Source organism: Octopus bimaculoides, chromosome 20 (genome assembly GCF_046866305.1).
Source record: "Octopus bimaculoides isolate indiv1 chromosome 20, ASM4686630v1, whole genome shotgun sequence".
Taxonomy (NCBI): domain Eukaryota; kingdom Metazoa; phylum Mollusca; class Cephalopoda; order Octopoda; family Octopodidae; genus Octopus; species Octopus bimaculoides.
In genome coordinates, this window is record NC_142947.1 from 7,091,468 (window position 1) to 7,156,467 (window position 65,000).

Consider the following 65,000-nt stretch of genomic DNA (forward strand, 5'->3'; position numbering starts at 1 on the left):
TCGGTTTACAGCTCAGCAACTGCAAACGTCAGAGCTGTTTTACTTCACTTTCTAAGTGGTTTATAGTATTGACTTGTTCACGAAAGGGAAGTCAAGATTAGGCCTCTTCAGTTGCTATGTTTAACAAATGGAGTTTACTGTTAAATCTGTTTGATGTTCTGATCTAAATTGGCTTTAAAGGAAGCATTTGATGTTCCGAGGCTGATTCATCATCATCATTGTTTAATGTCCACTTTCCCATGTTCAGATGGAGTTTGCTGAGGTAAATTTTCTACAGCTGGATGCCCTTCTTGTTGCCAACCTGCACTTGCTTCTATGTAAGGTAATATTCCTCCATGACCAGACATGTTTTCATGGAAGATTGGTAACAAAGGTCACCCCTTGCATGATGGTGACATTCATTTTCATCTATCACGAGATCAAAGCAAAAACACACACACACACACACACATGGTGGGCTTCTTTCAGTTTCCGTCTTATCAAATCCACTAACAAAGCTTTGCTTGGCCCAGGGTGTCATGCAGTACAGCCACACCTGCACCTATTGCATTAATTATAATTGACTTGAGAGATCATATGGGGAGCTGTTGTTTCACTCTGATTTCATGAAGTGAAACAGAAGTAAATCAACTCTTGGACATCAGGCAATTTCAGATAACATTTTACATTTGACCCAATGCTTACTTCAGTGGCTGAATCATGTGGAATAGAAGGTTCTACACAGAACTACCACAGATCAAATTAATCACCACCAACGTCAACACTATTAGCAATGAGAGGATCAAGGTTAATTTATGGCTAGGCAACACCTTCAATATTATTAGTAAATAGAGAATTAAAGTTGATTTAAGACTAAGCATCACAACCCTGAGTACCAACACTGTTCTGTAGCTCATAAGTGGTAATACTACTCAGTATAGTAGTTACCAATTATACAGGAAGCTGACAGAATTATGAAAAATCTATGTGGCACTATGAACTCAACAGGGGCAGTCATACATCTACTTGTACACATAATTTCCACTTTACATAGAAATACACACACACACACACAATGGTTTCCAATTTAGGCAAGGCCAGCAGTTTTCAAGGGGATCCCAAGTGTTCTAACAATGCCGGAAGCCTTGCAATGGAATAGTCCATTTTCCTGCAACAAGGCTATAATTTTTTTTTTTTTTTTTTTTAATTTTTTCAATTAATTTAGCAAAGGTCTATGTTTACAACTGAAATGAATATTTTAAATATTTTATTTCTAGCCCCAACTTTCATTTGCTACAGAAATTTGAGTGTTTTTAAAATTTCAAAGAAATTTCTCTGGTTATTGCTGTAAAGTGAGATAGCTTTGAATTGATAATCTAACATGGAGTGATTTAGATCGGGAAATAATCATATCACATGAAGTTTATTACACATGAAAGTAATAAGACATATTTACTATAGAGGTACAGGTGTGGCTGTGGTAAGAAATTTACTTCTCAGCCACATAGGTTTTGGGTTCAATCCCAATGTGGCATCATCATCATCGTTTAACGTCCGCTTTCCATGCTAGCATGGGTTGGACGATTTGACTGAGGACTGGTGAAACCGGATGGCAACACCAGGCTCCAGTCTAATTTGGCAGAGTTTCTACAGCTGGATGCCCTTCCTAACGCCAACCACTCAGAGAGTGTAGTGGGTGCTTTTACGTGTCACCCGCACGAAAACGGCCACGCTCGAAATGGTGTCTTTTATGTGCCACCCGCACAAGCCAGTCCAGGGGCACTGGCAACGATCTCGCTCGAAAATCCTACGGGAGCCAGTCAGGCGGTACTGGCAACGGCCACGCTCAAAATGGTGCATCTCATGTGCCACCCGCACAAGAACCAGTCCAGGGGCACTGGCAACGATCTTACTTGGCTTGCCGGGTCTTCTCACGCACAGCACATTTTCAAAGGTCTCGGTCAGTAGTCATCGCCTCGGTGAGGCCCAATGTACGAAGGTCTTGCCTCACCACCTCAGCCCAGGTCTTCCTGGGCCTACCTCTTCCACGGGTTCCCTCAACTGTTAGGGTGTGGCACTTTTTCACGCAGCTATCCTCATCCATTCTCACCACATGTCCATACCAGCGCAATCGTCTCTCTTGCACACCACAACTGATGCTTCTAATGTTCAGCTTTTCTCTCAAGATACTTACACTCTGACGGGTATTCACATTGACATTACACATCCAACGGAGCATACTGGCTTCATTCCTTGCAAGCTTACGTATGTCCTCAGCAGTTACAGCCCATGTTTCACTGCCATGTAGCATGGCTGTTCGTACGCATGCGTCATACAGTCTGCCTTTTACTCTGAGTGAGAGTCCCTTTGTCGCCAGCAGGGGTAAGAGCTCTCTAAACTTTGCCCAGGCTATTCTTATTCTAGCAGCTACACTTTCAGCGCACCCACCCCCACTACTAACTTGGTCGCCCAGATAGCGGAAGCTATCGACTACCTCTAGTTTTTCACCCTGGAATAAGATAGAAGTTGTTTCCTGTTTGTTTACAGTCTTTATTGCACCTGAACATCTGCCACAAACAAAAACTAACTTGCTAGTTAACCTGCCTTTGATGTTGCTGCACCTCTTATGTGTCCATAGCTTGCACCGGGTACATCTTATAGAGTTACTACCTACTCCTTTTCTACATACTGAGCAGGGCCATCTACCTGAAGGGGTTTGTGTTTTATCTACCTTCCTACTTATTAGGATTTTGGTTTTAGCTAGGTTGACTCTAAGGCCCTTCAATTCTAGACCTTACTTCCACACCTGAAACTTCTCCTCTAGTTCTGATAGTGACTCCGCAATTAGGGCAAGGTCATCAGCATAGAGGAGCTCCCAGGGGCAACCTGTCTTGAACTCCTCTGTGATTGCCTGGAGGACTATGATAAATAAGAGGGGGCTGAGGACGGAACCTTGGTGGACCCCTACCTCTACCCGGAATTCATTGCTGTACTCATTTCCAACCCTCACCTTACTGGCAGCATCTCTGTACATGGCTCGCACAGCTCTCATAACCATTCTTCTATCCCAAGTTTCCTCATTGACCACCAGATAAGGGATCGGGGGACCCTGTCAAATGCTTTCTCCATGTCAACGAAAGCCAGGTACAGAGGTTTATCCTTAGCGAGGTATTTCTCTTGCAACTGTCTCACTAGAAATAAGGCATCAGTAGTGCTTTTACCTGGCACGAACCCAAACTGCATCTCATCTAAATTGATTCGCTCCCTAATTAGTTGGGCTATGACCCTCTCTGTAACTTTCATAACCTGATCTAACAGCTTGATGCCTCTATAATTATTTGTATCTAAAGCGTCACCTTTACCTTTGTAGCAGTTGACTATGATGCTGCTACACCAGTCATTGGGTATGACTCCTTCGTGTATCACCTGGTTCGTAATACGGGTGACTAGGCTATAGCCAGCACTGCCAGATATTTTGAGCATCTCTGCAGTGATTCCTGATGGGCCGGGGGCTTTCCCGGTCTTCATACTCTTAATTGCTTTATCTACCCTGGTCCCTCTATTGGGTCGACATACGGCAGGCTCTCTTTCTCCCATTCATTCTCTTTATTAAGCAATCTATCGTAGTGGCATCTTCAGACCTCTTTCTTTGCATCCTCATTTAATGCAAGTGTACCATCATCCATGCGAACACATTTCTCTCCTACAACATCACTATTCTCTCTCCTACACTGTCTTGCAACACGAAATACCTCGAGTCTTTGGTCCTCACGGCGCAGAACATTGGCAAATCTTTCCTTATCTGCTTCCCATCTGGCTAAATAAACCTGTTGCCTAGCCTCCCTTCTGGCACATTGGTACAATTCCCTGCTACCACCGTTCTTCCAGTCCTTCCAAGCCTGTTTCTTTTGTCTAAGAGCCCTGTCTACCTCCTTGTTCCACCACCACGTTACTCTGGGTCGGGAGGGGACCTTACACCACCCACAAATCTGGTCGGTGGCTTTCAACAGGTTGTCCCGCAGAAATCTCCAATTGTCTTCCACGTTGTATGATGCTATATCCCCTTCTATTTCGTTAAATGCTTCAAGTAACTTGTCTCTAAGTCTCTGTCCGTTTGCAGGGTCTTTAAGCTTCCACACCCTTCTCCTCCAAGCCTGTCTAATTCTGGGCACCCATTTTGCCTTGATCCCAAAGTCGCTAACTACTAATCTATGTTGTGGGGTACATTCTTCGCCAGGGTAGGTTTTGGCATTTATAAGCCGCCCTCTTTCCCTATTTCTGGCGAGGATGTAGTCGATTTGGCTAGAGTGTCTGCCGGAGCAGTAGGTGACTGGCAGGTTTCCAGAAGTTGGTATTGCAGACCATAAGATCGGTTGCATCACAGAACTCCAGCAGTCTGGTTCCCTCCTCGTTGCGGGAACCGAAGCCATAGCCTCCATGTATGCCATGGAAGCCTCCAGCACGACGTCCGACATGACCGTTGAAGTCTCCAGCCACAAAGAGAAGGTCCCTGTCACTCGTCGACGAGGTAGTTTGCAAGAGGGTGTCATAGAATTGGTCTTTCAGACCATCTGGTAGCCCCGGTTGAGGTGCATAGGCTGAGATGACAGTAGCTAATCTATGATGAAGCACTAGTCTGATCTTAAGTACTCTGTCACTTACTCTAACGACCTCGATTACCTTATCCACCCATTTCTCCGCTAGAAGTATTCCTACGCCCCCGACCCCGTCAGTGTTCCCTGCCCAGAAAATCTTGTACCTGTGTTCTTTGCCTGTGAGGAACCTCGCAGAACCTCCTCTCCATCTTACTTCCTGGATGCAGCACATATCTACGCGTCTCCGTTCAAGCATCTCAACAATTTCACCAGATCTACCTTTCAGCGTGCCGACGTTGAGAGTGCCAATCCTAACAGTATGGGTGTTGGGGGTGTGGGCCTGTAGCCTGGGAAGGGGAAAAGCAGTGTCGTGTACCTGAAAAGAAAACTTGCAATTGGAAGAATTCATAAGCAAAACAGTACCTACAACCTGCAAACATTACTCAAACTTAATGCGCTACCCAAAGGTAGGGGAGAGGATGGCCAAGGCCACTAGATGGGTTCCGGGAGACAGCCGAGGATGACAGGATGACAGAGGAATGCACTTCCGGTGGAGGGGGTGGGAGGGCGGGTTACTGTCAGCGAGTAGATAGGGCTCTTAATTGTAGATTTTAAATATTTGAGACACAACAATGCATAAATCGTAATTTTTAAAAGAGCAATGAATTCTAGGTGAATAGAATATATACGTAGCATGAATTTAGGAAGCTTAGAATATGAATAAGTATGAATTTAAGACAAAAACTGAATTCAATTGAATTTCATGGAGAGAAAGAAGATAAATAATAGAGGGCAGACTAAAGCGCGAAGGTATGAGATGTTTGAGGCCGTAAATAAATAAAAATCTCTATCTTTTCTGCATCTTGGTGACTTTGTCGTAGTATGTCAGCAGAGAAGAGATTGAGATAATTTAGAATGGATTTCTCATTTATATATAGCCAGAACCTGAAGACCTTAAGGAAAAACGAGAGAGAGAGAGAGAGGGACTGATTTAGAGAGGATGGAGGGGTAGACAGAGGAATGGCGGGAGAAAAGATCATCATCATCATATATATATATATATATATATAAATAAAGAGAGAGAGAGAGGGGGGACCAGTCAAGCTGCACATCACGCTGTAATCTTCGGCAAATATCTGTGACTATTTGTGGTGGACAGAAACTGAAAGAAACCTGTGATGTATGTGTGTTTTACTCTTGTGATAGTTGTAAATGATTGTTACTGTCATGCAAGCAATAGCCATCAGTTCAAATTTGTGGAAAACTTGTCTGATCATGGGGAAATATCACCTTACTTGGAAACGGGTGTGAGTTGGCAACAGGAAGGACATCTGGCCATAGAATATGTGCCTCAACAAATTCCACTCAATCCGTGAAAGAGTGGACATATACAAAAGTATTAATACATATTCATTACATGCAGATCACATGGAAGTAAATATCACATGCAGCAATTTAGACACATCAAAAAGCTGATACCTGTAAAGGAGGCAAACAATTTTTATTTTCCGCAACAGAAAACTTGGCAATAAAAATAACAGTGTTTGAAATTAAAAACATTAAAATTTAATTTAAAAAAAAAAAAAAAAAAAAAACAATTTTAATATGGATATTTTGAATAAAATTTGAAAACAGCAAATAGAAACAATTCTGTTGATTTGGTGAAGTTTACAAGACGCAAACATTGGTGATGGCTTTTCAACAGTTTATTTAAGCCAAAAACTGGTTTGTGCACAATCATTAAAAGTTAATGTGTAAATAGCAAAACCCCTAAGGATTGAGTTCTGAACCATAGCCAAGTGTGTTGATGTGCAGTAGGCAACTGTCGAGGATCATTGTCACTGTAAATTCTAAAACTATTGATGACCGTCTTAATATAGTGTCTTTAGCAGGATCTGTCCCTTTTTATAAACCCTTGAAAACTGTTTCTATGTAATTTGACAGAATCTGTCCCTTTCTCCAATGTTGCACACTGAAGAGATCAAACTCAAACATTGCAAGCTAATAGAACGGCCATCAAATATAGACTGCTTCAAGTAAGGGTGAATATACTCCATGGTCCCTATTAATAAACAAGGGCAAATGAGTCATGAGGGTTCAGTGTGTTGCTAATAGAGCCAGCTGTGCCCTGCAGCCAACATTCTGTTGCGTTGTCCAACTGTCACTACCCGAACTGCCCGAGTCATTTCAGTGTTGCCTTAATCACAACTCCTTGGGAAAACATTGAAAGGAGGCCCCATTTACATCCTTTTACAATAACAGCAGTTAAATGTAGTATTTCAAAGGAACATAAATACACTATTGAATAAACACCGCTTTGGGTTACCTGCTGACATCTATATGAAGAGAACTGGGTACAAGACAATGGGTCGTGACGAAGAGAACTACCAATTTCTTAATCAGTTTACCCAGTACTGAATAAATTTCACTATTTAGGTTTTTGGCATATGCTGGTACAAATTACTCCTTGATACTGGGAGAAAAATGGTAAAGTGCTAATCAGAAAATTTTATTTGGTCAAAAACTGAATTTAGAATTGCCATTTACCTTGGCACAGAATTCTGGTGAAATAATGGAACTACTGACAAAGGCAGCATGTCTTTTTATTTTTTTAATTTTTTTTTTATAAAACGTTTATATATTGGACTTTATTTTCAATGAATTTAAAAAAATAATCATTTTTTTTTTTAAACAATGCATTGGAACCCAAACCAAATGATAAAATCGTTTTAAACCCAGTATTTTTCATTTAGGATGAATATGAAGAATGTACTCTTGCTGACAATGGATAGATTTAAAAACTGGGAAGAATTTATCAGAAAGACATACATCTTACTCTCACACTTAGAATCTTTACTTTTGGCAAAAAGTTTCAAGGATATTGCAGTTCTTATTGAAAGAAATTTGGTAGTATTTTCATTAACATTAACAAGAAGAATATATTAGAAAAAATATACAATTTTAGTTACAGGTTAACTTTATAAACCTGTTTCTAATACACATTCATTATATATACACATACACACACATATGCATATACAGATATTATATGTATATGCATATACATACACAAACACACAAGTATGTTTGAATGCAGAAATGATAGTAAGAGAACTTATTACACAAAGTTTATTCATTCAAAGTTGAGGATTCATTCTGTTGTAACTAAGAATTTCTCACAAAGGGAAAAACTGAGTGACAAATTTAGAAGCATCAGTTTTGAATCAATAAATATATTTTTGATCTTTGGGTTGACAGAGGACAATTTAATAGTCAGCAACATTAAAGGGTCCCTGTATTAAAAGCAACTGTGAAACCCGCACACATCCAAAATTCCTAATGTAAGAGGTAAATGTTAAAAAAGAAAAAATTTCTATACATATGTGAGAGAGTCCATTTCTTAATGATGCTAAAATGTGATGGGGCATAAATTTGTTCAGGGTCTCTACAAATAGCGCAACGATGCATCAAGTTGGATTGGAAGGTAAAAAGTGAGAGTAATGTTTGTTCTGTGGAGGATTTTTACTCAAAGGTCAGACCACCACAGAACTATTCAGAAAATAATAAATGCTGTACTGTTAAGAAAAACAAAAAAATGTTTGGCTAGTTTTAAATTCTGAAATAAAGAATTGAACACAAATTCTAAAATATCCAGCAATTGATCTGAAGAATTATTTGAATGAATTTTTTTTTTTTTTAAATTTGGAAAATGGTTAAAGAGATGTCTTTTACTAATTGTAGGAATTTGTTTGTAGAAGTAATTGATAATAGAATCACTCAGTCTTGGACAAAATGTAATAGTCGTGCATATAGGCTAGAATAGCTATAGGCTGTCCAAGAATTAGTGACAGCCATACTGCCATGTTTCCATATTTACCATAATTACGAGAATCCACAATCACTGCCAATGGTACCTGGAAAACGAAACAAAAATAATATCTACATAGAGAAAATTGATGCATAAACACCAAAAATATATATTAAGCTCAATAATAGGTCATTAAACTCCAACATGTAACATTCTAGTCAATCCAGATGGAACCAACTTGCATGTATATACAGAATTGGCTAAAGTGATCTTTTAGAGCAACATATGAATAAAGAAAAAAAGAAGCTGATCATCTGTCTGTTAAAAGATCTATCTCGAGGGGGAGATAACCCCTGTCACAACATATTTACAAAGGGAGGCAAAAAATTGAGAGAGAATGTGTAAGATAGTGTTATCACCATAGTAACTAACAAGTTTTGATTTAAAAATGTAATTTTAAGTGCAAGCCTGTCAACACAGTGCAACAGACTTCAAAATATAACTATATGTACGTGTGTAATACATGGTTATTTTTTTGTTGTTGTCTGTATATGTTTTTGTAGGTCTTTCAGTATATAGGCAACACATCAAACTTTAAATAAAAGCTTTTACTATAATGACAAGTTGTTGTTAAGAGAGAGAGTGTGTGAAAGAATTAAAATTTGCTTCAAGAACTAAAAAAAGCAGGTTGTTGTTGAGCATATAAATGTGATCATTGTAGTAGGCTTCTGCTGAAGGATATATTTCATCTTGACTAGGTTGTTACCCGGCAGTGTAGCAACAGGTACCAACTAGTAGTTCATAATTTGTGCTCAACAACTGTTTCACTAGCAATAAACATGATTATTTCTAAAATTTCATCATAAACTTTTATAGAAATTAATCTTTTACAAAGATATATCATCAATTTTTCTTTCTTTTTCTTTTTTTTAATTGCTAAAATTATTTTGGAATGTGTGACACTCACCTGGAGGCACATGCCCATAAATGCCCACCAGCGGAACATTTTCAATGGCACACTGACCAAATACTGAAATAAAAAGATAGTGGAGATATTTAGTTTATTGAAATTTACACATTTAAAGACGATTTCTAACAGAGGTACAATGTCTTAACCTTTCTACTGCAAAAACCAGATATATCCACTCAAAATTTCATTACCGTTAACTGTACGAAGCAGTTTTATAAACCAATCTATCTTTTGTTGAGAAATGTCATGCTTGAAGCTATTTCCTGAGACAGGTCAAGTTTATTGAGGCAACATGACTTGCAGAAAATACCAATTTTTTTCTTGTAGATATTCAACATCATTACTGGAAATAACCATGAAATTTATTTTGCAGTGAAAGGGTTAAATCATTGTGGCTCTAGCATTAGTACAAGCTGAAGTTGATACATGATGACAATGATAATACTGACAATGGTGATAGTGATGGTTGAGATGATGATGATGATGATGATGATGATGATGATGATGACCATGACTGTGGTGAAATGATACTTACTTCATGGAAAAAAGCCGAGAGTAAAAATACTAAACAGGATGCCGTGAATTTGGAATGGCCTCGTTTTACCAATGGTTTATATAGGTGTCTGTTGAAATATTAAAAGAGATTTCAATGGAAAAGTTGTAAATAAAATAATTTTAGATATATAAAGAAGGATTAATTATTAAGACAACAATGAAAGTCAACATGCACTAACGAGGTTTCAAAAGGCAATGAAAACTTGGAAGAAGAAAAAATGTAAATCATGGGGTAATTTTTCATTCAAATCACAATTTAAGAATTAATTGTAGTGTTCGTAAAATTTAAAAATATACAAAAAAATATTTAATCCATATATTTTGTCAAACAAACAAATAAATATATATATACACACACATGCATACGAGGGGTGCTGAAAAGTTCCTGGCTTTAAGGGTATTGTGAAAGGCCTGGTTGGAGGCCCAACCTCCCAAGGGCTTTAAAATAACTGAAGGACTGCTGCAATAAGTGTGTGACTCTTATGTTGAATGAAATCATAATTAACTAATTATCTTCTTGTATTTTCTTTTACCCAAAGCCAGGAACTCTTCAGCAGGCCCCTCATATATATAGCTTCCATTATTTAGGTGACCAAGTCAGTAGTTGGGGTGGATGCTCTGAGATGCTAGAATAAGAATTGGCTGTAAGGGCCTCACGCTCAGAGTGAAAGGTAGACTGTATGATGCCTGTGTGCGAACAGCTATGCTACACGGCTTGGAAAGCTGACGTTAAACAACAACGATGATGATGATATATATATATATATATATATATATATATATATATATATATATATATAGATAGATAGATATGTTCCCACACACATACATAATGGGCTTCTTTCATTTTCTATCTACCAAATCCACTCACAAGGCCTTGATCAATTTGGAGCCATTTGTACAGAAATGCTGATACTGAGTTTGAGTCAGGATTAGGATGTTGTTTTAAACAATTATATTCCATCTAAACCTTCACCCACCCCAAAGAAAATAGGAATCTTTGTGAATGACATGACATGTAAACATGTGGAGCCAAGGAAGTGAAGTAGAAGTCACAGTCAAGGGTAAAGGGTCAGTTTGAGATATCAAACAAATAAAACAAAAAGAGTTCCGTGCTAACCTGCTTGCCCATCGGTGAACTGGAATATTCCAACTTTTCCAAAAGTAACTCACAGTCTCAGAATTCCTGCAAAAAATTATTAGAAAGCAATAATAAATCTCTGAGTATTAGGTTGATGTAATTATCTAGCCACCTCCCCATTAATTTCAGGCTAGATAATTACATCAACCCAATACTTGAAAGATACTTTATTTTATTGACCTCAAAAGGATGAAAGGCTAAAATCAACCTCAGCAGAATTTGAACCCGGAATGTACAGCTTGCTAATGATTCTATTATCTCACTGTCTTAATAATAATGATTTCAAATTTTGGCACAAGGCCAGCAATTTGGGGAAAGGTGCAAGTTGATTACATCAATCCCAGTACTCAGCTGGCACTTATTTTATCGCCCCAAAAGGAAGAAAGGCAAAGTCGACATCAGCGGAATTTGAACTCAGATTGTCAAGATGGATGAAATGCTCCTAAGCATTTTGCTTGGCACAGTTATATTTCTGCCAGCTTGCCCCAATAATAATGACAATAATAATAATAATAGACTAATGCTCACCACCAATCATGGTAAAATTCTCTGTCTCCAAACTGCAAAAGTTCTGCAACCACATTCAAACAGGAATGGAAGAACCAATAAAAGAAAATCAGCCAAATCATATGGTTTGGAATCTGTAAGAAGACAAAATATTTTGAAAACATCAGTAAAATCCTCTGCTACCAATCAATTAGTGTAATTAAGGTAATTACTAAAAAGAAATATTTTCCTTGTTGCCTTGTTCAAATATCAGTTGATTGAGAATAATGAATAAAAAAAAAATAAAAGAAATATATTCCAAATGATAACAGAATGGTAAATGATTTGGATAGAAACCAAACTATTTGAGACGTTGTCAAGGAAATGACATTATTGATGGAACAATGAGAGAAAATAGTATGAAAAAAAAAAAATGTCTAGAAATTTCTAAAGAAGAAACAGGAACCATTCCTGTCATTCCACTGAAAATAAACAACAATAATGGTGTGCAACAAAAGGAAAAAAAAGAAAAAATGAAAATAATTGAGGTTGAAAATATACCACAATAATTGTATGATTGGTGGCTATGTGGTTAAGAAGTTTGCTTGCTGACCATGTGGATTTAGGTATTTTCTGTTGAGATATGTCAAGTTCACTGAGGCACCGTAACTAACAAAAAATACCAATTCTATTTAACATCATTACAAAAATAACCATGAAATTTAATTTTACAATGAAAGGTTTAAAATACCCACCATATAAAAAAAGGCAGTTTTAGCTGTTTTGATATATTTTAGTGAAAAATTAGTATAAAGCAAGAACTAGATTTATGTAACAATGAGTTTGGTATTGACAGAATCAGAATTACTTACAGCTAATTTTAGAAGTCTTTCAAAAGACCTTTTTATATCCATTTCAGCAAGTGGCTTCATAGAATTTCGGACAATTGGCTCCAACCACTGGAAGAAATAAAAAAGAATTAATATTAGAATCTGCACCCATTTTACAAAAGATCAATGAAACTCATTTTACTGTTGTTGAAATTGCTTAGCCCCAGGTCAGGCTTGATCCAGCAGGCCCATGATCAAAGGTATTCTAGTTCTGATCAGGCTTGATCCAGCAGGCCCATGATCAAAGGTGTTCTAGTTCTGATCATCCTCTCTTCTCTGCAGACACAGTTTACATAGGACTGCATTATCCAATGTGTCCTTTTTTTGTTGTTTAGACCTAGTTCAGCTCTGCTACCTTGAAAGTTAACCCCTTTTTCAGGACATATTTGGTGCACTCATTTCAAACTGCCATCAATTTTGACCAATCAGCAAATCTAATTTTCAAAATACGAATGTCCCCTTCCATGCTGACACTGAAACACTGAAATTAAGGACCCCCAATTGCACTTCACATTTTGGTCCCTTAGAAGTTAGTGAAAATTCGTTGAGTCATTTTCCAGTAATTTTGCAAACACAGACAAAGACAAGTGATTACAATACCCTGCTTTCGCTTACACATGCAGGATAATTAATGTGGTCAGAGGAGTGTTTACAGCACTATGTAGATACAAGTTTAACCATGAAAGTAAAGTAAAACACTAACCTGTTGTAACAGAGCAAGCATCACCTGCCACAGAAAGATCTGGAAAATTTGAAAGAACAAAAATTTACTGTAAAAAGAATTTTGTGAAAATAAATTTTCAAAAATACACAAAATTACAAAAATGTACAAAATTGGAAAATCTTAATACATTTGTGTTGCAATATCCAAATGCAATAGTTTTCACAAAGAAATGCCAACAAATTCTCTGTTTTCATTTTCTGCACTCTTTATATTTTTTAATATTAACTTGGATGCTAGAATTATTGATACTATAATGCAGCAGCTTTAGCATTTGGTTCTCAGACAACAAGGAATAAAAAAAAACATTCTTTGATTTGGTTTTCATGCCTATCCTCGCCTATGGTTATGAATGTTGGGTAATGACAGAGGCATGGCTCAGTGGTTAGATTGTCAGGCTTACAATCATGAGCTCATGAGTTTGATTCCCAGACCGAGTTGTGCGTTATGTTCTTCAGCAACATACTTTATTTCATGTTGCTCCAGTTCAGAGAAAATGGATGGATATTAACTTTTTTCTTCAGTATCAAAAATATAGAAACAATGGATGGACAGAAATTCTCTTTGCAGAACTCATTCCAACTTAAAAATAGCTGTTGCTGCATTTACCATATTAAATGTAAATACACACACACACACACATATATATATATATATATAAGGAAGAAAGAAAAGCATTTAACACTTACCATTTCAATAAAGCGTTTTAGGAGAAATGATTTTCGGATTCGAGAACTGCGGGGAAAATTGAGTTCATAACACAAGGTGGGTGCGAACATGAAGTAGTGCAGATCTAGAAATACAGAGGTTGGGTAATTGTGATTACAACCATTTTGCATGCGTACAACAGGAAGAAGACAATGTGAAGAGCAGCAGGAAATGAACTAGATATTGATAACACATCAAAGTGTGTGGGTGTGGGGTGAACAGAAGCATATTGAGTGCATACAATAACAATGGCGAGAGCAGTGTAAGTATTTTGTCCAGCATGCTAACGATTCTGCCAGCTAGCCACCTTACAATAATAATAAAAATAATAATATTATTGGTTTCAAATTTTGGCACAAGGCCAGTAATTTCAAGAAAGAGGTAAGTCGATTACATCAACTTCAGTGATCAACTGGTACTTATAATAATGGCAACAGAGACTGTGAACAGGGTTTGAGAACAAGAAGGTTGACAAATATTGACATTGGAATGGATAAACAACAATGCTGAGTGGAACTGTTGCCGGGATAACAGATGGGTTGAGGGAAATTACAGCTGAGGTTAAGTGAAGTGTTGAGTGGAGCTTATAATTAAAAATCAACAAAAGATCTTGAGCAGAAGCAGCAGCCAAGGTTAGCAGATGTAGTGAGTATAACAGCAGTTAGGGTTAGCAGATATTTTGAGTTGGGGAGATGATAAGGCTAACAATATATGTGAAGTAAATAACTTGAGACTGTCAGAAATGTGGTGTTGGTCAGTAACTAGGATTAAAGGATATATCGAGAAGGTATAGGGAGTGGATCAATAACTAAGAAATAAGGAGTGCGGGAATAAGTAGGACTAGAAGATTATTTTTTTTACTTGCTCTGTCTGATAAGAGAAGCAATGCCAATAGCTTTCTCAAGTCCTCCAAGACCAATGAGATTCATGCCATTAGTGTTCCTTTTGAATTTTTATCAGGAAAAACATCATTTTTATCATTTTTTTTTTTTTTGCTTTTTTATCTTTTACTTGTTTCAGTCATTAGACTATAGCCATGCTGGGGCACTGCTTTGAAGATATATGGGGCGGAGCAATAACTAGGACTATAATGCATATTGAGTAACAGAAGAGTAAGTAGGAGTTTTGAGAGCAAAGTACTCTCTGAAGATGGGAAATAGAGTACAAGAGACATAAAGTACTCACCTTTAAGATTTAGATTATTTGGATATGTAACTAATTGGCTGCCAACTTTACCACTTTGAGGAATTTTCCTTCCTAGAGAAAGAAAAATTTGAGATTTGATCTATATATTAATTTTACATATAACAATACCCCTGATCAATAAATTAATCCTTGGTTCATAAACGATGCATTCAATTGATAAACAACACCTCCAATCAATAAACAATGCCCCTGATCCATAAATGATATTTAAATGAAAAATAAGAAAATGGAGATATAGCATTTGATAAAGATTTATTATTATAAGTCTCAAGTTACTCTGATGATTATTAAAAAAAAATTGGGAATCTGCATCATATACAATGCATGGATGCCAGGGAAACGAGATACACAAGACAGACAAAGGAGTTAAAGAAAAGGAGGTCGTTGTACTAAATATTTATTGCTGTTTAACCTCAGGTTAGCCTTCATTCAACAAACTGATGATCCAAGCTATTCCTGGCTTTTTTTTGTTTTTGTTTTTAAAGTAATTCAGAAAGAGGCTACTTCTTCTGATTTGTGAAGGTTTGTGCTATGATTTAGCATTTTAACTATTCTGTCACCTATGCTTTTGTATTCAAAATGTTTTGACTAAGGATTTCATTTTTATTCACTTCTCAGTGACAAAATCTTTTTCACTGTTATTTCACTTTTCTATAATGGCGGCACTTTTCAAACAAAACCTCTCATAGTTGCCTCATGTTTTGACTACACAGGCATTTGGGTCAATAGTCAAAATTTAGCACAATGACCTTGTTTTCATTGATACAACCACAAACATCATTCGTATCAATCTATTTTAAATAAACTCAATAAAAATATGGAAATCAAAGTAACGGCCAGCTTATATTTGTTTCCTTTTTAAAGTTTGTTTTATCTCTGTTCATCCTGTTCAACCCTCAGTGATCTCTGTGAGTTGATCTCTAATCAAAGACATTCTAGCCACACTGCCCTATCTTAACAAACATAGTCTGGATATCAAGGAATAAATTAACCAACTCATGCCAGCACAGAAAAATGAAGAAACAATATATATATATATATATATACACATATACCTACCTTCAGAGGAGCTGAATGACTTGTGTCGTTTTAAAGGTGTCTCTCTCATTACTTGAGTACGGCACCAACTATTAACACTGCAATATGAAACTAACTTCAAGAAGACAATGGTGTAGAAACCTAACGTCACAATGGAAAAGGCTGAAACAACAATAACAATAATATTAGTTTCAAATGTTGGCACAAGGCCAGCAATTTCAGGGAAGGGAGTAAGTCAATTACACCGACCCCAGTATGCAACTGGTACTTATTTTATCGACCCCAAAAGAATGATAGGTAAAATCAACCTCAGTGAAATTTGAACTTAGGACATGAAGACAGACGAAATGCCACTAAGCATTTTGCCCAGCATGCTAATGATTCTGCCAACTCACCTTATTATTATTATTATTATTATTATAATCTTTTCTACTATAGGCACAAGGCCTTATGAAAACTTATGAAAATGTGATCCCAAATAAATTTTTTCCTTTTTTTTTTCACCAATTTTTATACCAAATTTTCAAAATTCAAGTTTAAAATTGTTTTTTTTTTTAAATATTTCACAGCAGATTTTACTTTATTTCGAAAAAAACTTTAAAATCGCAATATCTCCAGAAGATGTGACCCAATATACATAACTATTTCACTAAGATCTCTAAAATGTCACTGGTTTATACATGTTTCAAAGGTATTTGAATTTTTGGTGTGCTACATTTATTAATATCCACTTCTAGCAGAACAATGAAGCTTGTTTTCTTTATCTTAACTAACTCTTAAAACAATTCTTTCAGGTCATCAATATAGAATTAGAAAAACTATGTCAAAGTTGGATTAGCCATTGTTGTTCTTAAAGATCCAATTTTAGCACTGAGTCAGCTATTAATTCTTCTGTTTATTATTCAAAAGGAGAAAAGTTTGTTCATTCAAGTAAAAACATTGTAAAACATATACAAAATTCTGATCAATTCTACTTTCAAACCCAAACTCACTATCTTCAGTTTAGTTTTTGTGCCTATCCTCACCTAGAGTTGTGAATGTTGAGTGCTGACCAAAAGCATATTATCATAAATACAAGTAGAAGAAATGGGGTTCCTCGAAAGGATCTCTGGAATAATGTTGCTTCACAGGGTGCATAGCTCAGAGATCAGGGAGTTTCATCTGGTGGAGCCACTACTTCTCTGCATTGAGAATTCACAGCTCCAGTACTGCGGAGATGTAATTAGAATGTCACAGATTCTTCAAGCCGAGCCAACTAAAGGCAGACAAAGAACAAGAAGGGCTCTACCATAATCTCAGTTGGTCGTGCTTGGGGATCTATCCAGAAAGTCTGACAAGACCCTTTGGAAGAAGAGCCTGAGAACTTTACCCCCACAACCCACCCGAGAATAGTGGGTGGAGAAGGTGGATGGATGGATAATTCCACTTCTAGCTAGAACTAATTAACTTTTGCAGATTTTGTTGTATATCACTTCTTTATTATTCGTCAATTATTCAGACCTGAAGTAGAGAGGGCATGTCATTGAAGTGGTTGTGAATCCGATTGATTAATCAAACAATCAATTAGTTAATTGGTTATGTAATTAACCAACTGTTGAATAATAAAGGAGTAGTGTAGAACTAGTGCATATGTTTATTATTGACATAATGACTGTCTGAAACACAGCAAATACTAATTAACAATTAGTCCTACTTTTAGGTCATTACATCTGTGGCAGTGGTGCAGTGTGGGTTGCCAGTGGCTGGGGGGGGGGGGGCAAAGCAAGTACTGAGGGAAAAGTGTACTACATTTTAATTTTTATTATTACTACTTTGTTTTCCTTTTAAAATTTTGAACCCTTAAGAGATTCGTACCCAGGGCAACCAACACCATAGCCCTGTCCATGCTACATCCAGTTTACATTAGCTGTTACAACACACATGCAGAGGAGACAAAGAACTGTTATGATTGGTGACCTTGTTATGTGTATAAGTCACTCATTGACTGATACATCTCCAGTCACTTCCCCACATTACTTCTCAATAACCTCTCATCTCTGTCAATGCCACCTGTGCAATGAAGGATGGTAGCAGCATTCTAGGACATTTACCCCGTCCACCACCAAGGACAATTACCCTGAGTACAACAGATAATGATTTAAAACTTCCTAATATATTGGAGAGGGGGTAATTAACCAAGGGAGTAATTGTCCTAGAGGATAGTTGTCATCGGGGCGGATTTGTCCTATGAGGGGTAATTGTCCTGATACAGGTAGCAGAGCTGTCCTTGAAACTGGATAATTTGTTTGTTTCATATGAAAGTATTAATAGAAATGTTGAATAATTAATGTTTAATAAAACTTACCAGGGTTTGGATGTAAATGTAATATAAGAGCAGCAGGGAAGATGAGAAGAACCAGCAGGTTAACGCAGTAAAGCAACTGGCCTGATTTATCACTGATACAGTTCTGGAAAAAAAATATGAAATGTAAAGAAATAAAGAGAGATAGTCAGACATTAAAAGAGAAAGAGAAACACCATCAGATAGACAGACAGAAAGACATACTGAGAGATAGGTACTGAGCAAGAGACAAACATAGACGGATGTACACCATGAGAGACGGGTTATATATATATACACACACACGTGCAGATATACAGTTACAAACTCACAAAAACAAACAAAAGACTAACAGACAGACACCAAAACAAAAATATCTAATTAATGTCATAAACATCTGTACTGGAGGATTGACAAAATGCTTGAGTGTTCAATCCATACTACAACCAATGTGTTGTGTTGTACTTTTGAATAAGGCACACAGCTACTTTTATTTGTTTGTCTGGCAGATATCAAGCCTTGTTACTATTTTCATATCATCCCTAACAATCTGCATATATCATCATCATTTTAATATCCTCTTTTCCATGCATGCACGGGTCATTGAGGCAAATTTTCTTTGACCCAATCTCTTTCCTGTTGCCAACCCGTACCTGTTTCCAAGCAAGAAAATATTTCCCCAAAACGAGACATTTTCTTGCAGAATATTGAAAGTGAACGAAACTGCTTGTATGACAATGGCACTCATTTACAACACCATAATGTATAATGTCAAGACAAGGAGAGAAACACACACAGTAGTCAGGATTTCACACAGGACTTCTAGCTACCAAATCTACTCACAAGGCTTTGGATGGCCTAAGGGTATGGTAGAAAACACTTGCCCAAAGTGCCATGCAGTGGGACTGAACCCAAAACCATGTAGTTGGGAAGCAAATTTCTTAACCACACAGTCATGCTTGCACCTACACGTATTTGTGTAAACTATTCCCTCCACATTTCCCATGTGAACACGGAAATAACAGTTGTAACAGGATAAAGGTGAAGAGGGTAAATGGTATGTGCAAGGAGGGCAGGGGAGGGGGGCAGAGAATATTTTGACTTACCTTAGCAAGAAGGCACTCTGTTTTGAAAGCAAATAATATAAACAACTCCAATACTGTCAAAGAAAGATGAAATGATATTTAGACTCATCAAATATGCAGTGAACAGCAATGTGCAGTACTTAATGTCATCTGTAACTTAAGGAAGGATGTTTCAGACACACAGTATAATAGGTACAGTAGCTAACCACACACACACACACACAGTTAACTGCATATACACACACTAGTTAATCATATGTACATGTTAGTTAATCACACACAAACGTTAACTAGCTCACCCTTCACACACAATGATCATATAAATGACAATTGTATTATCAAAATAATAATAATAATAATCCTTTCTACTTATAGACACAAGGCCTAAAATCTGTGGGAGGGGACAAGTTGAATACATTGACCCCAGTGCTTAACTGGTACTTATTTTATCGAGCTAAAAGGCAAAGTCAACCCTGGTGGAATTTGGATTCAGAACAAAGATGAACTAAATGCTGTTAAGCACTTTTGTCCAGCAAACTAACAATCTTGTCAGCTTTCCACCTTAATAATAATAATAATAATAATAATAATAATAATAATAATAATAATCCTTTCTACTACAGGCACAAAGCCTGGAATTTGGGGGAAGGGGACCAGTTGATTACATCGACCCAGTACACAACTGGTACTTAATTTATCGACCCCAAAAGGATGAAAGGCAAAGTCAACCCCAATGGAATTTGATCTCAGAATGTAAGGATGGACGAAATGCCGCTAAGCATTTTGTCCAGCATGCTAATGATTCTGCCAGCTCACTGCCCTATAATAATAATAATAATAAAGAGAATGACTTACAAGCAAGGAGTGCAACATTGGGCCAATTAGATGGATTAAGCAGGAACATTTGAAATGAGGCTACAGGGTCGATTAAAATCCCATATCTGAAATATTAAATAATAATGATAATAATAATGATAATGACAATGACGATAATTCTAGTTTTTCTAAGCTGCAGGATGGAGCAGAGACGGTCCAAAACATCCCACCTTTTCCAAGACAGTGGAGGGAGATTTAACTACCATATCTAGCAGGTTGTGTGTGATCACCTAGAATACCATTGTTGTAAATGAAGCAGCAAAAATATTTTTTTAAAAAATAGAAAACAATATTTACTCACTTTATTAAATTTTCCAAAACCAGCCGCGTGTTAGAAATTGCCTAAAACAGAAAAAAGGAAACAAGTTAAGACCATTTATCTGTAGCAAAAGTCTTTTTCTTTAAAACTATTTTAGCAATGGATGGGGGGAAACCAGCATCATTGACCCTTTGACCAGTGAGATGAAGGGTTGAAGTTATCCTTTGACCAGAGTCCTAACCCTTGTGCTTACAACAGAATGCCTTCCTTCTACTAGAGGGGTATGAGACGTTTTGACAACTTTTTAGTGCTGCCGTTTTGGCGCTACCTATTTCATACAATGGATTCAACATCGACTTATTTGGGATCAAACATTTTGTTTCTCTCGTTCTTGCCTTTGCTTCTTCTCTCTCCCTCAGTTCATGTGTGTAAACATCATTATCATCATTTAACGTCTGTTTTCCATGCTGGCCTGGGTGGGACATAGAGAGGAACCCATGCAGTGCCACACAAAAAGTGCTCATGCAAGCGCCACACGAAATGCGCCTGTGCCACACGAAATGCACCCGTGCTGGCGCTACATGAAATGCGCCATGTGTAAACCGTTTGTGCCAGCACCACGTGTAAAGCGCCTGTGCCAGTGCCACGTGTAAAGCGCTCGTGCTGGCGCCTGTGCTAGTGTCACATGTAAAGCGCCCGTCCTGGCATCATGTAGAGAGGTGCCATGTACCCATCAGATAAAAGGTGCCTACAAATAATGTCACATTAAAAGCACCGATGTTAGTGGCACCTGAAAAGCATGTGCTGGCAACCCAGAAAGCAGCACTCTGTAAAGTGTTTGACATTAGGAAGAACATCAAGAGATTGAACCGAAAACATGGTTAGGAAGCAAGGTTCTTGACCATACAGCCATGGCCATGTGGTTGAGAAAAGATACTTACAAGGAGTAAAATACAAAGATTTAATAATCCTCTGTAGTTTGTGAATCCACTTGAGGTACTGAATAAGGAATCAAGATGGCGGTGGATCCTGTGGGAAGAGAAAACAATTTTAGAGGAAAGAGATAAGGAGAGACAGAGAGAAGAGAGGGACAAAGAGGCCTAGACAGTGTGGGATCGAAATGAGGGGGAGTATATAGGTATATGTGTGTGTGAGTAGAAACGGTTATTATCATTATTCCTTGATAAGATAAGATGAAATAGAACTAATTTATTGAGGACGTGAATGATTGAGAGAGAGGAAGAAGGTGGTGGTGATCAAGGTTGGTAGAATGTAGGGGAATATCCTGATAACACTAATAATAAGAACAAGAAGGTTTGACAGAAGCTCAAGGCCATGACTAACTAATATTTTTTTAAATGCTCGCAGTTTGATAGAAAAGGGGTCTTAAAAACGACTTTCAAAGTGGTGGGGGAATATCAGATATTGCAAGCGAGAGGGGTCAGCCAACAGTTGTAGTTAACAAATAAAACAATAAATATTAAGAAATACGTTGAAATATGAAGGAAGCGAAACAAATATATTAGGAAATTCATAGAGAAAATGTCGTTATAAAATATAAAATATTTTAGAAATGAGGAGTGGAGTGAGATCAAATGACAGGCAGATATAGTGTGTCGCGTGTGTGGCAGGAGTGGTTTTGCAACGTCAACGTTTTTTGAAAGTGGCTGCACGAAAAAAAATTCTAACAGTTATTAGAATTTGATATTGATCTTAGCCATAGTGCATGGTTGTGCCATTCAAGACACATTTTTTTTTACATACATTACACAATGCTTCAAGCGAACTACAATACTCTCTCTCCTATTCTGTCAGATATTTTAGTAACATTTAATAAAAATATCATGATACAAAAGCTATTAACCATTTTCAAAATATTATATATAAATACACGCGCGCGCATGTATATATACACACACACACACATATACGCGCGCGCGCACGTATATATTCCAAGGGGTGACAAGTTCAGAAAAGAAGCTCTGCCTGACCATTGAAAATGAAGAAGTCAAAGTCTGAGTGAAAATAAAATATTTAATCATAATCGTTAGCCGGGCAAATGAGTGTGTGTGTGAATAAATATATTTTCGCTCCAAAACAATTTTTGATTTATTTTAATTAGTGTGCTGGGGTCAGTTTGTGAATTCTGCGATTTTTCCAAAATCCTCAATGCGTTTCATGCCAAAATAAAAATAAATTTAAGGAAAAAAACCACTCTACGTTGTTGCTAAACCTGCTAGAAATAGCAGCCACCACCCACCCTCAAGCACAACTTAGATAATGTTGTCCTAGATACACTGTCTGCAAAATGAAAAAAATAATAATAATAAAAACTAATGAGAGGATGGTCATTGCTCGAATAGCTTCAAATACAGATCTATTCAATCAGAGTTTATCAGTAGTTAAACAATCACTAGTGTAATGACTCAACGAGGGCGCGCAGTCCTATATATTAGTTCTTTCTGTGTTATGAAGCACATAAGGCCGCAACGCGATCCCTCCAACCAGAACCTTGTTGTCTGTCACTGTTCTGGTCTCATTCCGACTTTTCCACTCTTCTCTCCTTGTCAATGGTCCATCGCCATGTGGTTTTAGGGAGTCCCGCTGCTCTTTTAAGACCTCATCGGCCGCTGGACTCCCCTCAGGCTTTGTCCCATTGTTGCAATTCTTCTTCGAAGATATACAATGTCTGGATGAAAGACGGGGGTAGTCATGGCTGGAACACCTTTGATTCTAGGTCAACTTGATCAATTGATCAGAGCAATTTGTTGTAGGTCAAGTAAACACGTAGAGTGGAAGTTTCCCCCTTGGCTGTTAGTGATTTGTTTAGAAAAACTGATAAAGTGAAGCCGGAGAGAGACAGGTGAGGAGGGGTGCGTCGTTGGAGGAGAAAGATTACCTTTTAAGAAAAGTGAGTTGGACATTTGGACAAGGTTCAAAGTCCTCAGCTGATAGAGACGACGACAGCAGTGTATGACAGACGTATCAACATACATCTATACATACATTAACTCAGATACGCATCAACTCGCATGCTCAAGCATACACACCAGCACGCATGCACACACACACACATACATGCACACACATACCTCATGCATGCATACGCACACACAACACATGCACACACATACATACATGCATGCACGCGCTCTCACACACACACAACATGCATGCACGCGCGCACGCATACCCATCAATATGCATGTATACGTATACACACAATCAACACGCATACGGACAGACATCAACAAGCATGCGTACACACACATTAACACGCATGCATACACACATATCAACACGCATGCACACGCACACACACATCAACACGCATGCATTCGCGAACACACACACATAACACGCATGCATACGCGCGCGCACACACATCAACATGCATGCATACGCGCGCACACATCACCACGCAAGCATATGCGCGTACACACACACACACCAATAGACATGCATACGCGCACACAAACATGCATATGAACACATATACACATTCCTTTATGAATAGTAAACAGAGGAGAACAATCTATAAAAATGTTGATAAAATAAAGACAGGTGTCGTTCATTAAATGGGATGACTGAACCTTGAGACAAACAAATGGCTAAATATTTCGACGTGTTTACAATTTATCACCTCGAAGTAACATCAAAACATTTTAGACAGAACGGTACTATACTGGATCAAACACAACTATCTTTAAATGTTTCATAGTTTAAAAACATTAAATATATGCTGGGCAATTTGAATTGTTGAAATATCATTATTGATGGTTTCTTGAATAAATACAGTTCCATTTTTCGTTCTATATTCTTTGACTGGTTTTGGTTTGTATATTCTTTTTTTTTTAATGTTCTTTTAGTTTACGGCTGGAGCAAGTGCGAGGTATATAGTTACTTAACCGAATACAATATTAGAAAAATTAAACAGGATTTGATAAATCATACAAGGATATTTCGTTAGTTTTAATTTTTTCTCCTAGCATATCGTAATACCTCGTTTTTATGAAATAAATGAATGAGGGGTTTTATGGAGTTAACTGTTACCCCTCACAAATATCGCGACGACATATCTAGAACTACATTATTCAATGTATCCTTCGTTAAGACGGAGGTGATGGTTTGATTTGAAGAAGATTTGTCTGCAATTTTTAGCAGGATAAATGACTACGTTAGGGTCCTGTATTCAGATTTGAAACCTCCCACAACCGAAGTTCTCAAAAAACATATGAAAAAAAAAAAACGGTTTAAGATTCAGCACCAAAATAGTAATTTAATACATGTTACTAAGATGTGAAATAAACAAGTTTCTCGATACAGCTGCACCCGCCTCAGGTTTGTATGCACTTAGAGTTCGTCCCTGGTTCTAAGAAAGATCCCACCGAAGGGAAAAACTCGGTGTGACAATGAAATAACTTCCGTTTTGTAAATAAACATTTGATAGAGAGAACTTTCAACCCGTTCCCAGGTGATGCCAACTTTTGTGGTCGCCAAGAATATATACAGAATTAAAATAATAACAAATTAATAGCGACATCAAATTGTTGCTTGTATTTACACTTAATTCAGAAAATATATAAATAAATGTACTGAGGACTGTAGAAAATAAAGACATTGGGTAAGAAGCAAGTACAGATATATCTCTCACCAAAACACCCAAGTCAGCTTTTCATACAAACCTTGCCCATACAAACCTTAGTCTTACATACAAAACACGATTTTAATGTGTTTATATTTAATTAAAACCTTCTAACACCAAGAAAGTTTCGTTTAAGTCATTTTACAGATATCAATTTAATAATAATAACTTAATTATTTTACTACATCCTTCTAAATACTTGATTGGTTTTAAAACTAATTGAAACCCATATGGTCACAAAGGGGTTAAAAGAAAGAACAAAGATGTGTACGGAAAGATAGTGATACGTCATCACCTTTCTTTACACACCTTTAAATGATTGTTGACACCTTTCTACTCCAGTGATTACTTAATGCAGAAAAGAAGAAAGAAAAAAGCATTATCGGCTTCACACTAATTAAATACTCCAGACAGATTCATTGAAGCCTAAGAAACTATGCACTTTACCTATCAAGAGATACGGGCGAAGGTAAAGAATACGCACACCACCTGCTTTTGGCGTTTAGGGCTAGGTTTAGGGGTTCGGCTTAGTTACGCCGAAAACAGGTGGTGCGTGTATTCTTTACCTCCGGCGAGATACGGTTATATACCCAGTCAGCCCACATTGTTGTTTATAAGACTTTACAGAAATATAGACGAGATGTAAACAAACACTCACGGTTTGTCAGGTTGTTTCAGTCGTTCTCTCTTCTCTTCGCCAGTTATTTCTTCATAATTCGCCATGCTTACCGTCCTCCTCATGTTCCGACGACGCAACACGGGTGAATAGTCGTCGGATGCCACTTGCTCCTCACCTTCATAATTAGATAATTGGTTAACTGGTGGGGTATCAGACGTGGAGTTCTTGTTAGAACTCACACGCGTCATTGGGCTAGGCACCATGTCTGTGACGACAACAAGAACACTGACAGCAGCAGTGAACGGTGTAGATCAGTAGAAGCCGTGATGGTAGCGGTAACAGTAAATTGTTATTTAATGGAAGCAGCAGCGGTGAATGACGACTTAGTGGTGGTGGTCGTGGTAGCGAAAGAACTAGCAGCAGTAAATTTAGTGGTAGTTACGAAAGCAGAAGCAACAGTAACAATAACAAATTAATTTTTGGCCTCACTAATTCACCCTCTCAGTCGCAATGCGAGAATCACGTGTCCTTCGTGAAATGCTCCTGCAACCTTCCTTAACTGTTATCTTTTAAAACATATCCAAGGTGCAACGTATTAAATACACACACACACACACATGTGTGTGTATTTAACAAGCCATAAAAGACGAGACATTCTTGACTGAAATATTTGTCGACGGACGAAAAAAAGAAGCGGTCAAAGAAGATACACATGTGTAACACCGTCGAAGTTTTAATGTTGGTTCCTTCGAAGTTAGCTGGGGTCGGACAGGTCTACCGCCTCATTTTAAGTCGCCGCCCCACCCTTCGATTCGAGGTTTTGTTATTCCATTTGTGAGATGATTTCCTTTTTTCAGTGAGCCATTTTTTTTCCATATCATTTGTCTGTGAGTTGTTTTGTTGTAGGTCAACTGAGCTCTGATCGAAGAGACTAAAAAGATCAAGGGTGTTCACACTGTGACCATCCTACCCTTTCCCCCACCACATTGTATCTAGGACTACATTATTCAATGTCTCCTACTCTGAGAAGCCAGGTTGTGGTTTGAAGGAAAATACCATTACTAACACTGAATAAATATCTTTGACTTTGAAATACCAAACATGATCTTATATTTTTTTTTCCTGCTGAGAGGGAGGGAGAAAGTTATTCTCAAACCAGAGGCCCCAGGCTAGATTTTTGCAACAAAATGAATTCTTCTAGAGGCATTCAAGTACCACAAGGCATCTAGTCTGACACCCTACTCGGTCTGCCAATTTATTGCCCTTTATTTTAATGACCCCCAAAACGATAAAAGGCAAAGCTGACCTAGGTGGGATATGAACTGAGAGTGTGAAAGAAATACACTTAGGCATTTAGTCCTACTCCCTAACCATAAGTGTGGGAACTAAATTTACTTAGAAGCTGCAAACCCAGGTCTAAGATATTTTACAAACAGGATTGATTTCTTCAATCTCAATATCAAAACAACACAGGTATAATAACAGTAAATATTATTATATTTGAGCATTAAACAAATCAGATAAAATTAATAATGGAAAAAGTGATGCTTGAGATCAGCCAAAAAATAGTTTGACGCTCATTCATTTTGGAGAAGTTTTTCAGGGGAAGTTCAAAGCATTTTCATTGCCTGTCAAAAAATTTTAGGGGATGCACTTACACCCCTCTGTTACCAAGCCTATAACAACTCTGCTAATACCAATGTGTGTGTGTGTGTGTGTGTAAGCATATCATCATCATCATTTTACATCCACTTTCCATGTTGGCATGGGTTGAACAGGGCATCACTATCTGAGTTGTATCTAATTGGGGGCCGTTACTACTCTCATAGAGCAGTACCTATCATTTTGGCAAAGTTTTGATGGCTAGTTACCCTTCCTCTCACCAGTCACTTTACAGAGTGTATGTAACTAACTACATTTAGTGTGATAGTAACACTAGAGGGCCCATAAGCCCTTGGTAAAACAGGATGAAAGGGATCTCTCAACCTTACTTTACCTCTACTTGCTCACCTCACCAATCATTTAACATGTTTTCCATGCTGGCGTGGGTTGGATGGTAACAGAAACAGGCTAGCCAGGGTGCTGTCCAGACACTAATTGTCTGTTGTGACATGGTTTCTATGGCTAGATGTCCTTCCTAACACCAACTACTTTACAGAATGTGCCAGGTGCTTTTTACAAGCCACCAGCATGGGTATGTTTATGCAGAACCAGCATGAGTGCATTTTACGTGGCACTGGCACTTGTAAAGGACAATCCTGTATGTAAGGATGGATGACAGCAATTTCACTGAGCTTGACACATCTTCTCAAGTACAGCAAATTGCCACACCTCCCAGTCCCTTGTCATTTCCTCAGTGAGGTCCAGTATCAGAGGATCCCTTCTCACCACTTCATCCCATGTCTTCCTGGGTCTACGCTTTCCACAGGTTCCCTCCACAATTATGTGTGTGTGTGCATAGATAGATGTGTGTGTGTGTATTATTGTGCGGGCGTGCATGTGTGTACCCTTGTCACGTGATGGTTGTAAATGTGCATCACCATCATGCAGTTGATGTTATTTGTTTCTGGTCTTCTACAGAAAACATTTCTGGCCATAAGGAAATATTATCTTGCTTGGAAAGGGGTAAAGGTCGGTGACAGGAAGGGTAACCATCTGTAGAAAATTTGCCGTTCTCAGAGACCTTTTAAATATTTTTTTTGCTTTCGTGAAAGGGTGGGATTTCAGTCAAGAATTTCGATTTAAGTTTTAATATTTCACTGCAAGTAGTCCCGGACAAGGTTGGTCTTAAAAGTGCTACATTGTGTGTTTAGCGGCATTTAAATAAATTTAAATATTTTTAGACTGCATTCTTATAATAATTAGGTAGCTGTGTAGGTGGAGGTATATTGAATTAACGTAAGCCACGTAATAAAGGTAAAATAAAACTTTAAATATTTTGATTCGTTCCTCCACCCCTTAAGTTCGAATGATGGGAGACAACTTTTATACTTGTGTTTCTGTATTTGTTTCATGTCATTTTAATGTTTTGAGATCGATTGTGCAGAGGTGACGTGTTCACTTGTGGTGGGATGTTGGTTGCAACCCCGATAGTATTCAGCTGTAGGAAATCTGCCCCAATAAATTCTGTTTAACCCATGCAAGCATGGAAGAGTGAACATTAAAATGATGAGGGGCGGGTGACGCATACATACATATAATTATTGTCTTCTGTTCGTTTTTCATCGAGCTGGCATGGGTTGGACAGATTATCACAATCCGAATCAATTCTCTTTCAGAGTTACCTCCCTCTCAGACAGAGAATCACTGCCATCATTTAACGTTTGCCTTCCATGTCAACGTGAAAAAGAAATACATGTCAAGTCACTCACAGGTGTTGCTGGTTTCATATACTTCAATACAACCTGTTCAACTTTTTGGGATTGGTGACTAACTAAAACTGGCTTCTCTATCAGGTTTGTGTAGTGATGAGGCGGGGGGGGGGGTTCTTGAAACCCAACAGGATAAAAACCAGGGCCAGATTAAGCTGGCAGAATCATTCGCCCGCCGAGCAAAATGCTTAGCTACATTTCATCCGTCTGTATGTTCTGAGATCAAATTCTGCCATGGTTGACTTTGCCTGTCATCTTTTTGGGGTCGATTAACTAAGTACCAGTTAAACACTGTGGTCTATGTAATTGACTCCACCCCCACCCTGCCCTGAAATTGCTGGTCTTGTGCCAAAATTTGAAGCCAATACATGTGTATGTGTGTGTAACATGTAAGTCTTTGTGATTCCTATTTGCAAATGAAATGTGTAATGGAGAATAAATATACAAAAAGATTTCCATTTTCCCATTTTGCTATTCAAAAACTCTGCAAATAATATTTCCATAATTCTCAATTTTAATGTCTGTTTTGATTTACATATAATAACTATGGATATATATTGACTGTCTGTAGAAAAAAAATATATTGTTGACCAACCTTACGTCGTTGCTGCAAGGAAGAAAAAAAACAATACAGGCAAAAAATTTTATTTTTTTTTATATGTATGTGCGTGTGTGTAGGATTTTTTTTTTTTTTTTTTCGTTTTTTTCAAACCACGTGGAGACAGACGAAAAAAAGAAATCACTGTTCGCTCGTTTGTTCAGTTTCCAGGCCGTATGCTATTTCTCTCCGGGGTAATTAAAGCTGTTGTATTTATTCCATTTACTCGTTTCTCGAGTTGTTTTTCTTTTTCTGAATCACGTCGGGGGTCACCAGTTATAAGAGTTGGATGAGATATGATGGCATGACCATCTCTCCCCAGCTCTTATATTATTTATTAAATTCAGAAATACAACAAACACGAGCGTCAACGGTAACAACAGATCAATAATTTATTCTTGGTTGGTGTAGAGCCGTTTGGTTCCCGGGTGAACAGGCATGCCGCTATAATACCAAAGGAAGCTTCGACCACATGTCGATGAAGAGCTGAGAGAAATACGTGTTGACACGACGCCTGCTGGATGAATAAGAGAGAGAACGCTATATCTTTAATCTCCACGTGTTGCATTGCTCATGCGTGCTCGGGTACTTCCACTGACGGCAAATCCCTTGCACATGCGCAATGGCACTTCCCAAGATGGCGGCCACACGCGCCACTACAAGCAGATGTGCTCCAAGAGAAAACAGTTGGGGTTTACCCTAGCTACCTAATGGCTACCTCTGAAGAGTGGTGGGTTACATAATCAGACTGTTACCTAACACTCTGTTGAACCCCTTGTGTGAAACCGATTGGTAAGATCGGCCGTAATGAATATATAATATTGTACATTTCTGTCTATCAATATGTATATACTGACAGACAGATTTCCACCAAATTTCCACACACTTCTGTAATATTTAAAAACATCAAATACTTCTAACTGGTTTGTTTCGAGTTTGAGATTTTAAAAGAATCGTTAAAGCGTCGGACAAAATGCCGAGTGGTACTTAATTACGGTTCTTTACGATCTGCGTTCAAATTCCGCTGCAGTCAGCTTTGTCTTTCATCCTTTTTAGATCAGTAGTAATACGAAGCACGACTCTTCTGCAAGATTCATATTTGTATAATACAGCCAAGATGAGAATGGAATTAGAAAAGAAGATAACGAATGAGAATTTCGTTATCAGCATGTAAAACTACAATATTTCAAAAATATTTGGCGAAAATTTTAAGTACTTCAAGTGAAACAAATAACCAATAATTTTAATAAAGTATTTAATTTACTAAACTAAATGAATAATTACAATGAAAATTAATTTTAAAAGTCACAGTCCCTCAGTTAACTCTACAACGGACAATACTGGTGTTTTCTAATTTCAAAATAATCCAAAACATAGAATTACCACGGGTGGTCGCATGACTGAGTTGCAGCAACAGTCAAGCACTTTCTCAATATACCAACGGAAAAATTTAATTTTTTTCTTTCCTTCCCAGATCCAACAATTAAAATTGTCTATTTGTAAATGCAGAAAGTCATTGGGTGACTTTTATAAAAATAAAATAAATCAAAAGAACTATAATTTTCTCGATTCTAAAACAAAATACAAAAAGAAGACTGCACTCAACAAGTTTTGACATATCAACATGTTTATACTAGCTAACGTAAGCGACACAGGTGAAGTTATACCTCAACTTAAAATATTACTTAACATTCAGTTGAAACGTAATTTCAAAAAAATATAGAGTCGTTTTAATTATGTATAATTACAGTTCTTTAAATAATTTTTTTAGCATATATGTATATATATACTAAATAATACGATTATTTAAATTTTAAAAGTTTTTTTTCATCCCGTGTCAGCTTGTCGTTGACGTAAGCGGTTAATATCACATGGAGGCAAGAGAAAGTAGATGACATGGAAGAGACGAGGTGTGGAAAATGGACAGAATAGGTTGTTAATATGGTCGCTTGAATATGTTACAACAGAGCAAACCAAACCCGATTGCTCTGCACAACACGGATTTCGTCTTACGTAAACGGTTTAAAGCTGATGTATCGCCTCCTCAATCGAATTTTCATGGAGATTCTAAATTTTCAACGGTGCAAAGCTCACCGGTGGGAGCAAGGCGTAAACGTCCTGGTATGTACATATATATACACACACACACATTCATACGTATTAATATATATATACACGCACACACACATTTATACACACATCTGTACGTTTGTACACATATGTGTTCTTATGTACTTGTATATACATATATGTATGTGTGTATACACATACATAAACTCTACAGTATGTATAAGTGCCCTTTCATTTGTACTCAAGTGTGTATATAGACATTCAGATATAAACACACATGTATACAATATATATTTATATATATGCATATGTTTGTATGTAATCCTTAAACGTATATATTATATAATGTATTTCTTAGTTTTCCTTCGTTTAAAAAAAAAACCCCACAAAAATAGGACCAAGAAACTTTGTAAGTTTTAAAAGAATTCGGTAAAATTTTGTAAATTGTTCGCACGTTTCCATAATACTTACTTAAACTATACAAATATGTTAGTCACCATTGTTGTAAACAGCTTGTAATTTGAAGGAGATTTGGCTGCTATTTCTACCCTCTCGAACGACCAAGTTCCGCATTTTCCATTCCAGCTGTTTTATGTAACATTTTCCTCTCAAATGTACATTCGCTGTTTTTCCAACTCTTATTTATCTTTTTCATTTAGTCGTGTAAAATTTGAAGCATTATCTTTCTCCATTTGGCGTTGTTTCTCTCAAACTATTTTATGCCCACTGTTGCCCGGGATGTTGTTTATATATATATATATATAATTTATATATGTGTGTGTGTTCTACGTGTGCATTTTACTCTTAATCATATTGGTCTCAATAATTATTTCGTTGTCTTTTTGTCAAACTTCTAGAATACGGACGTGTGTGTGTGTGTATATATATATATATATATATATAATGTGTGTGTGTGTGTGTGTATATATATTTTGACCTCCTGCTGCTCAAGGTCCGAGATGAACCTACATTACGGCAAGAAACTCTCAAAAGAGGGTAGCCATATCGAACTCTCTCTTTCACAAAAAGCATATGTCAAGAGAAAGACCATTGAAACGGTGACAGCACTGGCAGTGCCCCAGCATGGCCACAGCCATTGGGCTGAAAACGCATAAACACACACGCACTGCCTATTTATAGAACTGATTCAAATCTGCATAGGTGTATGTTTTCACTTCGTAAAGCGTCGATTGGTGCATTTTACACTTGGATATATCGATGTCCCCTTTCCATATGAGGGGGTGCTGAAAAGTTCCTGGCTTTCAGGTTCTCGCGACAGACCTTGCTGGAAGCCCAACCTTCAGAGTTCTTGTAGGAATCTGAGAAGATAAAATCATAATTAACTGATCCCCCTGTATTTCCTTTTACCCAAAGCCAGGAAGTTCTCAGTCTCCCCTCCCCCCGTATATATATGTGTGTGTGTGTGTGTGTATACTTTTGAAGAATTAGGCTAGTTATTCCACCCCGAAAGAGGTAGGAACGGGTTTACATAGTTACAAGCAGCAGCAGCAGCTTATCTGTTGCTATTGGCAGGCATCTCTCTCCCAGAAATCTGAAAGCAGTGAAGATGAAAGCTAAAACACCTGTGTAACTGATGCTTCAGTTTAGATCGAAAGATACACGGGTACATAATACCTTCGTTTGTAACTGTAGATACTATCTATGCGTTGCTGTTGTTGTTGAATACATATTTTCATTCATGACCATCTCGTCTTGGCTGCTGTTTCTACATTTATATTATCCAATGTTTCGTGTTCTTTCTGAAGACGAGAGTGAGATTTGTGGGTGATTTGGCTATTATTTCTTGCATATCGAACGACTACCCCTTTATTGGCTCCCCTGTTTTTTTTTTGGTTTTTTTTCTACATTTTATAATTATTTGTTATCAGTGTGTGTATGTGTAATTAGTTCTTTAATATTCATTGTGTAGGGCGGCGAGCTGGCAGAATCGTTAGCTCGCCGAATTAAATGCTTAGCAACATTTCGTCTGTTGCCGAGGTCAGCTTTACCCTTCATCCTTTCCTGGGGTAAATGTAACCGACTTAACTCCTAACCCAAACATTGCTGGTCCTGTGCCCAAACTTGGAACCAATATTTATTGTGTGTGTGTGTTAATGCGTACTAGTTTCTTAAATAAGGGAACTGGCGTTGTGGAAGGTGATTAGTTTCAGATGCAATAGAGGTACAGGAACAGATGTCTTAGTGTTAAGGAGATGCATGGTTATCCCATATGTTATATATAATCGCTGAGTTAGTCAAACGTTAACCTTGTCTGTCAGTGGAATAACATGTTGGCTTCAGATTTTTCTTGAAACCTCTCTCTCAGGATCAAAGAAGTAAATATACGAATGCTTCTTTTGATTCCATCAGGGACGGACTGAGAGTATTAAGGACCCTCAGGCGTAACTGTTTACCAGGTCCCTTAGCATTGATTTACTAGAGTGCAGGCCCTTTGGCAGTGCCGATTGCCCAATGGCTCAGTCCATCTCTGATTCCTTCACATCTGAGACCACCACGTCTGGTTCTATGATGCAACCCCCACTTAATGTCTTCATTTTAAAGTGTTCATATTTAAATTAAAACATGTCTCCATAATTTTAAGAACCTTATATTTGAAATAGGAACTCCCATAACTAAATCCTTTCAAATTCTTGACGTATTTTCCAAACGGTTTTCAGCATTGGTAATGTATTCTTTCATTAGCAGTATAGTAATGGAAAGGTGAAATATAGACAAAATTCTGCTTTATATTACAAAATGATCTGTATGAAAACTACAAAAGCATTGTCCCATACTTAGGTTCAATGAAAGAATATGAAGATTTACTAAATGAAGTCTGATGTCATTGATAGAAATAATTCGATAATAATGGATCCTAATTTTTAGGCCACAACTCCTTCATTTCAAAAACTAATCTCCATTGAAGTATTTCTTTATTATAAATTTTAATTCGGTTTGTTGCTTGGGTGAAACAATGGGCTTTGTGCAATTATAGAAGTTAATCACACATATTGTACTGTCACATGATCTCACATAACATACACACACTTGGATACATATGCACAAAGACTGAGAGGTTGTCTGATTATTTGGAGTTAAATGAATAATTGGTTGGAATGAATATGCTCACCATTCAGTGCATTCACATTGGGGAGTAGTAACGACTAGGGTAAGGTAGCTGACTGCTTATTGTGATCATTCGTCTTTTGGTTTCCTGTAGCTTTGCTCTCTTTTACAAACCCAGTGAGCATACATATATTTCCTGTTTCAAAGAAATTCGAACAATACATATAAGACCCAAGTTAAAAAGATTCTCAACAATTCAAATTTTCTGGTTGACATTAAGACACCCACAAAACTTGACATAAGGATTTAGCTAATCCCATCAGGTGGTGCTGTTAAGTTAGACATGGCCTGGACCAATCTTTAGTTGAAACATATCTAAGTTATCTAAGATCACCATTTAATAGTTGTTGTTGTTGCTGTTTGAATTTTGTTATTTCTTATTACAGGAGGAGATGAGAAGAAAGATTCTAAACTTAAAGACTTCATAAATTATCCAACTTTTTCTGTCTCTGAACTCCGGCGTTTTGCCATCAGTTCAGGAGGACTTTTGAAAAGTGCAAACAGAAAGCGATGTTGGCCGATGCTTCTAGACATCGATGTAGATAACATACCTCCAGCACCAAGTAAGTTTCTTTTATCTGGTCTACATTTTCTTTTAATCTTTTATTACTAATAGGTGCAAGTTTGGCTTTGTGGTTGAAAAAATTGTTTCTCCAACTACATGGTTTCAGGTACAGTCCCACTGTGTAGCACCTTGAGCAAGTGTCTTCTATCCTAACCTCAAACCAACCAGAACCTTGTGACCTCACATCTTCAGTTTTCATCTTCTATGAACTTCTTCCATTTCTATGGCTTGACCTTCAACCACACCACATGTACATACAACCAGTGCAGTCCTTTCTGCTGCACACTCCATCTGGGAATACTGATGCCCTTTTTTTCCTCTCTCTCTCTCTCTCTCTGCTCTCCTTTCTCCATCGTTGATGCACATTAACAAGTCACCCAGCAAAGTATGCTCATCTCATTTGTTATCAACCTTCAAAATGACCTTCACATTCACAACCCATGTCTCTCAACCATGCTGTATCATACTTCATATACAAGCATCATTCAACTTGCCCTTCACTCAAAGAGAAGCCCTTTTTTTTGCCAGCAGAAGTAATACCACCCTGAGCTTTTTTCAATTACAACCTTTTAACTCTCTCAATTCAAGACCATGCTTCCATCTTTTCCCTCTATTCTTCAACTGATTCAGCTTTAAGAACTTGATTATCAGCATGGGCAGCCAGTTTTGAACTCATCTGTTAGACCATGGTCAGTAGCTAAGATCTGGCCCATGTTGGCTACCTTCTTGCACATTAATTTCCTTGCTGAACTCATTGCTAATACTTCCTTACCCTGAAAGTACTTTTATATATAAGCCCTGCATTGCTTCTCCTTAATCCTTTCTTATATAAGGCCGTCATGGCTCTCTCAACCACTACATTATAGATTGTGGTACCTTATCAAAAGCCTAAGAATGTCTCTTGTAAGTGCCTCATTAAATTGAGGGCGTCTTACATCCTGACAAAATCTTGCACTATGATTTTTGAAAGAAAATTGTAAGCTATTTAATTATTCTCTCCAAATTATTTTCAAAATTTATTCATAAACACATGCAGTCCACTCATTAGAAATGTAATTTGTTTTCTTTGCTCTGTTCCAGAACTTTCAGTATTAAAAACTCATCGAGACTATGAGCAAGTTCTCCTGGATGTTGAAAGATCTCTTTCGAGGTTTCCTCCAGGTTTGTATTGGATTATGTTAATGTTGATGGGAGAGAGGAAGGAGAGTAGGGGTTGGCTGTATTGCTGGGAGCACTCTGGGTAAGAAGGGGAATGAGGAAACAATAAAAAGGAAAGTGCTTCATCTGGGATGCGAGATGTAATAGAAATGAGGAAAGCTGGGATAGAGGTATGCAGTTTGTTAATTCAGAGAAGTGAAGGGTGTTGTTGTGGCAATGGAATCGACAGAAAGAGAAGTATATTTGGTGTCTGTAGGGTTTCAGGTGTGTTGATGTTTGTCACTCAAATAGCCTTTGAATATGATCTTGGCTGAGTGTATGAATGTCTGTGTATGTGCACTTCTAATAGTATGGGAGATATAAAACTTTACCTTAAGAAACATGACAATTGATAGTGGGGGTGAGAGAGAGAGAGAAGGAGGGTCAGTAGTGTACACTATATAACAATGCTATGTGGGTTTATATCCCTGCTAAATCAACTTGCCCCACACACACACACACTGCAGTTTCTAGTGGTGCTCCTGCTATCCTTTGTACTGTGTGACACCATTACTTGTGAATTTTATAAGAATTAACATAGAGAAAATTCTTTGTGTCTCTGCTAATTCTTCTGGTTAATGTAAGAAATTTTGATGGAATCTTGTTAATAAGAGCCATTAGACATCATTGGTGAAGATTTATCACTGTGTTCTACGTATTGTCTCTCAGTGTTCTTTGTTCTTCTTTTAGGAATGCGAGAGGATAAACGACTGGTTCTTCAGGATAAACTTGTGGTCCTCATTCTTCATGTTCTGATCAATCATCCAGAATTGCATTATTATCAGGTTGGAGATTCTTCTTTTTATGATCAATTCATTTACTAAAGCTTTAATATTTTAATATCGTTATCCCTGTTTACATTCTGTGTTCAAATTCCACCATGGTCGACTTTGCCTTTCATCCTTTCGGGGTCGATAAATTAAGTACCAGTTGCATACTGGGGTCGATCTAATCGACTGGCCCCCTCCCCCAAAATTTCAGGCCTTGTGCTTAGAGTAGAAAAGAATATCATCATCCCTGTTTTACATCTGCTTTCTCTGCTATTCAAAGTTACTGCCCTCCAAGACAGACTGGAGGGTCATGTCTTGCTTATATCTTTTACTTGTTTCAGTCATTGGATTGTGGCCATGCTGGGGCACTGCTTTGAAGAATTTAGTCAAATAAATCGACCACAATACTTCTGTTTTTAAGCATTGAGATAGGAAGAAACTAGGGTCTTTCATAGAAATAATATTAATAAAAAAAGTTGTGGGATTTTTTTCTTTTAATTCTTTAACATTTTAACCGACCATATCTGGCCCAAATATCTTGTTTTATGTTAAAATCGAGCAGATCCAGCATCTTACACCTATGCTACAATGTCAAAGCTACAAGATTATGCAGGATTAATTCAAAAGAATGTGAACAAATAAGCATAGCATTTGACAGAGTAATCTGAATGCAAAAGGGTTAAATAATAGAATTTTAGGAATTTAAGGGTTGTGACAATTCTAGAACAGTGGAAGTTGAAAAAAATAATCTAAATGCTTGATATTTTAAAATTGTTGCACACATTCTCTCTCTCTCTCTCGCACACATTCTCTCTCTCTCTCTCTATTTCTCTCTCTCCTGTGATATATGATATTACTAACTATGATGTTATCTCTTTGATATCTAAAGGGCTACCATGATATTTGTGTTACAATCCTGCTGACTGTTGGTGAAGACCTTGCATATGCCATTGTAGATAGACTTAGCATCTCACATTTAAGGTAAATCACAGTATTTTTCTGTTTGCTTGTATTGGATTCTGTTTAGTTTTGGCTGGAGGGGAAGAAGAGCCAGGTAGATTTTGTTGATGGCTGGCCAGATTGCCTTGTCTTTTAATTACATGCTTTTATATTGCAAGTTCGAATCCTGTTGAAGTTAACTTTACCTTTTATCCTTGTGGGTCAGATGGGGTTGATAAAAAGTCAACTGATTGCATCCTTCTTTATAAATATGTGACCTTCATCATCATCATCATCATTGTTTAACATCCACTTTCCATGCTGGCATGGGTTGGATTGTTTGACAGGGAGCTATCCAGACTGTGTGTTGTATGGTTTCTACAGCTGGATGCCCTTTCTAATGCCAACCATTAGAGTGCTTTTTACGCCTCACTGGCACAGGTGCACCAGCACCTGAAAAGACAAGCCTGTATGTGTGAAAGACAGCAATCTTGCTTAGCTTGACGTGCCTTAAGAAATTATTATTATAGAGGCAGTGACCTGATAGACTTGTTAGCATGCCAGACAAAATGCTTGGTATTTCGTCTGCCTTTACATTCTGAGGTCAACTTGTCTTTCACCCTATTGGAGTCGATAAAATCATGATTGATGTAACTGACAAGCCCCCTCCCTCAAAATTCCAGGCCTTGTGTCTATAGTAGAAAGAATTATTGAAGGTGGTGATGGAGAAGGGGAAGTGTTAGACTAAACATATAGTATATAGGTAACATAATCTTGTGATAAATATCTTTAAAATAGGACATAGATATAGCTTTGTGGTATAAATACCTGATAAATACAAGGCATAGGTAATGTTTGTGACAACTGTTTGTTAAATAGAAGGCAAATACGATGTAGTTTTGTCTTTAGTATCTTGTTCCTATCTTCAAGCATTAAGTTGGACTAGATGGAAATTAAATTTGAAAAAAAAATTCATTTTACTGTTTGTAAATTTTAAAGATATTTTCTCATTTTTAAACTGAGATTGATGTTGAGTGAAATTCTTTTTCTGCTTGTTATGAACATTCTTTCTGTCTTTGTTTGGCAGTGACTATATGGGTAGCACTATGGAGAGGACCAAAGTTATAATGGATTATGTTTTCCCAATATTGGCCAAAGTTAATCCCAAACTTGAAGCCTATCTTCAGAAGTAAGTGTCTTTTATTGATCTGTTTTGAATAGAAAGTGTGGCAGGGAGGTTTTCAAATGCCTGCTCCTTCGTCAGGCAACAATTTCCACAGATCAACACCCAAATAGCCATGTGAAAAACTGATACAGCTCAAACAATCCTTCCTTTGGTTTGTTGTAACATTAGAAAAATCTCCATAAATATTTTTCTGTTTGAAACAGAATTTCACACAAATATGTTGTTCTGCCAAATCCTTCTCTGTTTAATTGGTGACAAATCCCCAAATTTAAACAAATGGCTCATGCTAGCACATGTAGATTGATGTGGCTTTGTGTGACTGAAGATCAAATGCTCTTGCACAATACTGCAGTCAGATGCACTCTGCACCAGTTGGTTGGTGAGCGGCTTTTCCAAGTCCAGTTTCTTCTCACACACTGTGATCTATCCGAATCACTTCCATAGCAAGGCTGAATTATGCAGAATCTTTGTGTGTGTACTGCTAGTAATATACACCCTATGTCTAATACAAACACTGACAGCCTCATTTATTTCTATTGCAGAGCTGATATATGCATAATCATATCCTTACTGTCTCTAATACACACAAACACACACACACACACACACACACACTCTATATCCAATATACATACTGACTCAATCACTTCTATTGCAGGGCTGAAGTTGGTACAATGTTCTGTCTCAGCTGGATTATCACGTGGTATGGTCATGTGTTGAAAGAATATCGTCACATAGTCAGGTTATATGACTTCTTCATAGCTTCCCATCCATTGATGCCTATATATGTTGCTGCCGCTGTAAGTTTTAACCTTTCTCTCACGTATTGTAGTGACACATCTCTACTGTTCGCTTATCATATTTCTACTTCTGTTCATGATAGAATTGACAGCTGAGTTAATATGGGTTAAATTAGAGTGTCGGACAAGAGTTTTATGGGTAACTGGTCTCAAACAGTAGGGTACTGGTGACTATCATCTCAAACCATAGCTTACTTGTGACCAGAGGGTTTAAAAAAAAAGTAGGGTATCGGACAATGGTGTGCTGGTGATTAAGGTGTTGGACTGTAGGGGGATGTGGGTGACTAGGGTGTCAGACAGAAGGGTGTGGATGATTAGGATTTTGGGCAGTAGGGTGCAGGTGACCTGAGTGTTGGTCAATAGCAGTTACACATAATGTGGTCCACCACCAGTTTCATTTTACTACCCTTGTGCTCTTCCTATTGCCAACCCTTACCTGTTTTCAAGTAAGGGATTTCTTTATTCCACAGGTTTTCAAAAGTGCAGAGTGACCAGTCGTAATGTCAACCAGCAATGTCAACATCATCACTGCTTTGTTCAAAGAAATGACAAACATGCAATATAAACATACATGCACATGATCACACACACACATACTTTTGACATATATATATAAACGGGGACACACAGACACAACAAGCTTTCTGTCATTGAAATCCCTTTGCATGGCATTGGACTGCCCAAGACAAAAAGGAGAAAACATTTTGCCAAGGTGCTGTGCACTGGGACCAAACTTGTGAAGTAAGCTTCTTAACCATACAGTCCGTACCTATCTTTGGAAAGTCACTCGTCCTAAACTTTTCCCTTAATTGGTTGAACACCATGTAAGGTGTGTAAAAGATTGCACGCCATGTAAGAGGTCTAGTTGTTTCTTAGGATATCAAAAGAAGGAATGAACATGGATTATCCTCTGCAGCTCATGGATTTATCAAGCCTTGTGCTGAATAATGTCAAGCCTGGGGAAGCTAAAGAACTTTTAGACAAGAAAGGAAATTCAAAGAAGGTTAGCAGAGGAAAAATTAAAGGATTTCTGTTCGTGGAATTAACTAGTTTCAGTCCATCAATCTTTCTTTTAGCTTTATGTTCTAAGTTCATACCTCACTGAAGTCATCTTTGCTTTTCATCCTTTTGAGGTCAATAAAATAAATACCAGTTAAGCGCTGGGGTTGAAGTAATCGACTGAGCTGTCCCCACAAAATTTCAAGCTTTGTGTCTACAGTAGAAAGAATTATTTCATATCCAACTACTTGTAAAGGCAAGACTTTCTGCTGTTGCTGAAATTTATACTAAGAAACAAATTAGATGTGAACGAATGAAGAACTGTAAGGTCCTAATATACTTATCTGTCACTAAATCTCTTGCCCCCTAATATCATCAACAACATTTCAATGCCCATTACTCTATGCTGGTCTAAGTTTAATGGTTGCAATACATCATTATTTCTCTCAGTACTTCATTTTGTCTGTAAGAATAAATATTGTGAGGTAAAGTGCCATCAAATCTTGCCCCCACCCTCATTCTCAGAACCCAGAACAGCTCTCTTATTCACTGGTCCTTGATTAATTGGGACTGTAAAGAAATAATGAAATATTCCAAAATGCAATGGAATATTTGAAGTTCTTGAAAGGCTGTTGGTTGAGATTTGTTTTTTTTACGTCTAGTACATCCTCATCCGTTAATGTCCATCTTCCAAGCTGACATAGGTTGGATGATTCAACAGGATCCGGTGAGTCAGACAGCTGCATCATGCCCCAGTGTCTGCTTTGGTGTGATTTCCATGACTGACCGCCTTTGCCTAATGCCTACCCTTTTGTTTCAGTCATTCGAGTGCTGTCATGCTGGAGCATTGCCTCGAACGGTTTAGTTGATTAAATTGACTCCAGCACTTATTTTCTATCTGATAATTATGGTTATCAATCTCTTTTTGCTGAACTGCTAAGTTAATGCAAACAAATCAGCACTAATTGACAAGTGGTAAAAGATGAACATTCACAAATACACAACAGGCTTCCACACAGTTTTCTCAATGAAACTACTGATAAGGCATTAGTGTGCCATGCAGTGAGACTAATTTATTTTAGATTGCAATTTGTGTACAATCGTACTATTGGTTATAGGTTTCCAAAAGGCCCAGTCATTATTTCACTGCATCTTTGACAACTTCAGTGATAAGGGCGTATCTGCAACTTGGTACAGAACAAATATCACAGGGTTCATTACTCAACACTTTTTTGTTGTTGTTTTATTGCACATTTATGTATTTTTCAGCTTTTTTTTTTTTTTTTTTGAAAGCAACTGTTTGAATCTTTGTGAATTTGTTTTCAAATAAAAAGAAATTCTCATAATAATAAGAATGCTATTCATTAGAATGGCATGGTGAATCATGCCTGAGAGGAAATGAATGTCACTTCAGTCTCTTCAAGTATTGTATGCTAAATAAATAAATAAATAAAAACCCCCAAAAAAACCACCTTTGTTTTTGTTTTGTTCCAGATTGTTCTGTACAGAGAAAAGGAAATTCTGTCATGTCCTTGTGAAATGGCATCAGTTCACCATACATTATCGCACTTGCCAAAGGATCTTCCTTTTGAAGAGCTCATCACCACAGCTTGTGATATACATCTGTTATACCCTCCTTCTGAATTAATAAAGGATAATTTTGTACCTCCTACCACACCTAAACCAGCAGAAATGTACGTTCATTTTAAATTCATTTGTTTCTGCTAAGTTACTTAGTCTTCACAGTTTGAACTCCATCATAGAGAAATAGAACCAGCATTCTGTTTTGTTGACCTTTCATTTTTGTTACAAATTTTTGAAAGATTTTATATCAATAGTCAGGCTTGGAAGGTGCAGGAGACCGACAGAAAAGTATGAGGTTATAAAAGTAAATTTGGTTTCTACTAACAACTTGTGATTTTGTGATCTAAAACCAAACAGTCGAACATTTGCAGTATATTATGAAAGCGATAAGTTGCATAACATATTGACTGTTGACTTCGTAGAATAGGCATCAAAAAATTGTTCCATGCAATAAATCGGGTAAGGATTTGAGGTCAGTCATGATACTTGATAAAATATCAATCTACGGGTTGTAGATTGGCAAATTAACGAACCCTTCAGCATTCAGATTACTAGATTACCCTGCTTATTTATCTACATTATTTTGAACTAATCAAGTTGTCTTGTAGCTTTGAGAATTTGATGATGTAACAGTTTATTTTTAGAATTACATTGTAAGGTAGGTGTAAGAGGCCATATCTGGCCAGTTTTAATATAAAACAGGATATTTGAGCTGGATATGGTTCAAATGCTAATTGGTTAAAGTATCAGATAAGCCGCTTTGTGGTATTTGATCTGGCTCTTTACATTCTAAGTTGAAATCCCACTGACATCACTTTTACCTTTTTATCCCTCCAGGGTCAAATATAAAACAAAATATCTGCAAAGTACTGAGTAACTCGACTCTCCCAGTTTTCCAACCTTCTGCCTATCTTAGAAAACGGTATAGCTATTAATATTTACAGTAATAAGGTTCACCTCCTTATGGTTCCTATTTATAGTTTACAAAGACAACGGCAGCAAAACACCAACCCTTCTATTTGGGCTGATATTCTCTCCTCCCCACTCTTATAGAATTCAATAGGATTATTGAGTTGTTAGAGGAGATGGAAGTGGGTTGAGTTTGTTCTTTGATATCTTTTATTCTGGGTTTTATATAAGACACACATGTTTATATAAAATACTGGGGTCGATTCATTCAATTAAAAATTCCAGGGTAGTGCCCTAGCATGACTGCAGTCTAATGACTGAAAGATAGAAAAAAAGATACACATGCACATTATATATATATTGAGAAAGTTGAGATTAATGATAAAGTCAGTTTGCAGCAGCTAAAAGAAGGCTTACTGACATTGTGCTGTATTCCCAGCCCCTGACTATTTTAACCTCTCTGGCTCTGTCCATTTAACTGTAAATAGGTACCAAAGAAATGTATAGTTCACTGGCATGAAGAACGAAAATTGTTTCATAATTGTTCAGCTAGTTTATAAACCAATGGCAGCATAAAAACACTGGCTCTTTCGTACAGGGCTTCTTTGAAGTGTTAAAACGAAGACAAAGTATTTAGAGTTGTCCAAATAAAACATAAATATGAATTTTAATTCTTATTGATGTTTTCTTTGAACAACTCCATCTTGCTTCCCTATACTTTGACTTCGTTTTATGTTGATGGTGACTTTACCTTTCAGTGGTACACCAGTGTAGTGATGCTACCTGTCAGTACTTGGGGGTTGGGGTTAATTCAATTGAGGATAAAGGATCAAAATTATCCTGCTTAATCAAAGTAAAAAGAAAATTTATCAGTGCACTATCAGAGAGCTGTATCTTAAGAAACCAAATAGTGACTCTAATTGAGCTGACATGAAGACCCCCGGAACAATAGAAGACTCTTTAGCATTCAGATTAGTCTGTCAAATTATTCCCAGTTTTGAATTAACCATGAATTATCTTGTAGCTTCAAGATTTCAATGGTGTGAGTGTTTATTTTTAGAATAGGTTTGAGAGGTTGGATCTGGTCAGCTTGAACATAAAACAGGTAGAATATTATGGCTGATTTAAGTGCTAAAGAGTTAACCCTTTTGATACCAATCAATCTAAAGTTGCCCCTAGTTCTATAATAGAAAATTCTCGATCTAAAGGGATCTAAATTTAAACCTTCCATCAAAATTTCTTTATAAACACTACCATAATAATTATGTAGTTATTTCACTAAATTCTTCCTAATTTTCAAAATTAATTGAAAGAAGGATCATACATTTCAAAAGAGATATAGTAATGAAAGAGGTGAATGTTGCTGGGGAAATGCATGAGTACCACAAATTCTTGTTTTCATTTCTCAAATAACTTTTATGTCCCAGTTACAAAAATATTTTTTTGTTTTCAAACCTAAATCTGAAATTCTGATAATTGATTTCTTTCTGTTCTTTTTTTTTAAATTTTGAATTTAGAAATGAACGGCGTTGGAAGCGGAGGAAACATCTCAGCAGAAAGTTAATTGTGAAGGTTATTATTGTTGCGTTTTTTGCTGTTCTGGCTGGTTACATACTGTGGAGGCCTTAGTTTATCGCAGTTCATCACATCTAAATTTGCAGCTCTATTCCACTCACCTGTCTACTTTCTCCATCTTACTGTTATGGGACATTGAACCAACTGGATTCATGAGGGGCTTGCTTACTACCATAACTCCAACAATATTTTCAACATATCTAGCTCACAGAAGGAATTGATATCGGAACTTATCAACTGTTCTTTGACAAAAAGACCAAAAAAAAAAAAAACAGGCTGAGAAACCTGTGACAAGGTTGTGAACAATAATCTGGCACATTGCTGCAAAGTTTTTATTATTATTATTATTATTATTATTATTAATTGGTGGATGACAGGCTAAATATGTTGAGGTATTTAGTTATGTCCCACTAGCATTCTGGGTTCAAATCTCATCAAGACTGACCTTAATTTTCATACATACCAGTCATGTGCTGTGTCAATATAACTGACTTCTCTTCCACACACTCACCCTGGCCTTATATCTGTCAAATTATTATTATTATGGCAACAAGCTGGCAGAAACGTTAGCACACTGGGCCAAATACTTATCGGCATTTCGTCTGTCTTTATGTTCTGTGTTCAAATTCCATTGAGGTTGACTTTACCTTTCATCCTTTCGGGGTCGATAAAATGAGTACCAGTTAAGTACTGGGGTCGATGTAATCAACTTAGCCCCTCCCCCAAAATTGCTGGCCTTGTGCCAAAATTTGAAACCATTATTATTTATATAAAACATATTATTTCGTTGTTTTATCAAGTTTTTAATTTTTTTTGCTTATATATTGATTTCTGACGGAGAGAATCGTTTTTTTTTTTTTTTGCCAATTTTTGAAAATCTTTTTTACTAGCTTTATTTATTTCTTTATATATATATATATTTTTTTTGTATCTGAAGAATTGTTTGCTTTTGTTGTGACTAGGTACTGTGATGGTGATTCTCCTGATGAACAATGGTTTGTAGATCAGATCTACCAGGTCAACACTTTGTAAAACCCTTTTAATTAAAAAAAACAAACAAACTCCATTAATCACCCAGTTTGCAGCTAGCCAGAGTATATACACACACAGCCATCGTCTTCTACTATCTTCCTTATATTCTGGTAGTCAACATTGCCCTCTACAGGGTTCTCTGTCTTTCAGTGAAATTCAAACTGTGAGTCAAAGAATTGTAAATTATTATTATTATTATCATTATTATTATTATTGTTATTTATTGTTTTGTTTGTTGATTTTGTTAAACAACCCCCTTCCATTTCCAATAAGAGTTTCAGGTCTATCTGAACTCTTTGCCTCCTTTTATCTTACTTTTGTCCATTTAATTATGTACATCATCATCATCATTATTGCCATCAACTGCTGTATCATCGCCATCATCACCATCATCGTCATCATCATCTATGTAATTTAATATGTGGATGTGTTTCTGTATATAGCTGGGTGGGTCTGTTAGCAATACTGAATGTTTGTATTAGTCACACCAAATGTAATCACAATGATGATAACATTCAGTGAAGAGTCTAGAATTATTTTTCTCCAGATTTACAAAGAATGTAGAAATATTCTTGACCAGGAATACAAAGAATATAAATATTCTTGTCTATTCAATAAAAAAAGCAAAAGAAAAATTTAAAGTATTCTTACTCCGTGTTTCTATTTCGTTATTTTTAATATGTAAAACATGGTTTGAAGGCAGTGTCCGTTTAGTGCAGATATGTGCAACTGCTGGTGTGGTGCATGTGTATATGCAACGTCAAGTTGATGGCATGAGGAGTGTGGTGCAGACTTGTGAGGCCGTAAGTTAGTGACATGAAGGCATGTGGTTTAGTGGTTAGTGAGGTTGTGAGTTCGATTCTTGATGGTGCATTGTATTGTTGTCCAAGATACTTTATTTCATATTGTTCCTGTCCATTCAGCTGGCAAAAATGGTTTGTACCTTTATTTCAAACGTCCAGCCTTAGCACATTCTGTGTCGTGCTGAATCTCCCTGAGAACTATGTTAAGGGTACATTTGTCTGTGGAGTACTCAATCACTTGCATGTCAATTTATTAAGTTGTTCTGTTGATCAGATCGACCAGAACACTCATCGTCGTAACCAACAGAGTGCCTGTTATGATGAATAAGACGCTGGCTTAGCCATCACAAGTCAGTTCTTGCGAAGGAGACATAGTATCAAAAGTATTCTGACCATGACCATCTAAACTTTATATTTTTTTTTATGTATATAAGCATATCTTTCTTAATGTGTGAGTGAATTGGTTATATCTTGTTTTTGAATGTCTATGTAAAGTGACCCATGTTTTATAGTTTTAACGCTGCAGAATGTGATATGAGAGAGATTTAACTGCTTTTTCTAACAAGTCGGTCAACCATGTTGTGGCTCGATCAGATTTTCTGACACCATATGAAAATCAACATTTGACAGAGGCTTATAAAACATTTGTGAAAAGTCACAACAGGGGGTCTTGACCTTTTTCTTTGTTTTACAGAATCTGAGATTGTAGTGGGAAAAAATGACTCCATTGGGCCTTGTAAGAACCCAGCTGGATTTCCTACTCACAGGTGACCTCTGAAGATCTGAGAAAACCCCAGGGTAGGGAATACAAGATTAGGTGTTAACTGATAGGGCAGCCTCTGCAAGTTGTTACTCACAAGACTGACCCCATTGTTGTAGGTGGCAGCAGGTGTCTGCAAGAAAACCATTTCAATCCCACTATACAAGGTGCAGTAGGAACAATTGTTCCAAATCCTTTGGACAGCATGGACTCTGCTAAAGAAGGGAAATAACTCTGGGCTTGTTTTTTGTTATTTTGACCTTAGCAAAGCGTCGATTCAATGTCGTTGTCGGTCAGAATAAATAAGACTAAAAACGTCTACAGTTGTCTCCCATGCGTGCTAAAAGGATAATAACGATTTTATAATTGTGACGGCTCTTTTCTCCCACAAATATTTCAAGGAAGCATATTTGAAATGTAGAATAACGAATAGCTAACTCTAACTTGCCTTCCTTATTTCTAGAGAGTGGAGGCGTAGTGGTTAGTACAGCGGACTCGCGGTTTCGATTCCCAGACCGGGCGTTGTGATTGTTTATTGAGCGAAAACACCTAAAGCACCACGAGGCTCCTGCAGGATGGGGGACCCTGCTGTACTCTTTCACCATAACGTTCTGTTGTACCTGTATTTCAAAGGGCCAGCCTTGTCACACACTTATTGCAGTGGTCCTTCAGTTCTTCTAACCCCATAAAAGAACTTGGAAGGTTGGACCTCCAACCAGGCCTTTCGCGAAACCCTTAAAGCCAGGAACTTTTCAACACACACACATACATGATTGGCTTCTTTCAGTTTCTGCCTACCAAATCCACTGAGGCTATAGTAGCAGGCACTTGCCCAAAGTGCCATACAGTGGGACTGAACCCAGAAACATGTGGTTGGGAAACAAACTACTTACCACAGAGCTACACCTGTGCTGATGTATATTTCAAAATTATTTAATGTTCAATGAATTAAAACACACCTGTTGTAAGAGTTAAGTACATTAGCCGAGGGCACGATAGTGTCACCAATGTCACGATACACACCTCACTATTGATCTCACTAGCTTTGTTTGCCCAGTCAGTAGAGTAGGTGATCAATAAGCAATCTAACATCCAGAGATAATCACTAAACAATCAGCTCTATTGTTATTTCCATAGAAAATTTACAACTCAAGTGGAAACAGAGCACCAAGTTAGTTGATATTTCACTTCATGTAAATAATTAGTTATCAGTAATATGTCTATTGTATAAACACTTGTTACAAATACAAGGGGCTGCTGAAAAGTTCCTGGCTTTTAAGGGTATCACGAAAGACCTGATTGGAGGCCCAACCTTCCGAGTTCTTTTACAGGGCTTAGAAAAACCGTAGGACCACTGCAATAAGTGTGTGAATCTGAGAAGGAAATATGTTGAACTTTCTAGTACTCTCCGTACTTTCTTTTCACCAGGAAGTTGTGACATTCATGACTTTACAACAGGCATTATTGAACAACTGTGAAATGATTTCAGTTATTGTGCAGATCACAGAAACAGATTGCCACATGCTCATTTTTTAAATTCTAGTTTACAGTGCTCCCACTGGCAGCTAATAGATTGTATTCTTAGATTGAAGAGGATAAAGAGGGCCAGTTTCCTGGTTTCCTCCCCACAGAAGGGACACCAGTTTGTCACAGGGTGATCCTTTTACAGCTGAGTGGACAGCAGACGTGAAACAAAGTGTTTTGCTCAAGAACACAATGTGTTGCTGGGTCCAAGAATCAAAACCACAAACTTACAATCATGAGTCTGACACCCCAACCATTAAGCCATGTACCTCCACCCACAGAAGAGGAGGAGGGCAAATGATAATGTGTGTTTTTCTCAAGTAATGCAAATAGTGAACAGACTGCTTTTTAGCATTAGATTTACAAATTGATACAGTCTGAATTCGAATCCTATCAAACTCAATATGCCTTTTTGTCCTTCCTGGAGGCGGGGGAGTTAATAAAATCGATCACTCCCACCTCTATCCAACCAATGTGGCCTTGTGTTAGAAGTTAAAGTGAAGCAGTAAAACCCGGGAAGAGAGAGACTCCGTAAAATGTAAGAGAGTAGAGAAAGATGAACAAAAACAATGAAATGTAAATCATGTCTGTTTAATTCTTCATAGTTTGCAAGTTAGTTTCATGAATACAGGAAGATAAAGACACTCACTCCAAAATGGATTGTGCAAGCAGAATGTACAAATCAGAAAAAACTTTATATCATTATGTGGTTATAAAGATACAACTTCTGTTCCACTACCACCAGCATCACCACCATGTTCCTGCTGCTGTTGTTGCTGCTGCTGCTCCATTCATAAGAGATGTGTGTGTGTGTGTGAGAGAGAGAGAGAGAGAGAACATGGGAATATTTTAAACATCAATGATAAAAAAAATCCAGTCACACTTATTCAATGTTGTCCAATCCAGCATCAGTCATTATTGTAGCAATGTTTTTCTCCAGGTCATCGATTCGTTTTGCCATTTCATCCAGTAGCAAAAGTTAAGGAAAATAATCAAATGACATACTAAAAAATGTTAATTAAATGGCAGCACAAGACAAAATATTTCAGCTAAGAAACATTATATATAAACATATATACAAATATCATACACACACACATATAATAATATTCACACATACTGTATAATATATATATATATATATATATATATATATATATATATGTGTGTGTGTGTATACATACATACATATATATATATATATATATATACACACACACACACACACGACAGGCTTCTTTCAGTTTCCGTCTACCAAATACACTCACAAGGCTTTTGTTGACCCAGGGGCCATAATAGAAGACATTTTCCCAAGGTGCCATGCATTGGGACTGAACCTGGAACTACATGGCTGGGAAGCAAGCTCCCAACCACACAGCCATACCTATATATATATATATATATATAGGAAATTACACAATTATGGCATACATTATCCTGTAGCAAAGATTAATCTCCTCAAAGGATAAGTTTAAACTTAATCGGTTCAGCATTTAATCACCTTTTCCTCCAAACAGACATTGTGTCCCTACAGAACATAATTATAAAATTCCCTTTAACCCTTTTTGTGACCAACACACTTCAGACTGTTCCTGGTGTTGCAATACACAAAATTTTAATCTCAACATGTTTATACTTAAATTAATCCTTCCATCAGAAATGTATCTAAGAATATTTTGTTATGTTGCAAATTAATAACGTAGTAACTAGTTATTTTAGTAAATCCCAGCATATTGTTATTTTGAAAATCAATTGAAATACACAATGCCTTTCAATACAAATGGGGTAACACAACAACTAACAAAAGTAAGAAGAAAAAAACTGAAGATTTGATAAGCGTAAGTCAACCAGTCCCTATAACTTAACACAGAAAACTGACATTACAACAAAAGCACCTAAACCCCAGGCATAGCTTTAAGTAGTTTATATAGCAACAAGAAATGAACAGGTTTCTACTGGTTGACTGTAAACAGGCTGAGGCATGACTGGGTTCAAATCAATGAGACCATATTTTATATATCCAACTTAACAAGGATGCCCTGTTAGAACACTGAATACGGCACTATTAGCCTTGAGAGATCCTCTCATATAGGGGTTTGGTGCCTAAAAGTATACAGATAGATCATAGACGAAATTCGTCAGTCATGGGTGCTGGAATTCCCATGTGGGTGTGAGTGTATATGTGACATACACATATTTTTATTTATATAAATATATATATATATATAGTAAGTTGTTCATGGATTTCCTCTGAAAGGGAATTGACTCAAAAAGGACTCAATACAAGACAAAATAAATATAAGTGACATAAAGGGCAGCAAGCTGGCATATTCGTTAGCACACTGGGCAAAATGCTAAGCAATATTTCATCTGCCATTACGTTCTGAGTTCAAATTCTGCCGAGGTCGATTTTGCCTTTCATTCTTTCGGGGTCGATTAAATAAGTACCAGTTATGCACTGGGATCGATGTAATCGACTTAATCCCTTTGTCTGTCTTGTTTGTCCCCTCTATGTTTAACCCCCCCGCCCCGTAAGCAATAAAGAAATAAATACAAGTGGCATAAATGAATACGTAACATATGTACGTTTCTTTTACTGCTGCAAATAGTATTGAAAAAATTTGCACACTTGCCAGGTATTCATTAATTGATACACACATATACATGTGTGTATATATTTATTGGACCTATTAAGGATTAAGTTCCCCAACTCAACATTGAACTGTAAAGAGGTGACAGGTTAGCAGTGTTGCATAATGGCGACCACACAATAGATACCTTTATAAAGCAATTTTCCCCACAACCAGAAAACATGGAAGACTGGAAATGAAGAACTCTACTTGCACGTCAGTGACACTTGTTTACAACTATCACAGAGTCAAAGCAAGGAGACAGTAAAGCACACATACATAGATACTTGCATATAACAGGCTTCTTTCAGTCTCTGTCAACCAAATCTACTCACAAGGCTTTGGCTGGCCCACACAGCCATGCATATGTATCTATACATTAGACACCACATATTATAACCAGAGAATCAACACCAAGATGAACAGCTTGCAGCTAAGTTAATTATATAATTGATGGGTTTGACCGTATGAGACACTGTGACAGAAGAACCCCATCCAAACTTTGCCAACTTGGAAACAAAAGCATGAGGATGATGATGAAAATGATGGTGCTGGCATTGAGGTTGCTAGATGAAAAATTTAAACCAATGCTAGCAGAACACCAATATTCAATTTTTAGAAAAAAAGATATTTCTTCCGGTGATTTTGTCTGACATTTCTTGGAATTTATCTTGCATTTGTTGTAGAATCAACTGAACCTATAAGAAAATGACAAAAACAAACTGAAATAAATGCACAAAACAAACAAATAATAACTTTTATTCACATACATGTATGTGTGTGTGTATGTATATGTATATATTACTCAACATGTTAGTTGTTGAACAGATCACGTTCAAGGCTTTCTCTTGCCTGTTTATACATGTTTAAAATTTTATCAGAGCATGATGGAATGATGCTGTGATGTTAATCTATAGGTGCATCAATAAAATGCTACCAAAACAGCTGCAGTAAGTTCTAAACCCTATTTCATCATCATTTAACATGCTGGCATGGATTGGATGGTTTAACAGGAACTGACCAGCTGAAGGGCTGTTCAGGCTCCATGTTTGTTTTGGCATAATTTCTATGGCTAGATGCCCTTCCTAATGCCAACCAACCACTTTACAGACTGTACAGGGTGCTCTTACGCAGTACTGACACGGTTGCTTTTTACATGGTACTGGCACCTACAAACCTGTAAGATTAGGGACACTCAGCTGGAGAGGACGAGCTTGTATGCAAGGGCAACTGTGCTTTTACTTAACTTGATATGTCTTTTCAAGCACAGCAAGCCGGCTGGAGCCTTGGTCCTCTATCATCCCCTTGTGTGTCCCGGTGTTCTTTTATACCTATGCCACACTTGGAACCAACCCTGAGTTGGATCTGCAGTTTAATATTGAATTTGGTACTTATATACATATACATATATATATATATATATATATATATATATATATATATATATATATACCTGCAGTATACTACCAACAAATGACACCTCATAGTGTTTACCTCACTGTGAACTTGTTATGGTACCTAGCATCCTACATGATGATGTGCCTAGATTCTAATGAATCCTGTACCATTCATACGTACATACATACATACGTACGTGTGTGTGTGTGTATGCATATGTATATACCAAAGACCAAAAGGATAGATAGGCAAACAACAGTTATCAGATTAGATCATGATAAATATACAACCGACAGAGAACAACAACTGCATAGCAGGGAGTATGAATCGCAGGAGATTAGTAAAAGTTCCACCATGGAAGTTCTTAATAGTTGCAATATCTCTGTATGTTGTATAAATATGTAATAATCCGAACCAATACCTGTTGTTTGCTGATCTCTCCTTTTGTTCTATTATTCATATACCAACCTGATCGATACATTGCCAATAGCTAATCTTCATTTAGACAACTATCATCACATTCCTCCATTCAAAGTTGGAGTTGAGGCATATATTTGACCTGAGCACTAACTGCATGTACCTACTCAACTGCTAGATCGTGGGTTCGACTCCTGAATCAGGCAGCACATTGTGTTCTTGAGCAAAACACTTCATTTCATGTTGCGCCAGTCCACTCAGCTGAAAATGGGTAACACTGCAACAGAGTAGCCTTCCGATCAAAGGATGGATGTTGACCTGCTTGCCCAGCCAGCAGAGCAGCATCATTTGAAGGTTATAATAATTTGAAGTGCATCGTGACCAGCGATGTATAACAACAGCGCTGGTCAATATCAGGAATACCATGATATATAAATATGCATATATGAAATAAATATGTATTTCATTATATCGCGTAAGCAACCACTTATTGTTTATTGCATAACATTCCCCAACATTGCTGACAGTAGCTAAGTATATTCCTAATGGAACCTGTCAGGCGACAGGTAACTCTAGTACCAGAATATTGAATATAAAAACATTCTGTCACAAACACTCAGAAATAAATAAATATATATATATATATATATATATATATATATATATATATATATATATACAAACAGCAGAAGACAAGCTCAGGCAGGACTACAATTATGAGAGGGGAAGAGAGAGAAGAAAAGCAATCAATTGATCATATAGCAAGCAGTGACTACAATGGAATACATGTTTATGTGTGTGCATCTGTGTATACATATACACATACACACACACACATATATATATATATATATATATACACACACACACATATATACACACACAAACAACCTAGGGACATGTTCAGACAACACAATGGAGAAAAACAAAGATTATAACTACAAGTTTTATTGACCATGTTAGACACTCACACACAACAATAGTCTTAATATATTATTGACTTCCCCTTGTTCTGAGCAGCAAATCAAGTGGAGACTCAGTCCTTTACAACTGCTCCTGCTTACAACATTTCTAAATCTATATTGTAAACGGGGGGGGGGGGGTGAAGCACAAATAATAGAGAATTCGTTTATATATTTATTTATTTATTAACATGCTCATTAAACAGAGCTGTTGCTTCGTTTACAGGACATTCTTACACTCGATTGGTTTTCCTAATGGAAACTATCAAATAATTAAGTAGAACTTTTTATTCTTTCTTTCCATTTATGGGTTAGATAAGGAGGGACAGGGCCCATAACCTTTGTATGCTGTCCAAAAGCTAGGAAGATCAATACTTTTAAAAGCCCTTCCAGAATCTGAGCAAGTTGATACAATTAAAGTTTGGTTTGAACCACTTTAAGCCCTTTAGTATTTAAACTGGCCATGGCCATACCTGGCCCAAATACTCTACTTGTTTTATGTTCAGACCAGCCAGATCTGGCCTCTCATACCTTACTGGAATCCTGTGATTAAAGGATTAGGCCCTTTGATTAGGACAGCACCTGGGGAGAGTGTGGTGGGGTGCACAGTTGTTAAGAACCTGCAGAAAAAAAAGACATCGTCTTTATTCCTGCACCAACATGTACTAGGTGAACCAGCTCACATACAATCAATGGACAGTTATCTGCGGGTTTATTAAAATGAACATATAAAATTCAGTGTTTGCTTTTCCTTTGAAGGAGACCTGGCTCTTGCCCAGTCTCATCTTTGGGTCTATTTTTTTTACAGTGATTAAATCTTCTCTCTACAATAAAAAAAAAAGCACCTAGTACACTCTGTAAAGCGGTTGGCATGGGGAAGGGCATCTAATCATCATGGAAACCATGCCAAAGCAGACAATGGAGTGTGACACAGTCCTGTCAAACTGTTTAACTCATGCAAGCATAGAAGATGGGCGTTAAAAGATGATAAATATGATAAAGGTGACCAAATCAGAATTATTAGAGCATCAAATAGATTGTAATTGTTTCAGCTCTGAGTTCAAATTTCATCAAAGTCAAGCTTCATCTTTTGGGGGTCAATAAATAAAGTACCAGTCTGGTACTGAGGTTTAATTCTCTCCTTTATTTGTGTGTCTCTGTAAAGGAAATTAGCTGTGTTAAAATCTGGAGAAAGATGGCCTCTGTGACATCTGATAAAAAGTACCCAATTCACACCATATGTCATGTTACAACAACACCATCCTATGTCAATATACACATACACACACACACACAGTATTTGGTTTGTGGGATGCGGAACAATTTGCCAGAACAATGGTTATTATTACACAGACAATTCCTTTTCTCTGAAATTCTTCACATTCTGTTGCAGCACCATGGAATCAAAATAACTCAAAAAAGGGGCAATTATACAAAAGAGAAAAATATAAACCATTATAGTACTTGAATGGAACCTGTTTTGTTATAGTCTTATTTGATATGTTAAGCATTTGCAAATGGAATCAAAATTCAGGGAATTTATAGAAGAATTTTTTAAAAATTCTTTATTTGTTGAGATATTTCATCCATTGTTCTATGATGTAAAGGTTTGATGAGTAAAGATAAAAACTAAATGAGAATCAATTAAAATTAATCTGAAAATATTTATAGGGGTCGATTGTTCATTACAAGAATTAGCCAAATAAGACAGACAACTGGAGCCTGGTGCAGCTCCCTGGCTGGCCAGCTCCTGTCAAATCATCCAACCCATGCCAGCATGGAAAATGGATGTCAAATGATGACGATGATGATTACAATAGCAACTTCTTACATTACATGTAAGGTTATACAGTTAGGAGGGAGAATGTTTCGTTGATTCCAATGGTACTTTGAAATCTGAGGTGAGATGAGAAATAAAGTTGACTTGGACAGAATTTTAAATAATATCAGTTAAATAGCAGATTAATGACTTCCATAATTCCATTCACATCTTTGCTTTTGTCTACAACTGTCCACTATTCAGTTCTAACTTCCTAGAGAGGGGGGGGGGGGGGGTGAAACTAAGTAACAGGATGTTGTTTGTGAGAAATAAGAGATAAAATAGATGCAGTCAGGACAAGGAAAGGTTGGAACAAATCACAAGATTATCTGTAAAATATAAAATTACAGTTCGTTGCAAATAATAAGAGGAAAGTGTCTATCTGTAATAGACTGTGGAAGTGTAGGCGTTGATGTGACTGAATGGGGTGTCCCAACATGGTCATATTGCATGTGTGTATGTACACACACATATTCATAAGCAGGAATATTGACAGTGACTTCGAAGTTTCGACCAATTAAGCCGTTGTGGGACTGTTTAGCTGGCCGAAACTTCGGAGTCCGTATTAACAATATTCTCGTTTAAAAAATAAACTTATACTCTACAAAAGCATACAGTAACCCCTCAGATTAATGCAAAATTGCTTTTATTTTCACTTAAGATAAAAACATTCACACACATATAGGCATACATACATATATACATACATATATATATATATATATATATATATATATATATATATATATATATATATATATATATATATATAAATGGTGTATGGTAATTTTTCATTGGTGTGAGTTTTAATTAAGCGCAAGCAAGTACTCCGTATTGTTTATTTCGTTAGACCGGAACAATAAATATTTAAGGCTGAGTCTGTTTCAGTTGTTACTCGACTCGGAGTTTATCTTTTGGTTGTTAAGGGTTTCTATGATAGATTATCTGAAGGTAAGGTTGACATGTTTTTAAAACAATATCTTTAAACCAGAGCTATTTTCATTTTGAAAACGTTACACAAGCCAAAGAATCGCCTTAAATGGTTTATTTATCGTCTACATTGATTCCAGTAAGGACTTAGAAATGGTAGAAGAGATTTTAGTGAAGAATTACACGAGACAGAGCTGTTATTACTGATAAACATTTTGGACTTGGTAAACTTAGACTCAAGATGAGCAAGTTTCGTTTGTTTTGTCCTTTCAAAGGTGACAAAATGACTTTCAGAAAAATATTCCACACCAGGCTTTAAAAAAAATGGAAACCAAGTACCCAAGTACTAAGCAAGGTAGTTAGGATTAGTGTTAATTATGAAAAACTAACGAGTTTACTATTAAGTACGGACGTAATGTTAATTTTTTTTTTTTTTTTGGCTCACTGCATGAGGTTCAACTTTCCAATTAACTATTTAAATATTGTGGTGCGACCCTAGGTTGTTAGCTCCGATGGAGTAGACAGGCTTGTGATGACCACAGCCATTCCAGCCGTGACCACACCGCCCTTTTTTATGTTACCCTATACGTAAGCTTTTCCAAAACGGTGCCTATTATAATTCACAGGGAGTTTTTGGTAGCTATTTGTAGTCGGTTAATAAGTGGTGCAATACGAGAATCGCTAAGGTATCAGAGAAAAAGCTTTATGTTGTTTAGTTACGATCATTTACGTGCCGAGTTCAAATAATACACAGGTGAACTTTCCTTTTTTATCCTTCCGGAGTTGACAAAATAATAGAGTAATCGAACAGTAAGAAGTCGATTTAGTATTGGTACACAGCCTTGTAAATGTGAATGGAAGTCTAATAAAAGAGCAAGAAAGACCATATAGAGAAGTGGTTCCATCTTTGGCTTAATCAGATTAATTAGTGTGTGTTGGTGCGTAAAGTGGATGGTAAAACTAGACTGAAAGTAAAGTTAGGTCGGTTGTTGTGTATATCAAAGCATTATTATATGGATAGGAAAGAAAAAAAAACATGTAATACTTACGTAATTCGTCAAATCCTGAACGTTCTTTGGATCTGAAGAAGTGGCAGCATTTGCTGAGTTATTTCCATCCGAAGCGAAGGCAGTATTAGTTGCGATGTAATCACTACTGACGTCAGCCATGCTTTCTTGTATCAATGACAGATTTTCGGGGTCTAATAAATAGAATTTGCTACGAAATAAGACGTTATGGAGATACAAAGTTATTAAATAAAGCTCGTTAGTTATGCAGGCGAGTTAACTGATTATCAGCTAAAACGGCAAGTGTCGCTCAAGAGTGTTTCTATGGTAGAATTGATTCAGTAAACACAACAACCTCACACAACAATCCTGTTCTGGCTTGTTTGTGAGGAAGAAAGCTTATCTATCAGGGGAGGTAATTCGGAATTTGATTATCTCCCTTGACTCGGTGAAACCTCTGTGCCAATCATTATATTTGTCAGAAAAGTATTTTGTATATTTAAATGTGGACATACCATAGAAAGCTACAAAACTGCCGTGTTCGCCTTCAATACTGCAGCTTCTCGTGTAGATGTACTGAGCTTAAAAGCACAACCACTACTGCTTCCGTCGCTAATAACGTATATTTGTCAGTTTGACAAACTTTTATATCATCATCATCATCATCATCGTTTAACGTCCGCTTTCCATGCTAGCATGGGTTGGACGATTTGACTGAGGACTGGTGAAACCGGATGGCACCACCAGGCTCCAATCTAATTTGGCAGAGTTTCTACAGCTGGATGCCCTTCCTAACGCCAGTAATTCTAAAATGACAATTACTCCACTACTACTAAATATCATTGAAGTTTTTGAAAGTGTTGTCTTCACCCTTGTCTGCTCTTTTATTAAATGGTAAGACAAAATACACTTTGCATCTATATTCTTTTTTCATCATCATAGTTTTGAACAAGTTTGAAAACTTTAAAACCATTCCAGGGGGGCATGGTAATTTCTCCCCCCATCCCTGTTTAATCTTCCCTACAATTGTAACTGGTTAATTGGGTATTTTATCAGACGGGAATTTTCCAGAAAGGAGTTACATTCCAATGTGTTGGTCGACCCTTGACAGACTAAAAGTATTTAGTTTTTCATTGAACACTGGTAACAGCATTTTCTCTGCCATTATGTTCTGAGTTCAAATTCTGTCAAGGTTAACTTTGCGTTTCCTCCTTTGAGGGTTGATAAAATAAATATCATTTGAGTACTGGAGTTGACTTAATCGACTTACCTACTCTCTTGAAATTGCTGGATTTGTGCCAAAAAACTGAAACCAATAATAATACATATAACCGGTTTCATATTTGTTTGATTTTCAAAAGTGTAAGATTTGAGGGCTGTGGAGTTGTGTTGCAAACTGTATAATTTCTGGCCAGTGTTCAAAATTTTATTATTTTTATAGAGAGAATGTGGCTCAGATCACTATCAGTTAATGTAGAGATTGATCAGTTGAGAATGGTCACATGATGAAATAAGTAAAGTTTTCGGTCAATTCTCTGCTACATACCCCTATTGAGGTCAAATGATAGTCTCTTATGAAGTCATGTCAAAGGATTAGTTCAGTAGATAAGTCAAACTCAAGTTTCAGGCTGTTTTTACTTGGTGGTTGTGTCAAGTAGCTGTATGAATAGCTGTTATCTTATTTTGCTAAAGTATGGTGACACTTCTGTGTCAAATGTACAACTTTAGTGACTCACTCTTTCTTACAATAATGAAAATGTGAACAATTCTAACAGTAAAACCATTGCTTTCCTTGCCTAAAAAAAAGAGGCAGAGATTTATAAGGAGGCGAAATTGGTTTTAAGTGCAGTAAAGTTTAAAAAGAACAGAGGTACGTTTGTCAATTTGTGTTGCAAGATTTCTGATGTGAAGGTAGTTCACTGCCTTGCATTTGTAGTCCAGCCACTCTATTCCTTCCCTTTATATCTCCATGTCTGTTTTGTAGCCCACTAATCCCTTTTGCAGTCCAGTTCCCTCTTTTGTAATCCAGTGTCCACTTTTGTAGTTCACTGCCCCTTTTGTAATCCACTGCCCCCTTTTGTAGTCCATAGCCTTCTTTTGTAGTCCATTGTCCCCTTTTCTGGTCCCTTACTTCCCTTTATAGTCCAGTACCGTCTTTTGAAGTACAACACCCTCTTGTAGTCCACTGCTACTTTTTTTATAATTCAGTATCCCCCATTGTAGTCCAGTGTCCTCTAAGTATTCCAGTGACCTCATTTCACTCAACAGTATTTTATAAACACCTTTCCTCGTGTTTTGCAAAAACTCAAAAAAAAAGTAAAACTCAACAGCAGATAATTTTAATCTGATAGAAGATAATTTTTCCCAGTAGTTTATAATTAATGTTTCTGCTTACTAATAACCCAAAGTCCTAATTGCAACAAAGACAGGCTTTTGTTTTTGGTGTTTGAAAAATAAGTTTAAAATATATTATATTTGGTTTAAATACTTCAGTTTTAAAAAAATCACAATCTCTTCGAAGACCCAGCACCAACCTGACGTTTTCCACCTGCTCACATTTCACATTGTACAGAAGAAAAGGTGACGGGGACAAAACAGAACTCTGGAGAACACCAGGCTTGATTGAAAGTGGGGCAGAAAGAACTGTGTCAACACATGCTGCAATGGTGCAATCATATAAGAAACTACTGACCTATGACATGAGAGATGGGTGAAACCTGAAAGTGAGATGTTTTGATAAGAGATTTGCATACCAGGCCATGGCTGAAAGCTTTGCTGACATCTACAACAACATTGCCTTCACTGAGCTTCTCTAAAGTGAGAGCCCACTGGTGAATGACGTAAGAGAGTAGGTCACCAGTAGATCTGGCTCTGCCGAAGCTGTATAATAAGGAGTGAGTGAGTGAGAGAGAGAGAGAGAGAGAGATTCAAAGTGTTGGAGACTACCATTGATGATGGTTGTCTCCATTACCTTAGAGGTATTAGAGATAAATGCAATAGAGTGAGAGATGGTAAGGTCAGAGGGACTGCCTTCCTTTGGCATGAGGCAGTTTAAGGAGTGCTTCCAAATACCAAGAAATATCCCCATAGTGAGTAAGAGGTTGAAGAGCTTACTCAGTATAACAGTGAGTTATGGGATACAACATCTGAGTGTAATGGAAGGGACATTGTTAGAGCTAGTGTTTGAAGTATTTTTGCATTTGGTATGTGTGTATTCATGTGTGCGTGTGTCTGGGGCAGGGATGGGTGTTTGATGGAGAAAAGAAATGGGGTGATATTTGGAGGGGATTGGCCAAGAATGTGCTGTGTGAAGTTGGATGCCAAGCAGGCAACAAAAGGGAGGGGCTTTCTTAATGGGTGGAGTAGGAACTCTTTATGAGGCCATCACTACTTAGAAGAAGGGGAAGTCAGAATTGCAAATATAAAGACTCTGCAATATGAGCAACCTAAAATCTGGTAAACTTCATTCCATCAGCTCTTGCACAAATCTAAGAAATCATGGAACAGTGCTTAGAATAGTGAACTCTGAAAGGGCCTTTGACACCACCTACCAGCAACTGCTTGAGAAAATTGCTTAAGCATATAGTATCCCCAAATAGTACATCTTCAAGAATCTCAACAAAGACTCCAGAAGAATAGGTACTGGCTATTCTGAGAACTTTCGCATAATTACTGGGGTTCATCGGGGCTGCATCCACTTGCTCCTTCTTAGTTGTTGACTTTGTGATGAAGAAAGCAACTAGTCCACCGAGGCCGACTTTACCCTTAACCCTTTCAGAGTCGATAAAATAAGTACCAGTTAAGTACTGGTAGTCGATGTAATCGATTTAACTCCCACTGAAGTTGCTGGCCTTGTGCCAAAATTAAAACCAATATATCATTTCTAATCTAGTGTACTAATACATTTTTTTAACCATTTACCTCACATTTTCGCTATACAATCTAATAAAAACAATTGTCTTCTGTATAAACAATATAATATTTATTTTATAAACAAGATGATTGTCTTAGCGAATTACTATCAGTCCAGTGTTATCTTGTTTACTTACTGTAGTACTTCCTTGTCGCCAAAACACACCACTGCTACTACGGCTTGCTCACCATTTAGTAGCTAATGATTTCATTGGATTAGGTAGGCACTTAATTAAATCAATTTGCGATCTATAACGACCCGTAGGTGAATGGTAAAACTCAATCTTGACAGAATTTGAATGATAATCCTCGTGAAAACAAACATTTGGTGTGAGACATACCTCGATTGTTGTTTATATGAGGAAAATATTATAAGCAAGGAAGAAAATAATCATTCTGAAAATATACATTTTCATAAAATTACATAAAATAGAGAAAAGTTAATTGTTGATATCCAAAATTGCATTTACAATCAATATATTGTCACAGATATAATAATAAACAGATTAAATTTAAAAAATCAAAAACAATTTTTAATAAGCATAGAATTTTTTTTTTAAATGAAGGTTTCGGTTTTTTATTGAAAATGCTTGAGAAACAGAAATGTAAATAAATAAAGGTCAAACATTGTCTCGAAAAGACCGTATGATTTTATCTTTTTATGTTTCTTTAAGATGGGAAAAGACTGAGAAAATAAAATTGCGGGAAATTTCTTCACGTGATGTTTATTTTGAGTGTTTCAAAATGGCCGAACAGGAAGTGGTGCTGATAGTTAAGGATAGGTTCTTATCTAGGCAATGTTAGATATCTTCGCTTACATACACTACGTAACACACACATACACAAGCGTTCTCCCTCCCCCTCTCATATACACACGCACACTCATAAACCAATGTATACACACGCATGTGCATACACTTATGTGTTCTAATACACATACATTGCTTATGTAAAATCTATTACACACACTCGCACCTCGCATTATTACATATAGTAGTGGTGGTGGTGATGGTTTCCGACATGTCGTAATTCAAATAAAAATATTCATATTAAAGAAATAGATAGCAAGTAAAAGAGAAGAGCCATGAAATTAGAAGTTTGAAACGAAGGATATTGTTAATTAAAGAAGTTCTACAACTTTATAGGTAGATTACGTATGCCGTGAAAAGAACCTTCCAGTTTCCGCTCCAACCGTGGCGTCTGTCGCGACGCAGCCTCTCCTACCACAATGGTGTAACTCCGTTACGGTTTTTTTTTTTTTTTTACCAAAAAATCTTTTTTTTTTAGTCGTCATAATTAATAACAGTTGCATGAACAGTTGTGTGTGCTATCCTCCAGGTCACACAGCCGGTCCCTGATCTCTGAGCAGAACCGCATGATACCCGGGGTGTCAGTCAACCCAGGATGGAGCCACCCACATGCAAAACGGCAGGATTAGGGAGTAAGGGGTCCACTGCTGCCAACGTACGGGATTACCTCTCCAAACATAAGCTCCCTGTTATCACAAGGTCAGTAATCAATATCTGTTTATTTGTGTCATATCTTCATTCACCCTAGTCAACATGTGTCACACCATCCACCTTTGTCTCTCTCTCTCTCTCTCTCATACAACAACAACCACAACAACAACGGCAGCACTGTTACGTGCCAGCCATCTGCAGCATGTTAGAAATAGCACTAAAATCTCTCCGAAATTACACGATACCGTTTGAAATAAGGAAGGACACATTGGCCAATGTAATCCTAGACGCACCTCGCAAATGACCCAATGGTTACGGTTGGAATACCTTCTGTATTAGGCTTGCTCAATAAAGGCTGCCCTGGGGTTAAACAGCAACAGTAACAACAACTTTATTACGAGCCAACTAGGGAACCTCTACATGGTCGTTCGTCAGGGTAAAAATAGCAGTCAAGTCTCCCTTAAATCATACCTACTGTGCTTAAAGAGGGAAAGAGAGAGAGAAAAAAAATGACACGTTGATTAATCTAGGCTTAGAGACATAAGTGTGAAAATAAAAGACAAGATGGAACGTTGCTTTATCCAGTAAAAGCTAACCTGACGTTGAAACAACAGTTGTTCATTCATAAACAAGTGGACACCCCCTCCACAATATATAGACATCACTACTGACTCCACTTGTGTCATTTCATTACATAATATTTTAATGATTCTTTCAATATTTTACCTATGCCCTCCTCCCACAATATATACATTT

The 65,000-nt window shown here is 37.1% G+C and overlaps 4 protein-coding genes across 5 annotated transcripts in view; 2 read left to right on the top strand and 2 right to left on the bottom strand.

Moving 5' to 3' along the window:
* Positions 1–6,058: 6,058 nt before the first annotated feature.
* Positions 6,059–26,188, bottom strand: LOC106869194 (diacylglycerol O-acyltransferase 1). The gene is made up of 16 exons (XM_014914829.3): positions 25,941–26,188; positions 21,579–21,666; positions 20,680–20,720; positions 20,358–20,443; positions 19,524–19,576; positions 18,442–18,544; positions 16,119–16,259; positions 15,039–15,110; positions 13,835–13,938; positions 13,128–13,166; positions 12,407–12,493; positions 11,577–11,689; positions 11,028–11,093; positions 9,888–9,975; positions 9,350–9,412; positions 6,059–8,488 (listed from the first exon to the last, which is right to left on the bottom strand). Exons 1-16 carry the CDS (start codon positions 26,162–26,164, stop codon positions 8,348–8,350), a joined length of 1,509 nt encoding a protein of 502 aa, XP_014770315.1. The 5' UTR covers positions 26,165–26,188; the 3' UTR covers positions 6,059–8,347.
* A 5,545-nt stretch (positions 26,189–31,733) lies between these two features.
* Positions 31,734–47,272, top strand: LOC106869195 (TBC1 domain family member 20). Of its 2 annotated transcripts, XM_014914831.3 has the most exons (10): positions 31,734–31,991; positions 35,453–35,629; positions 36,712–36,792; positions 37,519–37,613; positions 38,488–38,579; positions 39,625–39,726; positions 40,382–40,523; positions 43,017–43,216; positions 45,533–45,587; positions 46,553–47,272. In XM_014914831.3, the coding sequence occupies exons 1-10, from the start codon at positions 31,826–31,828 to the stop codon at positions 46,559–46,561; spliced, it is 1,119 nt and encodes a 372-aa protein (XP_014770317.1). In that variant the 5' UTR covers positions 31,734–31,825; the 3' UTR covers positions 46,562–47,272. The 2 variants fall into 2 exon arrangements, with proteins under 2 accessions (XP_014770317.1, XP_014770316.1); XM_014914830.3 differs by lacking the exon at positions 46,553–47,272 and having other exon boundaries at positions 45,533–46,385.
* Positions 47,273–50,284: 3,012 nt separating this feature from the next.
* LOC106869216 (uncharacterized) lies at positions 50,285–59,289 on the bottom strand. Its single transcript, XM_014914862.3, has 3 exons — positions 58,915–59,289; positions 52,971–53,037; positions 50,285–50,678 (listed from the first exon to the last, which is right to left on the bottom strand). Exons 1-3 carry the CDS (start codon positions 59,032–59,034, stop codon positions 50,593–50,595), a joined length of 273 nt encoding a protein of 90 aa, XP_014770348.1. The 5' UTR covers positions 59,035–59,289; the 3' UTR covers positions 50,285–50,592.
* A 4,438-nt stretch (positions 59,290–63,727) lies between these two features.
* LOC106869196 (F-box only protein 15) overlaps positions 63,728–65,000 on the top strand; it is a 24,814-nt gene continuing 23,541 nt past the window's right edge. Inside the window, exon 1 of the mRNA XM_014914832.3 lies at positions 63,728–64,292. Coding sequence (XP_014770318.1) covers positions 64,189–64,292 — 104 coding nt within the window. The 5' untranslated portion in view covers positions 63,728–64,188. The remainder of the gene's footprint in view (positions 64,293–65,000) is intronic.

Bases quoted from the DNA above. Each gene is read 5' to 3' on its own strand.
- LOC106869216 (XM_014914862.3), bottom strand. From the start codon at position 59,034: ATGGCTGACGTCAGTAGTGATTACATCGCAACTAATACTGCCTTCGCT. The intron at 53,038-58,914 runs GTAAGTATTACA...ATTTTCTTATAG, and splicing joins TTCAGGATTTGACGAATTAC to GTTCAGTTGATTCTACAACA. The intron at 50,679-52,970 runs ATATCTTTTTTT...AACTTTTGCTAC, and splicing joins AGACAAAATCACCGGAAGAA to TGGATGAAATGGCAAAACGA.
- LOC106869195 (XM_014914830.3), top strand. From the start codon at position 31,826: ATGTTACAACAGAGCAAACCAAACCCGATTGCTCTGCACAACACGGAT. The intron at 35,630-36,711 runs GTAAGTTTCTTT...GCTCTGTTCCAG, and splicing joins TAACATACCTCCAGCACCAA to AACTTTCAGTATTAAAAACT. The intron at 37,614-38,487 runs GTTGGAGATTCT...TGATATCTAAAG, and splicing joins CAGAATTGCATTATTATCAG to GGCTACCATGATATTTGTGT.
- LOC106869194 (XM_014914829.3), bottom strand. From the start codon at position 26,164: ATGGTGCCTAGCCCAATGACGCGTGTGAGTTCTAACAAGAACTCCACG. The intron at 18,545-19,523 runs GTAAGTCAAAAT...TTTTTTTTCCAG, and splicing joins CAGAGTGCCTTCTTGCTAAG to AACTGTATCAGTGATAAATC. The intron at 9,413-9,887 runs GTAAGTATCATT...TTTTTATTTCAG, and splicing joins TCTCGGCTTTTTTCCATGAA to TATTTGGTCAGTGTGCCATT.